Genomic DNA, 72,089 nt, shown 5'->3' with positions numbered 1-72,089 from the left:
GGTCAGAAGAACCTTGGCAGGCCTCCCTCTGTTTGTTGGATTCATCTGAAGTCCCATAATGCAGTGCTACACCCTGGCATTAAAACCTTTTCGCTGAGACTTCCACGGTAACATCATTAACCGCGCGACAGCCTGTTAATTTAGTTTCAATCGATCCCCACATTGATCTCAATTTGCAATGTTGCAGACAATGAACGGTAATGGAGCTCATTATTTTTATATATATATACATGTATATACAGCATTACCAGAGTTGTAATGTAGCATTCCTAGTGAGAATAAAACCACACTGCCTTCCAGTGAAGCTAAAGTAACAAACGTGATCAATATTTTCTATTATGGGTTCATAGTCATTGCCAAATGGAGTCTGACAGAAAAACTTGTGCTATAATGTATTTATTGTCAAAGTAATCAATGTTTATTTAGCTGCCCATTCAAAAGAATGGCTTGCTCGAGTGAGTCTGTTGACAGAGGAACAACTCTGTGTGTGTGTGTGTGTGTGTGCATGTGTGTGCGCGAGTGACCTCTCACCTCACACTCATCTGTTTTCCTTGATCAAGTCATAGGTTATAATAAGCAAAGCTGACAAAGGCAACAAAAGCTGATTAAAACTAATGTAATCAGACATCTGCTGCATGTTTCTGTGTGTGTGTGTGTGTGTGTGTGTGTGTGTGTGTGTGAGAGAGAGAGAGAGAGAGAGAGAGTGTGAGAGAATGAGGACATGAATGGTCAAGCTATTTCTGCACTGAATCCTGACCCCTCCTTTTGTAAACGTGTCGCATGCTAAGAAAACAAAGGACGTGCTAATCTTGTAGGGAGAGTCGACCACATACAACATAACACCCCCCCCCCCACCCCCCCCCCCCCATTAACAAAGTCAGCCACTTTATCATCATATGTCAAGGTGTCTTTTCACTCTGCGTGCAACGACAGCTTTCCAAAGTCATCGCCACTTTAACGTAATCCATATTCCATTCGCTCGCCACTCGATTAAGCTAATCTCTGCGTTGAGATGCCATAAGCCCACCGTACCTCTCCATGGGGGTATTTCCCTCCCTCCATCCCTACCCGTTGAAAGAAGGAAATCAAAGAGCTGGAGCAGCCTACGCAATACCATGCGCAGAGTCACCCACATTCTCCAAAAAGGAAGAACGTATGACAAACACACGCGCCCACAAACGTAGCCAGGAGGAAGTTACAGCGTGACGGTGCTTAACCAGCTCGGAGCGGGAAATTTGACACACATGAGGAGCGATTATGCGGCATTGTCTCTGTCCTCCTACTTCCTAGATTGAGGATTGAGGCCTGTCTTACACCCTTCTGGCGGCTGCTGCTGCTGCTGCTTTATTCTTGTTTATTCAACATGGAGGGCACGGGGCGCTTGGAGGTACACACACACACACACACACACACACACACACAGTAATCTGATCTGTAAAGAAATGTGTGTGTATGTGTGTATGTCTTCTGCCAGCTACCTGCAAGCTAAATCAAGCTAAACAAGAAGCCCCATTTAAACAGTTTGCTTCATCTTTACTTCAAGCCCAGTGTCGGAGGCCGCCCTTCCTCTCCTCTCTTCTCCTCTCTTCTTTTCTTCTGCCCTTCATACGGTATCTCTCTCCTCCCCTGAGAGCAGCAGGAGGGATCAGCGATGTTCCCATAGTCAGATATAATGGCTTCACATTGCATGAAAAAGGATTACCATTTACTGAAGGTCAATATACGGTGCTAATAACAGTTAAGGGGCTTAAAGGAGCATTTGTAGCATGCATGTGCTAGTACATTAAATTGCATTCGCTACACATTACTGATCATTTTCTATCACATTCCTTCATGCATTCATTTGCAATGTTCAGGTCATCTGAGTGTGGTGTGAGAATGAAATCGTAAAAACTTGAAGCTTGTTTCTTACAGATAATCCATCACTGTAAATATTTAGTCCTTCTATTGATTTTCAGGTTACATCATCGTCACATTGCATTGCAGTGTGAGCACAACAACACTCTGTATGTTACTCTGTTTGGGTGTAGCACTCCCTTAGTGAGAAATTAAGGTGTTTTTTTTTCTTTCTTTTGCTTGTGTGCAGTGTAGCCAGCAGTGGTTGCATCTTCAAAGGTTGTTTTCGTGAACCCGCAGGTGTCTGCTCTCTGCCTGGAATGATAAAATCGTTTTGCCCCCGGGGCGAAACCCAATGTTTAAATCCAACATTTGAACAGAGCGTGCAGAAGTCTGCCTCTCTCTCCGCTGAGCTAGCTATGGTAAATCAGAGCAGTGGACAGCCCAGTCTGGATGGAGAGATTTTGGATATAAATCTCAGGTAAAAAATCCAGTTTGAGACAGACAGTAGACATCTGTGTAATCACCAAAATACTTTTTTAAAGGTACAACCCAATGCTGGATAACAAGCTATCACTGTTACATTCCCTGTGTTGCTCCTGTACTGAGGTGTGAGACTGCTCCAGTGTTGATTGGTTCACAGAATCACTGATATCACAAGTATCAAGTTTGCTGCTAGAAATCAAATCAAAGCTGCTGTTGGCTGCAGAAGACTAATAAGAGGAAGACTAAAAAACAGACAGCAACAACTACACTCCCAAATGTCCAGCTGTCTTTTTCATATGTTAAAAATGTGCAGACTCCAGCCTCTGTCTTCCCCATCACTTCCTGTATGTCCATATATGGTTCTTTATGAATCTTTGATGCGTTTGAGCCTAATTTTTAAATCCCATGCAAGCAAAGTGGACTCACAATTAAAATGGCTATACACAGAGCCAATTACATAATGCAGATACATCAAAGGAATGTTGCTGACGCCCGGTGAAAATGACGGACATAAATAGCATCAAAAATGAGGTTTGATATCATGGGAAATGAAAAACTTTAAGCTTTATTGCAATAAATTATAATTCCCATGCTACTTTATATAATGCTTGGTTTAGTTATGGGTGCAGTTCTCAAATGTCACATCTTCTTAAATGTACATGCCCAGTCTTTTCAAGTTAATGCCACTGATGCATAGCAATTTTACATAGATTTACATATGGACAAATATGGCACTAGCAGAGGAACATGGAGTGAGTTATTATCTCCAAGCTCCAACATCAGACTTTCTGCTGGAGGGGTGCAGTGCATCATCTGGAAGGAAACATATTTAAACCTCTTTTTATGATTGTTTTGTCTCAAAAGTTTTAAAATGTATATTGGCGTATTGATTTAACATGAACCCATGCTACACGTACAATTACACTTTCTCAGCATAACAGCTTCATCTCAAAATGGGAAATGTGGCAGTGCAACAACTATACTGAAACAATTTTTTTTAAATAGCAAATAAATCATTCCAGTGTCCAGACTGTACATACCATACATTTCATCTGTCTTCTAGTATTACTGTGCCTGCCACAGATGCCAGTTCAGTAATAAATACTCATAAACAATGAGAAGCTCTCCAAATATGTATTTTCATTCCTCTTTTGGATTGTTAGAAATGCTGATCTTTAATCTCTCTAGCAACTGCTGGCATCATGTTTGGTTTTTTTTAAAATGGAAAAGAGGGAGAACTATTTTTGGCAGTAGTAAAGATATTTCTGTCCTCTGTTGATGTGCATTCTTTAAATAGCCCCTCTGCATCTGCACTCAGAAAGATTCTGAAGCATACTAAGTATTTCTGCTTCAATTGTATTTCTACTTCACTTAATCTGCTTCAAGACCATTTTACTGGAGCTCAAGAAGCACAGAGAAGACAGTAAAAGCCTTCCTCCACGATGAGGGATATAGTTCATTTGTCACAGGAACGCCTAGTGACACACACTATTCTTGTCCCCTGGAGACCTACACCCTGTTAAATTCCTGGTTGAATGCCTCACAGATAAAAAATGATTGGATGTGCTGCAAAGAAAACCAAAATTGTCATTGTTAGTGTTTAAACTTGGCAGGAAAAAAAATCTCCCGGGAAAGTACCAAACAGGCAACATGGACACAAATTCATAAGTGTGTGTGTGTGTGTGTGTGTGTGAAGCTCACTGTACCTCCCCAGGTGTTATATAAATACAATTTTGCTGGCTTGCCAACAAGGTTAAATCCTAGACAGAGCAATCTGGTCTTACTTATCTTATGCTATCTAATAATAACTCTCATAGAGCGTGGCTGCAGTCCATTACTAGAGCAGCTTTTTCACTCTGGGCCCTGATTGCACATTCAGCATCTGAATGAGTGGATGATGTTTCCATAAATGTTGATATATGAGCCCCACACTGACTATATCTGCAGCACATGCCTCCCCCCTTTCTCATAACTGGGTCACCTGATGATGATAGAGTAATGGGTCTGTGGGACAGATAGCCTCATAAATTATGCAGAGAAAAAGACAAAGAAAGAGGTGTCTGATGTGTCCAAGCAGCTGGGGAAGAGAGAAAAAGAGAATTTGAGACAGTGAACTGTATTTTTTCTGTATCTGTAATGAATCTAAAAAAAGGAACGACTTCGTTATCTGAAAATAAACCAAGCAACAGAATCAGGGCAGAGGTTTTGTGTCCCAGTGGTGCCTATCCATCATGCCGAAAAGCTGATTCACGGGTTGGAAAGTGACAGCTCATTGTGTGCTGCAGGCCTCTGGAATACTTCTTTTTTTGTTTTTTTTTCAGCTTGTCAGTCTCCATCTCCAGGAACTACTTTAAGCCACATGACGAACATCAACAGCTTGGGAGTTTGAGCTGACATGGAGGGGAAATGGCTTTTCAGGTTAGTGCTCAACGTAAAACTGATCTGCCGGTATAATTGAACGAGAGGACGCCAACTTCCTCAAACGCAGGAAATAACACATCTGAACAAAGCATGGGGGAGGAGGGTGATAATTGAGTTGATGCCTTAGTACCACCATTGTATGCAGGAACTCACTGCCACATGTTCAAATTAAATTAGATCTGCTACTAAAACTCCCTGAACAATACATATTTAAATTAAACGCATACAATTTAAGTACAACTACATTTTGTGTCACCTTGCGAACAACTGCTGCCAAACCTCATTGGTTCTAACAAGCACACATTAATATTCATACCAAGGCCATTAAAACCAGTATAGCAAAACCCATCTGCTAACAATAGAAGCTTTTAAAAAATGAATAAGTCTTTAAAATAAGGTAGAGTTGTTCCCATGTGGCACCAAGACAACCAGGACCACTACATGACCACCACTCCGCCTCTGCAGTTAGCTGTGGTGGGCTATATTTGTACTGTTGCAAGAATTTATTTTTCCTGTCACGTGACACCTCATCTTTCTCAGTCCGAGCCACCCTCAGTATTTTAAACCCCCCAGAAAAAAATAATAGATTTAAGAGAAACAAATCAACCATAGTGTTTATGTCACTTTCTCTGCCGTAATCTCAACATTAACAATACCTCGACAATGTTTACTTATGTTTACGGCAAGGCTGGGCGATATAAACAATATAAATACCGACAATGACGGAAAATGTGCTTCATAAGACAATTAGAAACTTTAATATATTGTGAAGTTACATAAAAACCCAATCCAAACACAAACAAAGCTTTCTCTAATCAAGCAAACCACAGTAAGCTAGGATGGGTTGGTCGAGGTAGCTAAACACACCACATGCTAACGTTTTAGCATCTACAGCTGCACAGTTAGACGGGCGAGCTCAACAGTCACAACAACCTTAAGTGTAAAAAGCTGCTGGGGATAAATGAGGTAAGACATCATTGGTGTGCTTCTTTAAACCATGTTTGACTACAGCGTGAGTGTGGCTAAGCTAACGTGATTAAGTCACACATGCTGCTACATCTGTGTTTTTAGCCGTTAAAAGAGGATTTTTGCAGCTTTACACTGACAGGATTGAAGATTTTGGTTTATTTTTGTGAAATAGATATTATGTTTGCGGCTCACATGATTCTTTGGTCATTTTCAGGTTCTGAATCTGATACAAAGGAATTTTAAGCCCAGGGTTAGGGTTAGTTCTCAATGATGATATTATGGGATGATTCAGCCCTAATCTGCCACCTAATCATTCAACTACACACACAGTACGACGGCAATATGAGCCGTTTGTTGCTTAGCTACAAGTACAGGTAGGTAAAAAGAAAGTATACTATGAGCTTTACAAAGACACTTTATTACGGTTTTCCTTTCATTTGTCATCCATCCACTCAACCGTGAGGGTAAAACCCAGACAGGAGCCTAGCTATCACAACTTCCCTCTACTGCCATCTCCCTTCAAATGTGCTACTCACTATACTTGACATTTTGGCCACACAACCCCACCCCGCACTGGGCCAAGTGCAACCAATCATCATTACACACCAAAGAGCTGCGGGCAGTTCAAGTCTTGATAGTTCAGATCCTGCCTCATTTTCAGCAAGATGACCTGTTCAGAGGATTTCATGGTGACCTACAATTATCCAGCCCTCCTCTGTGTCACCAACACTTTGAACTGCCTATGTAAAGTCCTGACACCACAGGAACATTTTTTAAAAGATTCTGTCCAGATGGAGCGTGAAGAACTATTCCCTTCATCTCTCTCCTTCTCCTACCCATCCCCTCTTCGTCCTCCGCCCCCACCGCTGCGTGTCCTACCTAATGAGGCGCTCCTCTTCAGCATGTGGGTGTCTTATAGAGTCTCAGCAGCCTCCAGGCACCAATCTGGATGCTTGTAACACTGTCAGTGTGCTGTGGATTTCACTCTGTCTCTCTCTCTCTCTGAGATGCTTGCACACAGCTCCAGCATGCAGAAACATATTAACACATACAGCCAAATGCATCAGCAAACACACTTCTCATATGTGCCCTACAGCTCTTTCAGAAAATAAATATTTGGTTGCCTTACAATTCATACCATGTGGGAAAACAATTTTCAGCACTTCATGACCAAGCAATGACATTGTCACCTTTAACTGGTAAGCTGTTTGGACTGACAACAAACAGATATGTGTTGTAAGCAAGGCCTTGGGCTATCTGATAGTAAAAGGGATTTTTTTTTTTAGCCATGACAATGTAATGACAATGATAGTATAACAATTAGTTGTTAAATTATTATTAAATAGTACTTTAGGTAGCCCACTGGTAAAAGTGTATGCCATATTACTCTACTGACGCTAGCTAATACAGCCATAAAAATGGTAGGCTAGCTGTTTCCTTGTGCTAAGCTTTTATTTAGCATAGCAGCTACAGACATGAGAGTGGTATCTATCTTCTCATCTTAACTCTCTGCAAGAAAGCAAAATGTTGAATTATTCCTTTAATTTTATCATATACTTTTTATCTCTTTGACTTCTTACTTGACTGTTTCTGTGTATCAATGTCACATTACTAGATATAGCCTCCTGTCATAAAACACATTTCATGTGTAGGAAAAGCACAGGTGTAATGAATAAAATGAACGAAGAATGAGTTCCATTTAGCTTTCAGGGTACACTTAATAAAACTGAGCCATCATTAGTGTTATTAGTTACACCTGTGTTACACCTACACAGTTTTGGGGGATCTGATTGGCCTTCAATATACATAGAAATGTGCATAAAATGTGACTGAAAAGTAAAATAAATGTGTTGTATTGTCTCAAGTAAACATCACATTTCCATACCCCAACTTCTTTACCCCTAGGAACGCTGTTAATTGACACCTCAGATGGTGTATTACCAGAGACATCAGAGGAGAAAAGAGTTGGACAACAGACAGCACATATCTGGAGTTAGAGAGCCGAGGACAAATTGGGTGGCAGCAGTGATGAGGCTGGTGACAGTGATGCTGATAGGTGGTGGTATGTGTGCCTGGACTGCAGCCACCACGTTTAATAAAGCAACCAGACTAAATGGGCTTCTTGCGCCTTGGGCGACAGATAGTGTCCCACAGCATTCTCCTGAACAAAGGGGTCATATTAACTCTGTGAGGTCTTTGTTGTTAGTGGGATGTCCACTGGTGGGGATGCATCGTAAGTCATCCATGAATGACTTGTTGTTTACTGGGTGGTCTGAACCGCATATAAAACATCTACTTTGGAAGCAGGCTGTAGCTGTCACAACCTGTCTTGCATTTTTGTATAAAAATATCTAAAAATGTTAATGGAAATGTTTTTGTACTGCCCATCTTCCCACTCTCTTTCCCAAAATGTGAGTTTTTATCTCAAAAACAACTTAGCTGCTTCCTCTGCATATTTTTCTGCAGGCATGAATAAGTGGAATAAATAAACTTGTCCCGAGGTTTGAATGGTGAGATGCGACAGGTCTGTTTCTCAGCTTATTTGTTGAAGTGGAAGGGATCCATGTTGTAAGAAAGTCAACAGTACAAAGGCCTAATTGGTTTTGCAGGAATAAATGAGAATAAATACAACGTCTCTTACCTTTCACAACTTGCAGGTGGCACAGTTCACTGCAACTTAATGAAAAATGTTCTTTTACCAAATGAATCCGGTTGCAAACAGATAGCGTGCCGTGCATTCAATAGATGTTAATGTTTCCTGTGTTACTCAGAGGCTTTCTGTAAGGAGTTTTGGGATCCCAAACTGACCAAGTTCACACACTAAGGAGGTGGGAGTGACTTATGCTTTGGTATGTGTGTGTGTGTGTGTGTGTGTGTGTGTGTGGGGCAGGTATTCCTCATGTTGTGGGGACATCGGTTTACACAGTCATGTTGTGGGGACTTGCCTCCCTTATGGGGACAAGTAGGAGAAAACTTGGTTAAAAGGTAAGGTGAGTATAGGGCTTTGTTACGGTTAGGGTTGGTAATATAATGTCCTCTGACATGATGGAAACATGACCATGTGTCAACTCTGTTTGTGTTTGTGTGTGTTTTACTGGAACAGGCCAGGGCGAGGCGCTCCACACTGCTGCTATTAATGCAATGAAAAACTTCCGGAACATCTTTAAATAGGACCTGCTGGTCTACTTGGGAGGTATGGCAGCTAATAAATGCCACACCACACCACAGACACATTACATATCTAATTTAGGCTACACACTCTGCCAATAACCTGTCAGGCTTTTCAATAAAACTGTTGTTTACTGCAAATGGCATCATTTATAGGGGCCACTATAATGCTGTATAGTATTTTTAGCTGTCATACAACAACTTGTTTTTATTAGCACATTTTTGTCCACTTGGGTGCAGTGTAAACAAAATGAACTCTGGCATTATCACCTCTGAAGTTGATGAGAAACATGCAAGCAAACTAGGGGTCACAATTCTCCAAATCTGTGATTCGATATGACTGGGCACAATTCAATTTGGTTTTTGATTTCAACTTTTTAATGACAACCTGTTTCACCAGTCAATTAGGAACAACCTGTTGAGCACAAAAACAAAAAGAAGGGCCACTAGATGGCAGAAAGGTACTTGACAACAAATCTGCAAAAAAAACAAAAGAAACACGAGAATTAGCGCTGCTGGCTTTTTGCAGGTGAGGAAACTAAGTTTAAGTTTAAGTGTTGCACTTTGTGGACGCTCCCTGTGCACTAATTTGACACAGACAGCTTTACATAGAGACCAATGTTATTAGTCCTGTATAGAGGACAACCAATTAGGTTTTAGCTTGTTGTCTACCTTACTACAGTAGGAAAAAGGCATCCTTTATGTTTTAATGTTTCGCTTATGAAATATTGATTAGGGAAATTCAAAGCAATTGAAATCTGTTAGTATATTTCCAACTTCACTGAAGTGTGTATTATAGTAATTCAGTCAATGACACATTCGTTGTTTACAAAATTTACAGAGAAGGGAAACTGTTGCTGCAGCAAAGACTTGAGGGAAGCAGGAGGATTCTCCAGTTCTGTTGTTGCTCCATCATCTCCGACTCCAGTCTTATAAAGTAATGCAGCTACAAGGTACTGGTAAGCTACGCGGTGTCATCTGTGAAATGTAGATTTTTCCTTCAGACGTGCACTAGACCCGTGCAAGTAGGCTGGGCTGGAGGGAAAAAATATATAGGGGGAATGCCGATCCTGCGTTTGATTTCGAAAGCTGAAATTGAATCATTTCAATCAATTTATGATTTAGAATCAAAATCGTGATAACCCAACAATACACATGCTCCTAATTAAACACCCCATATGGAGCAACATCAGCATTGATTTGGACTTGGTTTGTGCCCGCCTGAAGACTGTTACTGCAATATTTACCTTCCTTTTTAGTTCTTTTTTGCTTTCCACCAGCTCCTGAGGTGAAATATGTGGCTCTTACATAGCCTCAGTTCTCTCATCTATTAGCATTAACTTTATAGCTGCTAAATGCTACACTGTCTTCACCGGCTAGCAGTGGTAGAAGATTCTCTAATACTTTACCAAAAAAAAAGATATACCATAGTATAACAGATACATTCATTGTGTTATTAAAGTCAACTGCAGATATAGTATTAGCAAAATATATGTAAAGTATCAAAATGAAATATTTTAGACACTTGTCAAGGAACTATTTCTAGCTTTGCTGTTTGAAGGAGCTCTCAAAGAGGGAGGATTGTGTTAACAGAGCTGTCAGGTGTACACAACTGTGGATGAGTCAGCAATTGTGAAAACAGCTGATTGTGCATAGGTGTTAGATTGTACATATGTTATACAGTATTTAATTATCATTTCATTTCATTACAGTTTTTATCCCTGCACTGGTCACTTTCATATATTTCATCAAACTGGACATAACATTGTATATTGCATTCAACCCCAACTTGTAACACAGTTTAATTATTTATTGCACATGTCAAATTTAATCTTTGCTTGTAACCTTCATATATTTCATACACTTCATTTCTTTGTCAATAGCACAGTCCATAGTTCCTTTCTACAGTCAGCATTTCATTTCATGTTTATATCCCTCCCCCAAAGCTATAACTGTTCCACTCTGTAAATAGATTTTAAATTTAAAAATATTGCAGTTCGTTATGTTTGAGGGAGTAAGCATAACATATGAGAATGTGCCCAGAGCAAACACCAGGGCGTGTTCTTTGTATACGTTCATAATTGGCTATTTACACAGATACTATATCGTCATAATGTGCAACCCCTTAACATCACACATAATCATTCGATCCACTGTTTATCTAAACACATTGACTATAGGTACTTCAGTGTTGGCCTGGTGGGTTTCTAATAATAGGTCCCAGTCTGAGAGAGGCTGTGCCCTCAGCCTAATTTGACAAATGTGATTTATTTTCATGCAGGTTTGCTACCTGTCACTTACATTACTTTGCACTGTCATCCATGGAAATGAGCCTCCCTGTCCCCATCCCCAGCCCAGAGTTGCCTCCATTTACATCTCATTATGAAAAGATTGCTGCTCTACCTCCATGTTCTCTGCTTCAGGACCCCATCTGGTGTGTTCACAATAACATGCATCATTTCCCTCTGCGCCTGAGGGGTTTATAGTGATTCTACATGAACAAGAGACCACTCCACTGGATCCTGTGTAAATGCGTTGGGAGGGGGTGCGATTTTAGCCAACTGCGGCTCGGAAAGTCAAATCACATGAGATGGAATTTATTTCCCAATCACTGTCAAGGAGGGGAACACCAGCTGTAAAGCCCCCCTTGATATTTGTAGAACCTTGCCTGCATGCTGTTGAGTTGATGATCTGTCAGTAATGGCATTTCTCCAGACAGTAAAAAATTCCTTTAAAGCATGCACATGCATGACACAAATAATGACCAGCATAAAGCAGCAAAGGTACTGGTAATACAGGCTTAAGACAGGTGAGTGTGTTATGAGTCAATTGATTGCTTCTAAATACTTTCACAGATGATCTAACAGCTGGCTAATGTTTTTCTTAAGACAGTTCACTCCCGTTTAAGCTGAAATTTGTCATGCTTGCGTTTAAGTCAGAGAGGCATAATGTCAGTCAGATATCTCAGTACCTGTCAATTTATGCTACTCACAGGTCAGTATCAATTTTGGTATTTTTTGTATGCTTGGTATTTATTGTTAGAATTTCATATATGGACTCATTTACAGATTATGAAGTCTTAAAGTTACCCTGTATACATAACAGTAATTGTTATTAATACAGATAGACTCTGTGTAATAGTAGTAGCAATTATAATAGATATTATAATAACCCAAAATAAGAGCTTTGTTGTGTGTTTAACTGGCAGAATTAGCACAGGATCAAATGGGAGGTACAGACAAAGGAGAAAGGATAGTGTAGGAATGTGGTCCTTTGTTGTGGAGCTGATTAATGAGGTGCCCCTGTAGATCATGGCTGGAGCTCTTGGCGTAATGATATGGGGATGTCTGTGTCTGTGTGTGTGTGTGTGCTGGGGGGTTGTGTTTGGAGAGCTGTGAGGCAATTATGTGTGCTGGTAATAGGGGGTAATGTGTGTGTATGTTGTGTGCAAGGTGTGTTTATGTGAAGGGCTTTAAATTGAATATTAATGCTCTGGACCATTTACTGTTTTTTTATTTTCTGTTTAGTTTTTATTTAAAGGAATATTAATATTTACTTTATTGCTAAGAGTTAGGTGAGAAGATCTAATACCACTCTCTGAAAGAAAGCATTTTAATACTGTAGAGTTGTGCTTCCAGCTCTTAGACCAAAATGCAGACTCATCACACCGGCCAAACTTCTTGCATGAATGCCCATATGATGTTAAACTGACATGGAATTGATCATCTAAATAATTGAAATGAGGCATGTACACTGCCTAGTGTGCAGTAAAGGTACAGGAAGGCAGTCAACTGTACCAGAGTTGTATTCATGCATGCATGCAATGCACATATACGGTATACTGTACTTAGTGTTACTGGATTTATGGTTGCGCAATGTGCATGAATGCGTAAATGTGTTAATGGATAAATAGAACGTGCTGAAATGTTTTCCTGTGCATGCTTCTATACGCAAAAGCAACATTTCTGTGGTAACAACAAACACAGCTCAGCAAGATTTCTCTCGGATCCTTTTCACCCTTTCCCTCTCTTTATTTTGCCCGTGTGTTTCTTTTATCCTCCGTCGCGTTATCTCTCGCTCTCAGTTCCCATCAGTCAACGACAGAGTTTAGGGGGGTTTTCCATTGTAGGCTCGAGGACGGTACTCGGAGCCAGAGAGAGGGGGATGGACAGAGAGATGGAGCAGGGTATATGGCCGCCGGGAAGAGAGTAGACCCATGGGACAGGCATCCAATGTGCTGTAAACCATAACGACCCCATAACGGGCAAATTTCTCATTTCCAATGTGCCCGGGCCATATCTCATCTACCGCTGTGACAATCCCACTGAGACCTATAAGAGTCAGGACGGCACTGTCAACGGTGCTCACTCAGCATTGGAGGAGGGGGAAGTGGAACGTAGTGAGGTGGTGATTTGGAAGGAATGACGGAGAACGGCAGTAAATTTAATTGACAGGTTATTCAGGGAGACGACACGAAATTCCTTAAAGACTGGATCACATTCCTCCCTTATTCCTAATGGATAAAGGATTGTGATTTGGGGACGTTGTGAGGGGATTTTTACATTTAACTTGACTCATTGCCGTTTTGAGGGATTTGTGGATTTGTCCCTTTTGTTTGGTATCTTTTCCTTCTGAAAAATTCATACCACGTCATCCATTTTCACCATTACATCACTAGTGATCATGATTAGTTATTTTTCACCATATTAGCATCATGGCTCTATGGAATAGTGATCGGTCAGTTGGTTTGTTGACCACTGTGGTGAAGACTGAAGTAGCTCAACAACTATTGGACGGAATTTGTGGTTTCTAGACGATGAATCTAAACCTTGGGTGATCTTCTGACTGCACCACCACCACCACATTTTGCTCACTATTAACTCAATTATTATAATATTAACTGCCAATAAGTTTGGTACAGACATTGATGTGCCCCATAGGATGAATTATAATAACTTTTGGGATTATCCAATGTAGCGTCATCGTCAGGTCAAATAACCAAATATAAAGACCCAATGACAAGCCTTACCTGTACTCTTTGTCTAGTGATAATTAGCAGATGTTTGGCAACGATGGCGAACATGGGAACCAATGGTTGTGTTTGAAATCACTCCCTTTTTCACTCATTCACCACTCCTTATATAGTAAACACTACATAGTTCACGCAGTAGTAAGTGTCAAATCAAGATATTGGACACTAATTGTTGGCATTTGGTGTTATCACCATCAGCTGCAACAATAGTTTTCATATCTTTAAAATTTGGAGCATTGCATTGTGGGATTGTTAGCAGTATTATGGAATATTTGAGGGCTCTATATACTGGTAGATGTAATGCATTATATAGTTAATACGGAGTGATCTCTGACACAGCCAATATACCTACTAAACATCAGCACGTTAGCATTGACATTGGTTCCATGTTGCCATGGTAGCCTTAGCCTTAAGATCAAAGCACTGCCATGCCTAAGTATAGCCTAACAGAGCTGCTAGCATGGCTGTAGACTCTTAACCTTTATACTTACTTGCTGTTGTGTGCCTCTGTCTCGATGCATTATCATTCATAAAACATACTGTAAGTCAGATAGCAGGCCACAATCTGGGTGCACATGAGAAAGGGCAAGTGGCTGGTAATGTCTCTGAAGTAATGCTATATTAATGAAGACAGTGGGCAAGGCAGACGCTGACAGACACACCCAAGGTTGACCTCTTGATTCATTTAACACCTCTGGGTCTCCGAGCTGTGGGAGTCCACCTATTCTACTAATGTGCATCGTAAAAGAGGATAGTAGAGCGTATTAGTGTTGAAGCAGTGTCTGATCAAAGCTTCCTGGAAAAGATGATCGGATCTTACCTTGTATTTTAAACGAGGCACATTTTGCTTTGATGTTATTTCTCATCCAAGTGTGTGTGTGTGTGTGTTTGTGTGTGAGTGCTTTGGATATTTCCGTCTGGACCACAGTTGGTGGACTGACCGACAGATTGACGCTGCTGTCCCTAAAAGCTGCAACCATGGCTAAACAGCTTTCATCCAGCGTTAAATGCAGTGTAGCTTCCCTCATCCTCTGCCACCGCTCCCATTGGCAGTCGTTTCCACTCTCTGCCACCGTCAATATTGCATCGCCTCGACCCTCTACAGAGAAATAGAGCGCCCATAAATGCCACAGTTTTTAATAGCAGGGTGTGTCCTCAGCAGATTCACAGTATGAGGTGATGTATTGTTTTAATAGCTTATTCTGCCTTCCTCTGCATCTCACCCATGTGATATCCAGAGATGTTTTTGGCACTCTCAGCTTTATCTACTCTCTGCATAACTTCAAACTTTCACTCACCTCTCAGACACACACACACACACACACACACACACACACACACACACACACATACTGTTCAGCCAGTCTAGCCACCCTCTCTTTCTCTTACCAGCTCTGACCTGTGATAATACATGTGCTCCAGGAACACTAGATCAATAGCCGCTTATCATTAACCCACATCCAGATTGTGCTGAGCTTGAGGCAGCCGTATAAACACACACACACACACACACACACACACACACAAACACACGTGCAACCCCCCCCCCCTCCTCACTACCATCCTTTCAATCTGCAGCATCCCTCCTTCTCTCCTCTAATGTTTGGGTCAGGTTCACGTCCTCTACATCTCCTCGCACCATTCTCACATCAAGAGGTGAAAGATGGGATGAAAGGAGGGAGAGGGAGGGAGGGATGGATGGATGCGGGGAGATAAGGGTGAGGTGGACAGAGGGAGAGAAGGGGACGGATAGAGAGGGAAAACAAGCCTCGAATACAAATGAGCTGACACACATAATGCATGCCCCCCCCCCATTCTCTCTCTCTCTCTCTCTCTCTCTCTCTCTCTCTCTCTCTCTCTCTCTCTCTCTCTCTCTCTCTCTCTCTCTCTCTCTCTCTCTCTCTCTCTCTCTCTCTCTCTCTCTCTCTCTCTCTCTCTCTCTCTCTCTCTCTCTCTCGATCACCGTCTCTCACACACACACACATCCACTCTCACTCTCACACACACATGTTCTCTCTCTCCCTCTCTCTCTCTCAGCATCCTCTGCAGCCGCATCGGACCGGGCGCTGCACTGGAGGTAATTTCAGCCACTTAATTTATTAGTCAGCGCCGGTTGTTGGGAACAAGCTAATTAAAAGGAGGGCGAGTGTGTGCGGAGGGTGTGTGAGTGTGTGTGTGTGCATGTGTGGAGGAGACGGAGACGCCGCTGCTGCTGTTGCCTCTGCTGCTGCTGCCTCTACTGCTGCTGCTGCCGTCTCTTCATCTAGCTGTCTGAGGAGCTGTGGACCAGGAGGAGAGAGAGAAAGAAGAAGAAGAGGAGGAGGAGGAGAAGAGAGGACAGACAGCTGGGTGGAAAGAGATTTTCACACCACTTAACCATCATCTTATCTGACATGGCCACCGCATAGGAATCTGGTGCCACGGCAACCGCCAGCTCCGAGACGAGGTATCCGAGGTGAGGAGGGAGGGAGAGAGAGGGGGGGCAGTGAATGGATGGACGAATGGCAGGTTTTTTTTTTCCCCTTTTCTCCTCAGGGTGCCACAGCTGCGTGAAGTCGGCTTTTAGCATTTTCTGCTCTTTTTTTAAGTCCATGTTTGTGGCGTGGAGTCTTTGAGTGTGTCTGTAGAGGTGTGTGTGTGTGTGTGTGTGTGTGTGTGTGTGTGTAGTGGTGGGGGTTTAGTATCTTTCTGTGGTTTTTCTGCTCTTTCTCGCAGTGGTATTCCCCAAACAGAAGCCCCTAATTATCCAGCACTGGGTAAATCCTATTACCATTCCTACTCTCCTCCTTTACTTTGTTCTATTAATAGTAGGGAGGGATTGCCGTACAGTCAGAAGAGTGGGATGTTTGCTGTTGTGCTTGTTTGTGAGTCAACTTCAGGTGTGTGTGTGTGTGTGTGTTTGTGTTTGTGATCGTATGGAAAGTACAGTTAGGAGAAACAATCTGAATCAGCAGGGGGTCTGTGTTAAAAGAGCACGCACACACACGCTCACATACAAACACAAAACAAAGCGACAACATAGTTTGAGGGATTGGAGGCTTCGCTCAGATCGACGGTGACGGCACTGAACTGCAGGTAAACGCTCACCCCAAATAAAAAAAAGAAGAAAAAAAAGACTACACACTAGAAAAGGATTTTGCGGTCACACTCTTAGAATATTTAGGTTATGGTGAATTTCTTTCTCTGCATGTAGCACACAGAAAGAGGAGAGTGGCTGACTGACAGTTGGTATTTTAACGCTGCATTGCTGTTGCACCTTCTCTCTGCTGCTGCTGCTGCTGCTGAAAGGGTTTCTGCATATAACTGATATGATGGTGAACACTACACTAGAGCATTGTTTGGCAAAGGGAGGAATAACTGAAAAAAAACAAGCATGAGACAGATTGTTCTCAATTAGATGAGTGTGTGTGTGTGTGTGTGTGTGTGTGTGTGTGTGCTCACATGCACTGGCAGGCTTGTGTGTGTACTGTATGTCCTGGGGCAGGGTGGTGGACTGCAGAGGCAGGGAGGGAGAGGACATATGGCTGCCCGGGTCTCTTTGCATAGACTGGAGTCTTAGGAGAGGCAAGAGGAGGATACCAATGTCCTGCTCTCCATCATGTGTGTGTGTGTGTGTGTGTGTGATGGTGCTAAATCAACTTTCCCCTCTGCAGCCTCCTTTTTTTTTCTTCCTCTTCTCATCTCCACCATTTTGATTTCACTTCTCACGTGTTTTTATTCTGTACTTTGTATTGCTGCTTAACCTTTCAAGTCGTGTGTCTTCTGTCTTTCCCCAACCTCAAACTACACATCCCTGTGTGTGTGTGCGTGTGTGTGTGTATCCATACATCTCTGCCTCTGTTGACAGGTTGGCTTGATCTTCCTCTGATTGATAGATGGATTATCAGATTAGAGCCCTTTTCACTCAGCTCGCTCTAATCAGATCAAAACCAGCTGAACTGCTTCTTTCCTTCCGTCTTTCCACTTATACATACACACATACACACACACACACATATGCACAGAAGATCAGTGCAGCTTAAAGGGGCACTCTAGTGATTTGATATTGCACTTCCATAAAATGAGGAGACAAGATAAAGGCAGATTTCGAAAAAAAAAAGATCAAAATCAACACAGCAGAGACCAAATCCTGACTTTAAGTGTGTTGTAAAGGTCAATCTCCAAAAAACTACAATTCCCATGATGCAATTTAATATTATCTTCCTTCCTGCTTATTAAACATCCACTTATTTCAAGCTTAAATTTCACTCAATCCTTGGAAAGCTCCTTCACACATGATTTTCACAGGCTGACTAATCCCCAGAAAGAGCGAGCTGAACTCGATGTGTAAAATTAGCGGTGCACCCCTTTAAATGCCCTCTGACCTCACACGAGATCGGCGACGTCAGCGTCAGTTTCTGTGTCAGGCGTGCTGAGCAGCGCACAGATTTCCTCCCGCTAATTAAGCAGCGAACACGTCACCCGAATTCAGCGGCGAGAGAAAGTTTCCGAGAAAATTAGCAGCTGTGATTTTCGCCTAAAATGTGCACGTGGGGTGGGTGGTGGGTGGGGGGTAGGGGGGCTCTAAAATCTGAGCACAAGCCCGAGGGGTGTAACAAACTTTATCATCTCATCCCCCCCTTTCTTTTGGTGAAATCATCCCTGGCTCGGTGTCCCACTTAGCAGCTATTAATCATCAAAAGCTTCTCCGCCTCATCTCTGGCCACCCCGAGTGTTTTTTTCTTTTCTCTCTCTATCTCTCTCCTAAATACAGTTTCTTCATCAGGAGATCCACCACCACCAGCTCGCAACTCATGCGTGCACCATCTCAGCCGGTGGCCCAAAACTGTGGGGGGGGGGGGATTCTCTTTGTGCTTTTTCCTCTCCGCCAAGGCAACGAAACTCAGAGTAACACTTCCCACCGGCCTCTGGTGGAGAGGAAGCGGGAACGATCCCTCCGTCTGTCTCTCTTGTTTTTTGTCTCTCTCTCTATCTCTCACTGTTGGTTTCTGTTACCTTGGGCTTCTGGTTGTTCACCCTGGCATCCACACACACACAAACACACAGCTGTGCACATTCACACACACACATACAGAGTCCAAACAACCCTCTCTAAAAGCAGTCTTGGTTGGCACATTGTGTTGTTTCAAGGGCTGCTAAGAGCTTGGCTTCATGCCTTATTCATCCCTCAGGCCTATTCTTTCCACCAGTGTAGAAGGAATTAGAAAGAAGAAAGCTCTCCAGCACATAACACCACTCACCAAATTGAATAGAGGTCAACCTGACAACTCTTGGGAAACAAAAAATGTTTTATTTCTTCCTTTTCTCCTCCTCTTCCCTCTTCCCTCTTCTCTAGTCTCCTCTGTGACATTTTATTCAGTCAATATGTGATGGTTCCTTTCAGACCTGTCCAGCCTGACAGCAGGTGATTCAGAGTCCATGTCAAGCCTCTGAAAAGAAAGTTTGTGATCTATGTTCAGTGATGTCAAAAAAACTCTCAACACTTAATCTCAGCTCTGAGTCTGTTTGCAAAGACATCTGGCTGTACATGCTTGTGCCAGTTGACTGTGAGGTGTATTCCCTCCTGTTCTCCATAGTACAGTGTTGGAGTCCTTGTCTTTTGTCTCTGTGTATATCAATTCTGATTTTTCCGTGTGTGTTGTGCGTCGTGGCAAAGGTTTGTTTGTCGTGCTGTCTTCATCATCTGATACTTCTCTGCTCACACAATCTAAACACAGAAGTTTAATCTGAGGGAACAATGTAATGTCAAAACAATAGTACTGATACTATATAACATCACATTTTGCAGGGATGCTTCATCACAGATTACCTTCTTTCATCACAACCACACAAGCCAGCAAAGCTATTGAATATCAGCCTACTAACTAACTATGTCCCTAATTAACTAGCATATGGTAAATGCTAAATGAACTGTACTTATATAGCACTTTTCTATTCTTTTTGGCCACTCAAAGCCCTTTAACACTACAAGTCACATTCACCCATTCACACACACATTCATGCTCTAATGGCAGGGGGCTACCATGCAGGGTTAGTATCTTTCCCATATCAAGAGTTAGCTTTTCAGCTGCTGAGCTTTGCCAACTCACTCCTCAAATGACCTTCAGTACTTCCTGTTGGGACCAGACACTATTTCAGCTTCAATTTCAATTTCAAACCTTTATTTAAACTGGAAGAATCATTGAGGTCGCCCTCATTTACAATGATGTCGAGTTACAAACATGTTAAAAATGAAGACAAAAAAAAAGAAAAGACAGAACAGAAAAAGAAAATCAGTTGTGAACAGTTCACTTGACATGTGAAGGGTGAATTGATATTGTTAGTTAACACTTAGTTAACACTTCACATCAAGAGAAGTGACATGTGAAGTGTTAACTAAGATAAAAAATAGAAAGAGCAATACATAATAAGTAAAACAAGCAATATGAACAATAGGAAATAAAAAATAGTAACAGTTTGTTGTAATATTGGTGTTAATGAAGGATAATAAACCTGAGTGTGATAATGATATTGCATGATGATATGTAATAATGATAATGTTTGTCAGTTGTCCAGGTCAGGGCTGTGTTTGGTTGACTGGGAGCAGTGCTGGTTGTACTGTAATGTAATGTAACAGTAATATAATGTAATCATTGACATATTTTAATAATGTTTCAGTATGTGTTGAGACTCAGTTAAGATGTTTATTTTTCAGTTCTTACATACTGGGACACTGTACAGTTTAGTTTGTGAAATGCACATAGCCTAGAGTGCAAATGAATGAGTTTACTTTTAGTACAAGTATTAAATATTCATTCATGTAGCATACATAAATACATCAGGTATCACAGAAACAACAACGTCATGCATTCAGTGAAAAAAGAACAGCAGCATGATTGTGCAGAAAAGAAAGAAAGGTGATAAAGTAAAAAGCTCCAGATGAATCCAAAGATAATTTGCTTTGATTGGATTCCACTTAATGTCACACTCAGGATTTGACCTCAGGTTGGCCGGCGGATTAACCTATGGTGCTCTCTCCTTCAGGATAAGGAGACAGAGAGCTGGACAGAGGGACTTTCGAAAAAAACGGAGAAAAGGATGGCTACGGAGGACAAGCCGAGTGTGAAGAGCAGCAGCTCCATCGTCCCCTGCTTCCTGTTTGTGGAGGTAAGGAACACGCCTCAGATACTACCTCTGTTAATAACCCTTACACACTCTTCAGGCTTAACTTTGACCCATTTTTAACATTTCCCAGCATTAAAAACACCCCAAAACATTTTCTCTTATCCTGAAATTCGATGACTTCTCCTAATGTCACACAGAATATTTTCAAAAACTTTTTTTAAATAACATAAGCATGCAGCCGATACTCATTTCTGTCTGACCCATATTTATACACATTTAATACGCTTCATTGAGCTCATTATGATCTCCTGTGTTATGTAACGTAGGACTGTTACATAGTGTGATTGTGTTAGCATAAACAACTAAAGAATAAACTCTCTCTGCTCTCTGAAAGCTTCATTAAGGATTAATCAACCAATTTATGAGATGTTCATGAACATGATTTGTTGTGCAGAAATTTGATACAGAGACTAATTATGATGAGATATTGAATGCAAGGGTTAAGAAACTATCAAACTATCAATTTTTTTCTGGTTTTCAAACCCTTTTGTAGCTCTTGAGATTTTGACTGGAACTGCCCAGCTTGATACATTTTTCCTCTCCTCTACATCTCTACAAATCTTAAGCCTCACCAGTAAATATTTCAGGCTCAACAGTAGAGTTTGGGACAGCTCAGCAGACACGCTCTCTGCTCGCTGACATCCCCGCTCGCTGTGACACTTTCCCTCCATGTTTCGGCACCAGGGGCAAAAAAAAAAAGAAAAAAAAAGCCGTCTCTGTTGTTGAAGCGTTTCCCGGCGTATATTTTCCGAACTGCATGATTCATGGAGGTGCTTGTGGATGTCACAGCGCAGACGGAGCAGATTTTCGCAGCACTTGTACTGTGATGATCTGAAGCCGCCGCTCCGTAAAGATCACGCCAAAGGTTATGTCGTCGTGGCGATGGGGCCGAGAACATTCATAGCAACCAAACACAAACAGAAAAGCTCTATCTCTACATCGATTGTGAAAGCAGTCTGACAGATGACTCAGAGGGCAGCGCAGCCTTCACCAAATCGTAACTGAGGTGGAGAAACAGGCGCTGGTGAGGTAATCAGACTGTCTGTAATCTAATTAGACAAACGGAGCAGCACCAGAAGCTCACTGGCTGCAAGTAAAACGACCGTCAAGCTTTGGAGCCGGAGCGCCCCAACACGTTCAAAAGCATTGTTCTGTAACAGATTCAGATCAGGGATGCTGTTTGTGTTGCGTCATTGCACTGCAGGTGCATTATGCAGATGTTGCATCAGGATGGATTTACATGTTAAGATTCACTTTAGTACTGTGTCGAGTTAAGATCTCTTACAATGTTGTCACACTTTACTAAAGCTCAGACCATCACACTTACACACAGGAGCTCAGTGTGTGTGTGTGTGTGTGTTAGAGGGTGAAACACAGGATGTATAGCCACCTGGCATGAAAGCTACAAAGCATCTTCTCACTTGCAGAAGTAATTAAAAAGCTAGAGCTAGTCCACTGTCTGTAAGTTCATCATGTTTCTCTCTCTCTGGGGAAGCTTCTTGCTGCTGCTGAGAGGTTTTTGATACATGTTTGCATCCACTGGGAGAACCAGCTCACAACTTTCTTTTCTACATCTTCAGCCTTGGCTTCTCTGTTATTCTTTCTTCAGAAGTAGAAACTCTCTCAGATAAACAGAACATGCTTAAGATTCGGAATAGTGAAAATTAAACATGGTTACATAATCAAAAATTGTATTTATATGACTGGACATACACGACAAACAATACACACATGAAATAATACCCCAAATAAAACACAGGTGAGGGAAGGTGGGTTGGAATCAATAAATACGATACATCAATACATCCCCCCCAACAAAAGATCCTTAGAAAACTATACAGTTACACATAATCCGGTAAGGAGTTCAAGTATGACCTTATTGTATCCTGCAGAGCCTCCAGGTCTGGATCAAAGTGCATCAGAGTAGCAGCTGCTCTTTCCATCCCAATTAATTCAATAAACTCCTCCAGCTAACTACACAAACTGAAGCAGTTTGGAGATCTTATCTTCCAGTTCATAACAAGTCTACATTTATAGTCAAAATGATCTGTGTAAAAGATATACACATCTGACAATGTGTGTTCAAAGCAAACTGTATTTTACTGTATGTACATTTTCCTCATTATGATCCCTTTGATTGATAAGTGATTATAACATAAAACAACGTCACCTACTTTCAAGGTGTATGGAGAAGGAAAAAAGCTCCAGCAACACTTGTAGTATGGCACAATGTTGTTGATAGACCAGTGTGTTTCGACTTGAGGCCTTCATCAGGGTCATCATCATAAAACACATTACTAGCAGTATCAGCCAATGGGGTATCTATCCCAGATTGGTTGGGTATATGATTATGTGACTTCAGGCCAATCATTATCTCAGACAGACAGGAAGGAGACACTAAAGGGGTTAATACTGAAGTGGCTACAATCTAAACTGCCTATTTGATATGTCATATTTATGTATCCATAAGTGCATCATGAACTGAGGTGTGTGTGTGTGTGTGTGTGTGTGTGTGTGTGTGTGTGTGTGTGTGTGTCGCCCTTTACCTGCTTCCCCTCCTCTACTGTACCTGTGTGTCTACCTGGCTCCCAAAGGAGAGACCCAGGGTACAATACTTACACTAATCTGTCCCGCCCATATGAGCCTGTCTGTGAGAACACTGGTCCCCCTGGTTATAATACACTGTAAAAGCTCTCCATTAGGCCACTCCGCCATATGCCTCCCACACATCAGCTCTCAGCCCCTCAGGTCTCAGTCAATTCCCTCGCTAACTCTGCATCTGTGTGTGTGTGTGTGTGTGTGTGTGTGTGTGTGTGTGTGTGTGTGTGTGTGTGAGTGTGAGTGTGAGACAGAGAGAGAACTGGAGAGTATTTCTATCTATTTGTACTGAGATGGAGAAGTCTAGTAAGCAATCAGGGCCGGAGAAAATAGGCCAGCAGCTGCCACCTGTAACAGTGGGCAGAGAAAAAAGTTCTCTTCTAGAGATGACAACATGAATGTGTGCATTGAGGACAGAGCTGACAGTTTAATCCATGTGGATATATTGTTGTAATCAATATAGATGCATATATTGAGTGGAATTATTGATTACCAGTGAAAGATTTAAAGCCTGTATGATACAATGGAGGTTGTTCAATATTATGAGGCATCAGCCAGTTTCATGGCTGCACTGCTAACTGCACAGACAGCAACATTAGGGGACATGTGCATGAACTTTTCCACCCCAGTTAGTCCTTTCACAGCATATATACAGTTTACAATGATAATGTGCCAGATTTAAAACTCAACTCAGTCTCTATGTTTATCAGTGTGTATTCCAAAATTGCCAACATTTGCAAGTGTCAGATGGTCAAATGTGAGGATTTGATGCTTTGCTTCATCCTATATGATAGTAAACAGTATAAATGGACAAACTAAGACATGTGACATGTTCCCTTGCCTGTGGGAAGTTATCACAGCAGATTTTCATTATTTTCTGACATTTTAAAGGATAATGACAGTAATCATTAGTTTCAGTCCAAAATGTAGCGCTATGAAGTAAGTTTTTGCTGAGGTTGCAGGAGTGTCCAATTATGAGCTGGACAGAGCAGAGTCCTTCACTGCACCCGCCCATACCCACTGTGATTAAAACCACACCCGACCTGTTATCCCACAGCATCACTAATTAAATTCTGTACCTGACCCGACCCGCTTTAAATAGAACCAAAACCTGACCCTTAATTAAAATCAGTCTACTACATTGGATACAAAAAATCTCCACTTGCTTTTCTTTTTGTCAACTCCTCAGGATCCATTTCACAGACTGCAGTGTGAGCGGATGTGAGAGAGGATGCAGCACGAATAAACTACAGGATTTTAAAAAGCTTTTATCAACTTGAAATGCAGGCATATTGTTGTGGATGTGTTACTAAAAGTATATTTTTTCCTTGGCAAAAATCATGTTTTAAAAATAGCGTTGCACTTAAAACCTGCGTTCCATACGTGTCTGACCCAACCCATACCTGCGAATTACACTGTATGGTATTTTTCACCAGTTTCATCAACATTTGTGCACCCATCAGGTACCTGAACCCATGCAAGACTCTGGGACTGAGCTGTTAACGTTAGCTTAAACTCTACTAGCATCCAGGACTGGCTTCACACAGTGAAAATGTACTACACAGTGGATGTTCCAGTTATGAACAGGGGTTTTGTTAATGAAACCTTTAACCAAACAAACTAATGCTGTTAGTTCATGATGCTCCTTGGCCTCCTTAGGTGTATTGCTCAGTTATAGTGTACTTCTGATAGTAAGCTAGTTAGGTGCACATGGTAATGATTTCAGCTCCTGTTAGACACTGTTTATTCCAATTCTTACACCTTCTCTCTTGTGTTTTAGCTTTTTTGGAAATACTAATACATGCCTGACATGTGTTGCTCTCACTGCAGCCCCATGCACACCACGTCAACATGGGGCGAAATCCAAAGTATGACTCACTGTCATCAGGTCGTCTGACCTGATACATTAAAATGTAGAAAGAAGTGTTCTGGCAATATTTATTTATCAAGAAGCACAAAGCTGTTTGTTGTCTTTCTCTAGTTTATTCAGTCGTCTACAGACGGACTCCTTGCTGTCTCAAGCGTGAGATGGCACAGCGAGCCCAGAGCAGAGGAAATAGTCAGATTATATACAATACATTATCTTGTGAAAGGATGACCTTGTTCTACCATCAAAACAATGTAAGCACAATAGTCACGTCATAATGTGTGTAGAATCATGACAATGGTTAGTCAGTAGATTATAACATACATGATGTTCACTCAATCAGTATTTCATGTAACATAAGTGGTGTCATGGTCAGCAGATTATGACACACACATACACCTAATCATATGGCATAGTTACTCATATGTGTCAGAGAAGATGAATAATAAGAATTCCCATTACAGAAGAAAGTAAGAATAGTCAAGCCACAGTTTTCTTCCCTTACTGTCAACAGGACAAACACATTTTAATGCCAGGTGGAAAGAGTCCTGGGCCATTATTCTATATTTAGAAATTACTACAGCAGATATAACTAGACTCTGATGAAAGTTGTAAATGCCGGGCACTGAGTCACAGAATGAACTGAGCTTGGAGGAGCTGATCTCATTACTGATGCTGTTGCTAAGCAGACAGAAACAGTTTTCTCTCTCTCTCTCTCTTGTTTTTTTAAGTGTAATTTCCATTCTGGCACAGAATTGTTGCAGAACAATGTTTTTGGATCTGTAATGTGATATTAAAAGCCTTCACATTAGAATGATGCTGTTGCTCTCTTACACAGCCTTAGTTTCATTCATTTTCTTGCTGTACATTATGACCCGACCTGCAATCAAGTCACCTTATGTTCCAAGTACCATGATTAGTATCGTATAAACTTAGTATTTGACCAGATAACTGAAAATACAAGGTTTTGTGTATCAAGTGTGAGAAAAAAGAGGTTTTGGATTCTGAGGCAATGATGTGGATCAGGAGAGAAAATCATTACAAACTGAAGAGGTGAAAACGGTAAAGTGAAAATGGCAGATTTTGGGCGTGGAGGCTGAGAGGGCAGTGTGAAGTACAGGCAGGCAACCGTATGGCAGAAATGATGAAATGATGTATTTTGCAGAGTTGTTCTCCATTAAGCCACCGCTACACACCACTACACACTTCTGCACTCATCCAACCATCCGTCCTCACGGAAACACCATTAGATACGTTGCCATTCTGTCACTGGCCCAACACACACACACACACACACACACACACACACACACTAACATAGCCATAAATCACACCCCCAGTGGCAATTCAGACAAATCCAAGTCACTTGCAGAATGCTACCTGCACATCTTTTACTCCAAATTCAAACCCTGGAGCTTCTTGCTGTGAATCGACAGTGCTTACCACTGAGCCACTCTGCTGCCTTAAACAAGATTACATTATTGACTGTGAGGTGCTTTAGTGGTTAGTGCTGTCAACACTCCAGCTAGAAGGATTCAGGTGTGATTCCTGGGCCTCTCTGCACCAGGAATGTATCCAAATACAAATCCATTACTTGGAAATGATGCAGTCTGGAAATACACTAACAGAGTCTGGATGTTTGCTATGATCCCACCACAAAATGTGAAATTCAGTCTTTACAGTGATAGGCCTGTCATAATAATTATGATTATTCTGGAACAATATATCATCCAACAAAAGTTGTTATCGTAACAAGCCTAAACAGTGGCAGAACCTCTTGTATATACTTGTATAACTGCAGCTATGGGTTCATAATAATCAGATTCAGGCTTTACTATTTGATTCATGTAGGTACATTATGATAATATAATGCTTGCTGGCATTTAGAAAACAATTTAACAGATATTTTTTGCAAGTGTGAAGGATAGCCAGTCTATCACTGATAAGAGTACATGCTGGCTCAGGGTCTGTTCCATGTGACCCAGAAAAAAAAACAGCAAAACAAAATTAAAAAGTAATAAAATTAAGATGATTAACAGCCGGCAACATGCTGAGTAACCGCATCTCTCACTGCTGTGCCCGATCTGCTCAGTGAACCATACAGAGAAATGTCAGTAAACTATTCATAAGTTAATATTGAAGAATTGGGCTTGTAACCACAGGGTGGTTTGGAGTAAACTGGAAAAATATGGGTGAGTAGCTGCTCACTGACCAATAATAGAAGCTACAAACACATGGATACACAGAGGATAGATAAAAGTAAATGAAGAGCAGAGCTGATTCATCCTCAGCTGGTTGATGAGGAGAGGTGTGCTCCTCCACACCCTCACCATTTAATATGTGTTAGTGTGTGTGAGAGAGATGTGACAGTGATCCACACCAAGCCAGAAGGACCCGCTCTTTTATTTAGCCCCACACCTCATCAGCAGTTACCATGGAAACCAATCAGCCAGACTCATTCTCCATCTCTGCTCGCTTTCTTCTGACTCCCTTTCATCCTCGCTGCCCTAATCACAAGTCACAACCTTTTCTATCAGTGCTACCCACTCAGCCATCTTTGCTCCGCGTGTCACCTCCATCCCCTTCATTTTGCTGTTGTCATTTCCGCTTTTTTTTTTACCCTCCAGATCCCCTGCCGGTGCTCATCTTTTGATTTAGACTTTGGGAAGAACTCACCCGCTTATTCACAGCTGCACAGATATCAACATCACCCTTTATTCATTTCCGATGAATCCTGTTTTACTGTGTACAGATCCACATCAGCATCTCCCCTTCTCGTCTAATTCAATCCCGTAAAGACTGATGATACAAGATGAATTCTTGAGCACATTTTCCCCCTCATACCTTTTTTTATTTGCACATTGTAGATACACTGTTTGGACGGATCAGTTTTTTTCTCCTCGTTCCCTAAAAAATACAATGGTACTCGGCCATCTGGGGACACACAAGTGGATCCAGACTTTGCAGTTTAAAAGTAATTTCTGTTTAAAGCTCTACTGTGTGCTTCAGTGAAGAGATGTAATGAAGAATGCAGCTTTATATTGTTAAGAGTCTCTGATTAGGCACTTATCCAGACCAGTGGAGAGGCAAACTTAAAGTGCCATTCCACCACTGTAAATACTTTTTACTGCCTTCCTCACAACTCTACACATAGGCTGCTGCCACCGTCATGTGATAGACTGTGAGCAGTTCAATTTGACCTTTTGACCTGTATTAAAACATTGCCTCACCATTAACACCGCAGCTTTTCGTAGGTTTCGTGGTGTCTGGTCATGGGTGTCTGGTAAGGTAGACATTTATTTTGGTGAGAAAGAGAGGTCCTTTTAATATTTTTGTCATCCTGTCATCCCTTATGTGATTTATTACAAGAAAAATACATCTGCATATTCTAAAAGTTTTATTTACGTCTTTAAAGCAGCTATAATCAATATTTTATGATACTAATGTATCAAATGACGTGTAAGAGGTATCACTCATAGTTATGAACCTACAGTTAAGCTACAACAGACACAGTTAGCAGAGCATTTAGCATCTAAAGAGCCAGAAATTTCCCGCAGTAGTTGGTAGAAATGAATGACACAGCTAAACAAATGTGAATATTGGACATGTGTTCTCCAGGCAGACAGAAACACAACTCTAAATGAATGATAATGGTGCTCTGCAACTGTTTGATGTGTGAATAAGCAGCTGCTTGCTAACAGGTTTGTTGATATGTCAGTGTTGTTTTGTGAGTTTTGTTTCTGCTGCCCCCAAGTGGCCAAAAGATCATTTTATACCCCAAATAACAATCATTATTGTCCAATGTAAAAGGAGAAAAAAAAAAGAAGAAAAGTCTATAAGACAAATGCAAAATGGGGTCTGGGGGTTGCAGAGTGTCAGTTCTGTTTAAATGGAACCTTTGCTAGTTTTTTCTTAGTAAAAGGAGGCTATAAAAACAAGATATTCATAATACTCATGAGGGACTCTCCTTTTAACAAAATGAAATATAAGATTCAACCCCCCTCCCTACCCTAATCATTTTCATACAGTCCCTTATTCAACACTATAGGACCCAGGCACAATCAGGTTGAGTGTGTCAGCTTCATTCCTGCTCCTGTTCACATGCAGGCCAAACAAGCTCTGTGATTTAATTAAGATTATTTCATTATTAGGACAACGTAGAGGTGCAAATGCACGTTGAGTTATTTGATTTTTATGTAAATATTGAATTTGCTAGAGTCAGCCAACAATTTATAGTTTCTTTTGTAAAGGGTCAGAGCAGTGCAGGAATATTGGCAGTGGTAAGGTATGAGAATGTGCTGTTTTCAGCTCTTAGGCAAATTGCTGCTTGTCATTTACTTTCCATTGTTCATTTAACCTTGTGTAGTTCTTGTGTTTTAGTAGATTGACTACAGCACTAATTTACAGCTTAATCTTTTTTTAGTGTTGGGGCTGGTGTTGGCATCCAGTCACAGGAGCAGCTGGTGCAGTGGGAGCTCACCTGTTGATTGTTGATGATGTTGCAGTGAAATCATTAAGGGGTTTGCTGTGGCACTAGTAGTTAGATATTTTTTATGTTAGAGCTTCATCTTGTGTATAGTTCTGCTTATCCACTGCCAGTATTTTTATCAAAGCCTTGATGTGTGTCACACTTTGATAAAATTTAGAACGTGGGCCTGAATAGAGTCTTTTAAACGCTTTACAATGAGGTGAGGCAGCTGGTTAGATGCCTTTGGGTTTTTAACACTATTATCTGATGAGCTAAAAGCTGTCTCTAAATCTTCTGTGTCACAGATCAGTTATCATATACTCTCAATTAGGTTAGCGTGGGTGTGATTCATTTCCACTGCCATCATCTAAATTAAACCAGATATGAGCAGCCAACATCTTAATCCTCCACTCTGTTCCCCCTGAGGTCTACATTTTCTAAGCATAAGATAAAGTGTCCATTAATCTTATGAACAGGAACACTGGATTTAACAGGAAACTGTGGACAAATGGTAAAAATCTATGTCTGGACTTAATGTTTACGTGCTGCAGTGCCATTTTTTTTATAATGTTTTGGGCACACAGTGTAAACCAGTTCCCCTCTGGGATAAGTTAATCTTTGTGGTGTTTCCATTTGTCAGATAATAAGATAAGAGAGCACAGATGCGGAGACAAATTGATGAAATGTGTCCACCAGAGGGCACTGCTGTCGCACAGCTGAAACTCCCTCACAAGATAACAGTAATGAGTCCTTCTGTTTTAAAGCTTGTTTGGAGCTTTTCTGGGTTTCTTGTTGTTTTGAGGCTGATCTATCAATGAGAGTGTGACATAACCATCACTAAGTATTTTTCATTGCTCGCTTTTCTCACTTAATTCACTTGGACAGTTTGGGAAAAAAAAGGATCATTTGTCTTGTGTGTGTTTGTGTGCATGTACACACAAACACACATCAGTCTCAGCAGCATTGTTAATACAGAGCAGTGGTAAAATGTGTGAATGTGATCATAGTGTTCCTACAAAAGAGAGGCTGCCTCTCAGTGAAACTTCCCCGAATAAATGAAGGTGAAAAAAAAACCCCACCTGAGCGACATGCAGAGATTAGACAGAGAACACATCAGTGTGTCTTTGGCTGCCTGCTCCGTCTCTATAAATAGTCCTTTGTGTTTAATGGTGGGAACCACTCTGGAAGCTTCACACCTGTCAGAGGAAGACCCCTCCCTACATAATCAGACATTTTCCAGTGTGGGAACATACAGAGATAAGAACAGATATACTTATTCTCAAAAAGATAGGAGTATAAATGCATACCCAGTCAAATAATATCAAAGATGCATTCATCTTTACATGTTTTCAAGCTAATTTTATCAGATGTAACAAGAGCAGATATTTCTTTTGGTTTCCTGCTGTATAATTTTAGGTGGATGCTGTGATTGCATAACAAACATAAGACACAATCAAACCTCACATTGATACAATAATAAGTATTTTCTTCAGACTTCAGCAGCATGTGTTTAAATGTGTGTCTTTAAATAAAATAGTAGTTGGGGGTTTTATTGAAGCAAACATGATGATTTCACAACATCTTTTCTTCTTGAATCTCCTGTATCAGCAAAACCTCTGTAATTAGATGGTTTTACTGCTATTGAATGATAAAATGAACTAGTCTGATTTTGACATAGAGTAATGCATCTTAAAGAATATCATCATGCCAACAATTCTGATATCTGATAAGGATCATTTTCTCATTTCCAGGAAGAATTGTTGTCAGTTGGTTGAGGGTTGAAATGTTACTGCTGTATTGCATATCACAGATTTACAGTCTGTAGTCCTGCCTATTGATTCCCCTGGTTAAAGAGCCGTTTTAAGGGTTTTATTCCCTTGCAAGCAACATGTCTCGTCAGGCTAATTGTTTTGAGCTACTTCTGTTACTTCTGTGAGCACAAAGTTACACTAACCTTCATATATAGTTTAATAATCATAACTATAACAGTAAAAGACAGGTTGTAAAACACCATGATTTTCTTTTTGAAGGATGAGGCTGGTGTTCAGAATGTATTTCTGTCAACAAATCCCTTGAAAACTAACAATGCATCAGTCTGTCTGTCAACACTTCATATCTTCTCAACCTTGTTTGTGCTATTCAGCCCTGAGCATATTTGTTTGTACTGAGATGTGAATCTTTAAAGCTGCATTTATCATTATTTCCATTGTAACAAAGGACTGAAAAGGGCTTTCTTAGCTCTACAGAGCACTTTAATCTATTTTTAAATAGTGCTGGGTGATATGGACAAAATCACATCATATTATCACAATATTTTGTATCTCTATCAATATTGCAGCAATATTGTAGGGATGTTACTTTCATAAAATATTTACACAATGTGATTTTTGATAAATAATCATCAGTAATGTGGATATAATGTGAAAAGGCAAATAATAGAAACGCTAGATGAGCCTGGAGAGTTCAGAAAATGACATCACTTTATTGTAATGCAGGCTTTAAAACCAGGAAAAGACAACACTTATACCATATCACGATTTTACAATATATAGTATCTAAGACAATATGTAGCCTCAGATCATGATATTGATATTATATCATTATATTTCCCAGTCCTATTTTTAATCATTCTTTTATTTACTGGCCTGCAACTCATCCACTCTCCTCAGCCTCTTTTGCTTAGCAACTAGCTGCTGAATATAGTGCAGCATTTAACAGCAATAGGGTCAGCATGTGTAAGGAGATTGAATACTACCCAGCAAAATGAACTGTAATTACTCACTAAATTTTACTACTGCACAACTAATGGCTTCCCATCAGCCTCACATGTTGGTGTGTAGTGCTAATAAGCAAATGGAAAGCAAGAAAATGGTCTAATTCTGTAGTAAGCGAGCATTTTAATGTGCTATCGTTAGCATTTTGCTGAAAGCATGGCTGTATTTAAGTACAGCCTTACAGAGCTGTTGTCTTTCATGTAAATTTGACTGCTGGACCATTTGTTTGTTTGTCTGTGTTTATTCACCCCAAACAGCTAATGTACCAACTGTATTTTAGCTGTGACCTAGCTAGCAAACCAACCTTCTCTGTGACATATGTGCCTAAGATTGTGTTCAGCTTTACCTCTAACTGAACTCAAAACTTTTTTTCCCTATTATTTCCCTCCAGTCTCTTTCCTTTTCCCTCTCGTCTCTAAACATTCATAAAGCAGGTCTCAAAACCCCAGAATTCGCTCAAGTTGAAACATTTTCAGCTAATGTGAATGTGACTTCCTGACAATCTACTTGGCCCAGGGCGAATTCCCATGTAGTTGTCTTTCTATTGACATCGTATGTAAAGTTTCAACTAAGCTGTCACTAAAATGTACTGTAGTTTTTAAGTTTTTAACATTACTCAACCAGAAATAAATTGTATATTTGCTTGGGACTATGTTCTGTTGATGGATTAATACAGACTTGGAGTGTTAGCAGGTAGTTGAAGTAGCAGGAAGATGTATATGGTACTGATACAGTTCCCATATTCATGATAATGAAGGAATGTGTCACTAAGTGAAACATTGTGGCTCATTTATGTGTTAATAGTACAAATAAGCGCTACAGCACAGAGGAATAAGCTGATTTTGGCTGTACAAGAAAATCATATAGGTGTAAGTTAGTCATTGTTGGTCATTTGTTGAATTGAATAAAAACAGAATACCACACTTCTTCTTTAAGGCTGTGTTTCCTGAATTTATGCAAGGTGATTATTAGGCTGGAAAAAACACCATCATAAACTACTCTACTGTACTCTGGCTACTTCTCTGGCTACTTATTCATGCTGAATGTGTAATACAGATTGCACACTGTATGACTTGGCAGGCAGAAGAGTTTTGGAGCTTGAGGCAGCCAGTGGGCCTGTAATAGCTGTTTTGCTGCAGTGTAATCGCTGTAATGTGCATGCACAGGGTTTCCCCCATGGTGCTGTGAGCACTGCAGGGGTGCGTATGTGACCGCACTGAAGACATGCAGAGAGGTGCCCCCCCCCACCCCCCTATAGCTTGCATGGTTGTATTATTATACTTCATTAGCTGCTAAGGTGACCATTGTTAGCCAGTGTACATGGACATTGGCAGTAGATCAAATGAGAGCAACAAGAGAGGTATCTTTAAAAGAGAATTGGATAATGATTAAAGCACTGTTGTTCCCATCGGACTCTCCTTTCCCTTCAGCCATGTTCATATTAACACAGCACAAAAGCTCCCACTCTCTCTCTCTCTCTCTCTCTCTCTCTCTCTCTCTCTCTCTCTCTCTCTCTCTCTCTCTCTCTCGCTCTCTCTCTCTCTCACTCTCTCTCTCTATCTTTCCATCTCTTTCCATGTCAGTTCTCACCTCACCTGCCCATGAGCACACACACACACACTCACTCAGTAAAACAACACAGGTCAATACTCTCAATGCAACCCTCTGCATTGCCAGTTCTCCTCTTCTCCTCCGCCTTCTTCTTTCCTTTTCATTCACTGGCACCACATCTCACCCCTGTTTCCTACCATCCTCCCACCTTCTCCCCCGCCCTCCCCCCCCCCCACTGCTGCTGGGACGCTCTCTGAATGCACCATCGGTTCTAAATGAAACAGGCTTCTCGGCGCATCTTCCAGAAAAATGCAGCTGAATCAGGCGCTTCTCAGTTCAGCACACTTCCAGTGAATAAAAGAAACTAGAGCACGCCAATTAACTCACAGCATTTAATTGTGCAAACAGACTGACATTTCAACACTGCTTTGAGACCACCGTTGGTTATTGCACCGTTGGTTCTTCCGATTACTTATTCCAGCTACTGTTACCATACACTTTTCACTTTTTAAATAGTCCATCGAAACTTTTCCAGTCGATAAAGTCCTCACACTCTCTCTGATTCTCATTCTTTTGTAAACAACTGACAAACCTCTCAGGGTCATTGTTATGTGGAAACCATTATTCAGCTTCCAAAGCCTATTCATCACGCTCTCCTCCCTTCTGTCAGACTTCTTATATGGATCGGGCGCCCATGCCAGCTCCAAACATTATTGTTTTAATGTAGCGGTTTGTCATCATTTGAGCAAGATATCAATAAAGAGAGTGGGTGTGAATGTTAAAAAGGGGTGTAGAGATGAGACGTGTGGCAAATCTTTAAAGAATGATCATATATGTGTTTTCCATAACTTACACTACATGGGTGTACAAATATAATCAAAGTTCAGATTTATATGGATCCATAAACAGAAACAGTATGGATAATGAGCCAAAAATCATTTTATTTCAGGCAATGAATTAGAATGAACTAATATTTCTAGCAACAAAAAACAGAGCTACAGATATCAATCATCAAACTTTTAATGAGCCACAGTAACAGTTAACATATAGACAATGTCAATAATGAGCAGATGGTGTCTATAGATGGATGGATGCTGCTGGATCATTAGGTGTCAGTAATGGAGAGAAATGGCTTATTTAAACTACTGCTGCAGAGGAATTAGTTTTTTAACCTACATCTGGACATAGTGACTCCTGGGTGTCAGATTTAACTGATTCAACTAAGGATAGGTTCAAAAAAGTGAGCAAAATTTCACTAAATTCTGTAAGAAATTGAAGCCCCAGGGGGTAATATTCACCCTTCTTTAGCTGTTTTCCACCAACTCTTGATGGTACTAAATACTCAACTATGTTTACCAACTAACTTCGTCTGTCATTTGGTGCTGGGCAATGTGCTTACCTGAGTTTTTTCAGCTGTCTGCTACTGCTTTACAATAGGCTGGTGAGAGCTGTGAGACTCAATCAAAACATCAAAGTTTTGTTCTATAAAGACAATGAGCTCATTAAAGCACTCATTCTGTGGGTTCTTTGTGGGAATATAATTTCAATCAACCACTTTCGCTTTTTATGTAGTCGTCTCATCTACTGTTAATATGAAAATATTGATTAGAGCGACTTAACAAAAATTATAGGTGTCCTTCTTGGTAACAATCAAAACAAACGTCCAAAGGTCAGAGGTCATAGGATGTAGCTTTAAACCTGACAAAAATAAGTTCAGCATCTAGCCATTTTTGTCCTGACAGTCTATCCATTCAGTCGCTATTATTACCAGTTGATAACTATAATGCATCATTTTATTGTCATCCAGCTGGAAGATGAGGAAGAAGAGATATTTCACACTCTTAGAAAATGATCTAAATACTATTTTGGCTGGAACCCATTTCAACACTTGTCGAATTTGTTGCTACATTTAGGGGTTATTTCCCACAGAGAATGTTTCTGCCTCAAGAATTTGTTTTTTTGAAGATTTTTTTTTTCTTTCTGTCTCCCAATCAGTTCAGTCCAGGTTTCGGCAGGGGGTCTCTCTTGTATTTAGAAAGACAGATTAGAGGTCAGCACAGCTCACTGAGTTATTCCAACATCCTGCTGCGAAGCTGTAATTAGCACTGACCACCTGTCAGTCTCCAGTTCACACAAAACAAGCCATGCTACAATGATAGAAATCTTCCTGTTTGTAAAATGTTGTCATGAATTTCTTTACTAAAAAAAAACAGAAAGGTAGGAAGAGAAGTGTGGAGGTGTGTGGTGTGTGGGTGAGGTTGATGGTTGCACTGGCAAAGTGTTGGCTGGTAGGAGAATTTTGGCTCAGTAAAGGAAACAGACTCCAGCTCTATAAAACAATACAAGGTCACAGTCTTCAATGATCAAACTGGAAATGATAGCAACAGAAAGCAGATACTGTATATACCAACACTGTTACCACTGTTTAATAATTCATAATGTTTCTATGCTGTGCACCTTGTCATAGCGTGTAGTGTCTCTGCTGCTGTAACACTGAAGAACTTAATTGTTGAGTCCTGTTTCGTACTGTTCTCTGCAGGAAAGGGCAGAGCACATGAGGACAGGGCAGCAGATTTGACACAAACACATTATATTCACCCATTATGTTACTATTATACCGATCAACATGTAATTGTCAAGATCTGGGAACACAGCGGCGGTGCAGCGAGGCACGACTGATCAGCCATTCTGTAAACAACCCAACAGTTTAGCTTCATTATCTAAAGCACGATTTAGATTATTGGGGATCATTTTACCATTCGCCTTCATTTTCTTTTACACAATTTTGGCAACATTAAGGTTTGTTTACAACCTTTTGTGGATCATGTTTCCTGCCCATTAACGCTTCTTTTTAACAGCTATGTTCCCAGATCTCAGTAAATAAGCTGATGAGTTAGGCCTGTCACAATAATTACATTATCAACAATAACGTAATTGTCGACATCATCATGTCTATATATGGACTTATCGTTTGATACATGGACATGACTTTGACCTTAATATTTCCACACTTCATGTTAACACCTAAGAGGCTATTCATGTCACATTGGCTAAGCAAGTAGTTGCCTTCATTCCTCACTGTGCACATCCTGAGTGGAGACTGCACAAGTATAGCACCTACTCTCCAATCCCACCCCCAAGCAATATAAAATTATCTTCAAATAACAATAACATCGTTTATCGCGATTATTACTGAGACAATATATCGTCCAACAAAAGCAGTTATCATGACAGTGTTACAGTGTTATTTTTACTGACAGCAGTGACTTCCAAACCTACAAAAATGTAATAAACCACAAATTACTTTTAAAATACATCACAAAGTGCCTCAACTGACACAAATGGTAAAGAAATATCAAATCAAGTGAGGGCTAAACCCCTGCTGCTTCCAAACACTCTGAACAGGCTGATACACGTGTGCCCAGCTCAAACCACCAGAGAGCATTACACAACTCCCATTTGAACAGCTCTCTGTAACCTCACCACTCTGTAGTCACTTACAGAGACACGGCCATCACACACAAACCAGTTAACCCCACATAGACGTAGAAACAGTACCTAACAGTAACTGTGCAAGGCAGGTATTCACTTTTGAATTTTAACATTTCTACAAGGTGAATTGCAGTCGTCGCCTTTGATGCTGACAGCTCTGTGGATTTGGAGCTGTGAGAGTAGCGGGAGTCTAGGAAATAACAAGTCAAGAAAAGACAGAAAGAAGAAACACCTGCCTTTCACCAACTACACAATTTCCCTCCACTCTCTAATATTGCTGTCTTCTTTACCTTCCTCTCTTATTGCATCTCCTTCAACATACTTCCATCTCATTCTCTCCTGTAGATCTCTCTTCTTTCCATCCATCCTCTGTTTCTGATTTCCTCCCCCACTGATTACCCTCATCCTCCCTTTCCCACTTCTTCTTTTTTTTTAACCCCTCCTGCTTACTACCCTCCCCTGGGCTTCCTTGCCTCCTCCTCCTCCTTCAGGGCTCCTGTCATGCTAGCCAGGTGCAGTGTAGCGTGTGTTGATGGCAGGGCTCTTAATGGACAGCATGTGTCTGACGGTGGACCCCTGTGCCTCACCGTCCTTCTGCTCTAAATCCTCCGTCCGTAAAACACAAAACTGCTCTTTCAGGCAACACAGCTTTAACAGCATCCAGGGACGCAAACGGGACCTCCAGAGAAAATGTTCAAGAAACAGAACACGACAGACAAACAGTCATAGTTACCCTTGTTGGAGATGTGCAGTTGCTTCCATACTATATCCTGTGGAGGTCTATCTTGTAAAGGTGCAAAATACAACTTCTTAGTACAAATAAATCTTTACTATTTCAACTTAAAAGAGCTGTTATCAAAGGAGATAAATATTGAGAGGACAGGCTGCTACAGTATTGCAGGTTGTACCACTGCTTTATGTTGTGGAAAATCAATTTGATTGATTTGCAGCGCTAAACAGGAAGAGGGCAGTGTACCTCCAGCTTAGAATGGGGAAAACGTCTCAGTGATAGATTGGAAATGGCTGATTGGAAAAATCACCTTCACTTCTGTTTGTCGTCTTCAGTAAAGTAAAATAGAGCATACACAATCCTTTTTTATAAAAAGAAGCAGATGGGTGTTTGATTTTGAGAGACACCAGCTTTAACAATCAGCTTTTTCAACATCTGCATGTGTTATATATTGATTCTTCACAATCAGTACGATCAGTACTCATTTGTGCATTAAAGGGACATCTCTTCCTTATTCACCACTAAGACCCAGAAGATAAGCCTTGATAAGATCAGTGTTAAATGACCAGTGTGGATTCCTTCCAAGTATTTAGGAGAAAGTATGGTTGTTGTGAAGAAAAAATGCAAAAGGCCCTGTCTAGAGCCAGTGTTTGGTTCTTCTGTTCAGAGCTACTTATACAAATTATACGAATGAAAACACACAGATTACCACCCACGTAGTGCCCAGTTCTGCTTGAGGTTATTTGCTGTTTCCTTGCCGCTGTCACTAAGTGCTTACTCATGGGGGGAATTTGGGGTCTCTTTAAATTAAATGAAAGAGTACGGTGTAGACCTGCTCTATGTGAAAAGTGCCTTGTGATAACTTTTGTTGTGATTTGGCGTTATATAAATACGCAATGTAATTATCTTCCACCTATGCCAAGTCCCATCCACTAGATGGCACTAAATTCTACACACTTTTAACCACCTTTTAACTAATTTTTAACAAAATGACTATGTTGCAGACTGGGATTATGGAGTTTGGAAGAAATGGGCATGAAGGGAGGGGTCAACTAGGGCTGCCATTATTAATACTCTCATGATTATTTTCTCGATTAAACATTTTGTCTATAAAATGTCAGAAAATAGTGAAATATTCTACTCAAATGAGTGTAATTTCTCAGGAAATGTTATGTTTTGTCCGATCTACAGTCCAAACTCCCCAACATATCCAGTTTACTACGATGTATGACACTGTATGACAATTCCTCACATATGAGGACGAACCAGAAAATGATTTTCCTTAGCAAAGCATATTTCCTTAAGAAATAATGAATGTATTCTTCAATTATCAAAATAGTTGATTTAATTTTCTGTAAATCAAACAATCAATTAATCGACTAATTGTTGCAGTTGACCATAGACACTTTGGACATCATGGGAAATATAGAATCCAGGTGCTGGTACTGCCTGGCCCTCTGCACACCCCCTCCGCTCTACTACCAACAAATGCCACAGTTAGAGCTGAGACTGAGCTGTGCAGAAAAATACAGAATGCAGAGGAATGTTATATGTGCAATCTTGAGGCAGTGTCCTCTTTGTCAGTCCTGTAAAATACATGCCATTTCTCTGATTTAACATGAAGACTCAGCACCCATACACTAGCCATGCCTCAGTATGTTCATAAGAAGTCACAGCCACAGTATCTAGAGACCAAGCCCCCAGGAACAGTGCTAGGCTATGAGGGGATTTTGTCATAGTGACTCCACTCTGTATTAAAGTATGACAGACTCCCAAAAAGAAATACATTTGGAAATACTTACATGATAGTAAATGTGGAATTCATAAATCCAGCAAATACAATAGTCAGTAGTGTCCAGCTTCTCAACCACGGAGAATGTCCAGTACTCTTTTTTAATGTCTATTACTTTTCTTTCCTGTATGTACATTTGTAGTTCAACAGGCTGCATTTGTATAGTGCCTTTCTAGTCTTCTGACCACTCAGGGCACTTTTACACTACAAGCCACATTCATTCACCCATTCCCACACACATTCATACACTGATGGCAGGCTGCCAAGCAAGGTGCCTGCTCATCAGGAGGGTCTAATGCATTCACACACACATTCACACACTGGTGGCACGTTCAGACTCCTGCCCATAGACGCTTTGCAATGCATCTATGGGTGGAGGAGCCAGGAATCTAACCTCCGAGTTTTGCACTGTGGCTTTACCTCCTGTGCCACAGCAGCCGCTGAATGTAAAAAAAAAAAAAAAAAAAAAAAGAACCAACGACTGCTCAAACTAATATGTCAGGCTCTCTGCTGGCCAAGTAACGCTCACCTAGGTAATAGCTCTATATTTAGATTCATTCATCACAGAAACTTCTCTTCATATTAATATTGCATGAATGTAGTTCATCAAGTATGGCTAACCTTGTAAAGCTGTCTGTCCCTGTTTGTCAAGAAAAAGATTATGTTTTTGACTTGTGCAAGGATGGTATGTTCCTTTTATCCAGGTTGGCGGGGGGGGGGGGGGGGGTCTTATTTTAAGAGCTACACTGAGCTCACTGTGGTGGGTCCTTCTCATGCCGTTGGCTGTTGTTGCTTGCTGGACTCGTTCCCAAAGTGTTCCCAAAATTCTCTCCTTCTATCTGTGCCGTATTCTAAGGCGTCTTGATGTCACTGCTGTGACATAAACCTGTGCTGCCTCTCAGGGTTATAGTCACTGTGTCTGTGTGCTGTCTGTCAGTTCAGCAGTCGATCTCGAAATTAAGAGGTACTGATATAAAATATTAACCAACGTTAAAAACCTGGGTATGCTGCTAGACAGGAAGAGTAGTGGAGGAAATACTAGAGAGATGAGTGAGGAATAAAGACGTGTAGAAAACAGCTGAGACCAACAAGAGAATTTTTTAGGGGTAAAATGACTACAGAGGGTTAACAGAAGGGTCCTTCAGCTGTGTTTTTTAAAGGCGAGGGGCAGCATGGAGCAGTTGAAAGAAAAACACACAATGACATTTCTAATGTCACACCGCACACGCAGATATCAGGTAAAACAGGATAGTCATCTGAGAAAAGGGCAAACTCTCATCCTGTAGTGCCATTGGGAATGTGATGGTGCTCTGAGGGTGAGTACCCGCTGATGACTGTGCCCTTTCAGAGAAAGATAACATGCAGCCTGAAATACATTTTCTTGACTTGGTTTGAGGCAACAGAGACTGTTGGGACATTGTAACTATCATACTCGACTAATCTAATTGCATTGTTACATATGGATTAGTCAACATGTCACTTAAAGGGGACATATGCTTTTGTGGATTTCTGTTTTTTTACACACTGTTGGTGTTGGATATTTTTGCTAAACATGGACAGAATTCCAAAACTTGAGGTTAGATTATGTACAAATCCAGGGCCAGGGCCTCAATCTGTTCTCAAAGCTTTATTTGCTGCATTTTTTTTCCTACCTCTTCTACCATAGAATAAACGAGTTGACATCAGCTTGTCACACATGCACATAAATGGCCGTACATTCCATGTCCTTGGCAGCTATGGTTGTTGCTAAGGTTCCACAGTGTGTTGTTTGTGTTGTCTAGTCTCATATTTTGAATCGTATTTCAGCTCAAACGTGCGGATGTATTTGACAAGTTGACATGTCAATTAAGAACAAGGAAAAAATAGTGAAATCCGACAGCTATAGTTTGTTGACCTAGAAGCCAGAAGTCGGCAGTGACGCAATTTACAGGAGCTAACCAGTTAGAACAGAGTGGGCTCAATGGTGGGTTCCCTTAAAGAAACCAGAGCTAAAACATCCTGTCAGAGACAGAGGCTGAATACAGGGACAGTAAATAAGACGTTTTTTTGGACTGTAAATCATGCCGTGATATTCCAGTTGATATAGGCCTGGAAACATACATAATATGTGCCCTTTTTAAAGTCAGCAGTAGTGGAGAAAGTATTCAAATCCTTATGTAAATCTACAATGATAGTATTTTGTATAATTAAAAACATTGCCAAAATATGCATTATATATACAGTTTACAAAGATAACAGTTGATGACAATTGAAATTCTTATTTGTAGGAGTTTGTTTTGTATTTCAGACTGAGGCAGATAAAAACAGTCTTCTTATTCTGCTGACTGAATTGACAACTGATTTTATCAACCGTAGCCGGGATAGCTAATATAACTGGCTGACTCAATAATCTTTCCAGCTAACTCATTTTGAAATGAGAATCTTATAAATGGGCTTTTAAATATTATCATAATATAATAACTTGGCATAGAGCACATGATATCATACTAAAAGACTGAGGCTAACGTCATACACCCCAGGCATACCGTTAGCATCCTGACCAATTGCTGATAGACATTTTCAGTAGTAGGTTTTATATTTGAACATTACAAGATAAAAGGCTAGACATCTCTGTTAATGTTGGCTTGGGGTTGTTGACGTGTAAACATCCCAAATACTATAAAATTGAGGACAGGGACGTTAATGTTAGCTTGAAGTCTGACAGCATCCAGATCTGACCCCCAGAGTACGAAGATCCTACACAGTAGTTCTAATATAACCTGAAACCTTGCAAACTAATGTATTTAAGCTAGTGATGTGTTCTTTGGCTTTGGAAATAACAAAAAATAACCTTGCTAACTGGTGTAGATACTGTAGTAAGCTAGTAAGCCAAGTAAATGCATGTTTTTATCATGTAGCACAGTGAAAATCGTATTTATCCAAACATTTAAATCGCAGAACCTTATTGTAACTGGTCAAGTGTAACTGGAGTGTATCAAAGTACATTTGCTTCAATTCTAAGTACATTCACTCAATTACTGTGCATTGTCTTTTCATTCATAATAGATCAGTTGTGAAGCCCAGATAAGCCCTCTTCTTATCTCTGATGAGCCCTTTTCATACTGCCTCACAGAAATCAATGAAAACTAATTTCCTGTATGTCTTGTTCCTCTTATCCACAGCTCATAGAAGGAGCTAAAGCTTGTTCAAAATATCCTGATACCTGAAATAAGTCAGTTTAATGTCAGTATGTAATGAGGCAAAGTCTGGTAATGGCTTGATAATCTGACAGGTATAAAGTATACTTTAAGCTGTGAAATGAAAGGCAAGCTCAGAGGAAGATGCCAACATCCAAAGAGAAACTCCTCAGTCTACACTCTTCACGCTCATAACAGGCAGCCTTGTGTCTCCCTGTGACAGCTCCGAACTTCAACTGTCTTAATGTGACCTTTCATCCTGACAAGCCGCAGCTCTCTCTGCTATTGATCTGCCCTTCCATCTCCATGCTAAAATAGGTCAAAGCAGGACAGGTTCTTTAAACTCCTGACTGTCCCCTTTTTTCTGTTAATGGCAGCTCCTTTTTTGATAAGAAAATTAAAAATTAAAAAAGCAAAGAGAAGAATACAGCAGCAAGTTGGACAAAGAGTGTGAAGGCGTAGCAAATGGAGGGCAGGAGGTTGTTGCCAGGGTTTAAATAAGGTGCTGTCATCCACATCACAGGTTCTACAGAACAGCATAGAGTCAAAGTGGCACCAAAATAACAATGGCAGCACCTGGCTACTGTGGACAGTCACCACTGGTTAGGTTTTATTTTGAGGAAATGTGAATTTGTATTTAATTACAGGTATACTTGTATTACGTCTGGTGAAAGTAGGGCTGGGTATTGGTACTCGATACCTTGAAGGTATTGACCAAAATAAATCGATACCAAGTAGTATTGAAATGTCTCCCGTCAAACGATACCTGCAATTGATCCTTTTTGCACCCAGAGCTAGAAAATATGACTGTATGGACTTGTTCACAGCAACACAAGTCTTAACTTAATGCGACATGTGGTTGGCCCACTGCCACAGCAGCTACAACCCGTCTGTGGTTTAATTTAATGCTTCTATTCACATGATGGATATTGAATAAAGTACTCAATTGATATCAGTATCACTTTAAGGGTACTCAGATTGGTACTGGTAGGGTAATTTTTTAATCAATGCCCAGCCCTAGGTGAAAGTGACTCAATACAGTCTTATTGTTCAGGTAAGACTTCTTGGGATGATAAGAAAAGCCAAAATCACAGATGAGGAGTCACCAAAAAAAATAAAAAAATTCTATTGGCCTTTCTATTAGATTTGCAGGTCAAAGTTGAACCAATGTTAACTCTGGAGCAGGAGCACGAGGCTGAACCACATCCCTGAATTTTTACCCTTTTCATTGATTTCCATGGAAAGAAAGGAGGCAGGTTTAGCAGCCGAACTATGAAAGTATGCTGCCGATTTTTTTTTTTTTAAGGTGGCGTCGTGAATCGCTGGTGTTCCTTCAGTTTAGTGTGAGTCAGAGCCAGTCACAATACCCTGGCTAAATGCAGGGGAGGAGCACTATGCTATCAAACAGGAAAACAAGGGAAGGCTTCGTGAGTCACACATATCAAACACCCACACTCTCCCCCCCAAAGCAAACCCACCAAAAAGCTCCCATCAGGTGTGGGTGGTGTGTGTGCAACCCCCCCTCTCATCTCCAACAAACACACACATAAACATAGTTAGAAGCAATGATTGCCAGCAGCTTATGGTCAGAAAGCATGATATTAACACCAGCCTTACAAAAAATACTGGTCTTTACTAACACACTCCTGTTGCAGAAGCGCTAAAAATACAGAATATTATAAAGCTGATTCCTCAGTCATTTCTTCACCATGACAACCACAGATAGCAAAACACATCTCTCTCAAGGGAGATAGAGAAGAAGAATGATACAAATAAAGAAACAGGGTGGATTTTTTTTTAAATGCTCCCATTGTGTATAAATACATTCATCCTGGTGTGTGTGTACACGTGACATCTATACATGTGCCTTTCTCTATGTGCCTGCGGATGTTTGTTCTCACTTGCATATTCATACAGTACATTTAAAACATATTGGTGACACAGATGTGGGTGGAGTCATGTGTCTGGGGGGGTCAGGTCCGGTCAGAGTGATGTGACTGAGCAGAACATCCCAGAGGGCTTCAAACTGCCACACACTCAGCCTCGCTCTCGCTATCCTCGACTTCAGCTCCATTTAGAATTTTTGCATGAGTCAATTTTGAATTTCTTCCTGAGGGAAAATTAGTTTGCTGATGCTGAACGGCGTCGTATCATATGGCTCTCAAAACCACATCAGCACAGGTGATTGAAAGAGAGAGAAAATACTTGTCTGTACTTCAAATTAATTATATTTGACCTCAACATTAAAGGTGCACTAATCACATTTTTTAAACATAACAAGGGATCATATAAACAGATGTAATGTGTTGGAGTTGGTCATAGTGGCAAACACGCAGAGGTTTTATCACCCGACTATCAGTTCAGCCTCTTTCAGCTCATTGTTTTGGTTTTACGGCCCACAAATTCACAGTTTTGGCTCGTATTATCACTCTCATAGGACGTATTTTCTAGTCACAACAGGCAGCTGTATTCTCATTAACAGGCTGTATGCTATCAGCCAAGCGCCAAACAGCAGACAGGCAGATTTAGCTGGTAAACATAGTAGAGCATTTAGCGGCTTAAGAGCCTGATGTTTCATGCAGGAGTCGTCAGGGACCAAAACAAAGACTAAAGGACATTGAATATTGGACTTGCATTTGCCTGGAGGACAGAAGCATAACTCTACATAAATCCAAATGTTGCTCTAAGTCTGCTCTCTGTTTGCTAACATGTTTGCTATATCAACTTTATAAGGAGATAATATGTCAATCTTTATGTTTAAAGCTTGTTATGCTACCTCTAAGTGACCAGACAATCTATTTTTACTGCTCTAACTGTTTAACAGGTGTTAAATATGTGCTATTTGCATAGGGTTGAGTTTCTTGTCACCTAGCCACCTGAGGCAAAGATGTTTGCACTGGATGTTTAGTGTCCCTTTGGGCCAGTGGGAACAAGCTGTGAAGTAAACACTGACATATTTACACCTTGGATAGTTAAGTATACTTGTTAGCAAACAGCTGCTTATTTACTCATCCAACAGATGCTTGTCAATATCAGTGTTTGTTAGGAGTGATTTCTTCTGGCTAACTGATCTCTTTTAGCTCTGATTTTCATCTCCACCAGCGCCTGAGAGAAATATCTGGCTCTTTAGCAGCTAAATGTTCTGCTATATGTTTAGCAGCTAGTTACTAAATGTGGTTGTTTGCTGTTTGCTGAGCTACAAGATGCGATAAGGCTCCATAGAGTTGAGGGGAACTGCAGTCGGATGAAATGTAGGTTAATCTTATCACATTTTATCCATCCTTTGTTAATATACTATTAAAAAAAAGATTATAGCCACTTGAAAGACCAGAAACATTCAGAATATCTGTTTGGCTTGATCTCATCTCTCACTGAAACATAAAAGATGTCCAATCAGAGCGCTTCTTCTATGACAAACTGCTTCTGAAATGAAAGTGATCACAAAATGAAGCTGTAAATGTTAAATTAGGAAAGAAATTAATTGGGATGGGATGATAGGCAGAAAAAAAGCATTGAAAAAAACTCTTATTTCATCTTTAAAATGAATGTATTAATTAATCATGTAAAGACTGATTAGCGACAGAATTATTATAATTTCTCTTTTCTTTTTTTTACTAATTTCTTCAGTTAAAATAAAAGTTCAAATTTAAATGCGCATTCATTTAATGAACTTAAATGATGAACAGCTTTTCTAAATTGATCAATTTATTAAATGTTATGTTTTAAACTCACTTTAACACAACTTTTTCAAGTGATACTAACTCACTTGTACCTATCACCTCATCCAAAAGCATGTCACACATTATCTATCATTGGTTCTCATTTTTTGCCTTCAGACATTATCATGGAAGTTAGAAGTACTCAAAGGAATCAAACTTTTTGGTAGAGACGCCAGCTGATGGTTTGGACCATCTCACACACACACACACACACACACACACACATGCTATCCACAAATACACCCACAGCTCAACTGTAGTAGATTCATAAGTGCCAGCAGCATAAAGGCTGCTCCCCCTTTCTCTCCCTCCCACCTCCCTCCCTCCCTCCCTCCTTTCTCCTCTCTCTCTCCATCTCTCTCTTTTTCTCTATCGCTCACCCGCTATGCAAGTCTTTGTTTTTGTTGCTTGTGTTGCCGCGGAACCCTCTTTTATTCTCTTTTTTGTTCCCGTTTCCATCTCATGAAGAGAGAAGCTTCCTCCTGTCGATTTCTTGTCGTGCTATCTTTTTCTGGCTCCTGCTCTCTCTCTTTCACTCTCCCTCTCTCTATCTTGGCTCCAAACACTGAACCTCACTCTGTCTCTCTCTGTCCGTACATGCATCTCCTATGCATCTCCCCGTGGCTGAGGGGAACAGGGACTTGACTCTGCCCTCTTCTTCCCCCTCCTCCTCCTCCTTCTCCTCCTCCTCCTCTTCCGCCTCCACCTCTGCCTCCCTCCTCCTCCTCCTCCTCCTCCTCTTCTTCACTTCTCATCTTCTCGCTTCCTAACGGAGGGATAATGTTCTACTTCCAGCTGGTGATCATGGCTGGGACGGTTCTTCTGGCTTATTACTTCGAGTACACGGACACCTTCCCCGTGCACGTCCAGGGCTTCTTCTGCTACGACAAGACCTTCTCAAAGCCCTACCCGGGTCCGGACGACACCAGCAAGATCCCCCCTGTGCTCATCTACTCGCTTGTCACAGCCATTCCCACCCTCACGGTAAGAGTCGGGTATTTATAAGTGTGTAATTGAAGATGGAGAGATGGAGGGAGGTTTGAGAAAAGCATGCAGGCAGGCGTGTGTCTATGTTTTAAAAAAGGAGAGTGAGACTAAGTAGCATATTGATTCTGAGATGTTTGAATTGTTCATCATATCTGCTTCTCATACTTTGTTCTGGTCTGTGAAAGTGCACTAGAAAGTGTAATTCGCTTCCTTTGTATAATTTGTGAGTTTTTGTGCTGTTGTATCTGCTGCACCATTGATATAATTAGCAGATTGGCAATCGGCATGGAAGTAACCCCCCTCCATCCTTCACAAGCAGGTGTGTGTGTGTGTGGGTGTGTGTGCAGGGTGAACAGAAACAAGAATCCACTCAGACCACACAGAGATGTAATAAGAATGGGCAGATAAGTCATTAGAGATAGAAAGAGACAGAAAGTGAGGAAAAAAGAGGCAGAAAGAGAAATGGTCAACAACACAAACGATTGAGGAAAGCAGCGGTGCAAAAGTTGGGAGTGAAGACAGAGTTATAATGGCAGGCAGCAGATGCTGTCTGAAAGGAAAAACTCGGGATGATAGGTGAGAAAAAGCAACAATGAGCACAAAGGAAGGCAATTCGGAGGGGGGCACGTACTCTCTGTGTGTGTGTGTGTGTGTGTGTGTGTGTGTGTGTGTGTGTGTGTGTGTGTGTGTGTGTGTGTGTGTGTGTGTGTGTGTGTGTGTGTGTGTGTGTGTGTGTGTGTGTGTGTGTGTGTGTGTGTGTGTGTGTGTGTGTGAAAGAGAGAGTAGCTGTTGAGCCCCAAGTGAGACGGAAGGCAGTGAGCGTGAAATGCATAACACCTGGCACTGACTGAGCACTGACACAAAGCTGAACCGCTTACATCCCCAACAGACCACAAAAAAAAACAGAAGACCATAAACACAACCAGCCTACAGCCACAATACAAAGGGAACAAATCATCTGTTCAGATTACCTCCACGGGCAAATCAACACCCTGCATTTAACAGCCAAGACAAGAATAATTTACAATGGCATTAGAAAACACTCTCCTGTTTGTGTGAGGCAGTTCATATAATGTGGGACCACTGTGTTTATTAGTCCTTAGTTTGTCTGAAAGCCACAATACACTTATTTAATTAAGTTATATTAGAATGTAATTATGCTTTTTCCCCAAAGCAGGCCAATAAAATGTGCATTATTCATCTAATTAATGCACATTATTTAAAATATTTGCGGAAGTAAAGAAGTTTTGTTGTTAATGTTGATATTTAGGGACTGTGTAAAAATTATTAGAGTGGGTAGCGGGGTAAAAAAAAAAGAAGAGAGATTTTTTTTTTTTGTTTGTGTTAAAAATGACACTCATCCCTTGAGAATTTTGGAGCCTTTGGCCACATGCAGAGAACAGCTGTCCCATCTTTGGATCAGGGCTTCACTTTCATTCAGTCATTCATTAATTGCAATAACAGTTTATTTAGCAGCTTCTTTTTTCTCTAAATGAATAAAACTGGTACTATTTTCTGCACAATTACTAAAACAGTTTCTTACAGTTGAATTAATAAAGATGCACCGTCACTATTATTTTTTTTTAACATTTCTGATAAATACAGCAGTTGCACTTCACAGTTACTCACCCATATCAAGCAGACTACTAAAACTGCCCAAGCTGAAGGTAAATTACTTTTGGAAGCTGATCCGAGTCAGAGCACATGACTTGCACCAGCTAGTCTGCTGAAACCTGTGCTGAAAGAGGCCTCGGTGTTTGTATAGAGCAGTAAGGTAATTCAAAGCAGTGACTCCCAGTGATAGTGCCAGTCTGGTGTGAATATGCTGTGCCATTTGCTGCTGGTTCCTGGGGAGCTTGATCTGTTTTTGCCCAATGCAGCAGAAAATCAGTGCCTAGTGTTGCTGATCAAATGGCTGCACGGCACTGAAGCCAAGCCATCTTTAACAAAACATTTATATGGTAGAATGTAAGAGGTTTGGATCTCTACCATTTTTATATAGAAAAATTAGAAAATCTGTTTATTCTAAATATGCGAACTCTATCTTTATACTGCAGAACTGAATACAAGACAAGTAGAGATGATTGCTTATGCACTGCTTGTAAATGTAGGTTAGAATTTGGGCTTGATTAGAAGAAATGACGATATAAATAGGGAGACCCTGCCTGGCTGAGTCACTGAAGGTAATCAGCCACCAGTGTATTTGGGTCAGTGCCAGAGTCCTCCAAGCCCAACAGAGGGCACTCTAGCTCTCTTTCAGCTCCCAGTAGGATCCCAACATCTAATTAAAATCATCAATCATTTCCTGAAGTTCCAGCACAAAGAGCGAGTCCTCTGTGTGGTAACTGAAACAGATCAGGAGGGACGGGGCATCTTCCCACCCCGGTCTGTTACTCACATTTATGGGCTTATATCTGCAGCAATGAATAATATATCTTCTCATCCATAATGACATTTTCACCAGTTTTTTATATACAACCAGTAACGAATGCAGTCAAATACATTATCCCTGCAATCATTGTTACTATCATAAAGGTTCATTTTTTGTTAAAACCTTTATGGAGGTGTTGATACTACTTTACCAGGTGTAGTTTGTGGTGCTGTTGTATTGCAAACAGTCCATTTTTATTTGTATAGCCCAAAAATCAACATACTGTCTTCAAATTCTCATGAGTTGTATGGCAATTTCAGGAGAGTAATGAGTAAATTGTGATAGATTGTGTTTTTAGTGAGTCATTTCTCCATGATTGGAGTTGTGGTGACATGGACACAACCACTCAACAGCTTCCTATCCAGTGGACATTCTCTACACCTCTTCTCCCTTAGTTACCACACATATGCAGTGTACTGTAGAATGATAACAGTGACATATTTAATTCTCAAAATTTGGAGTGATGTGTCGAATCAATTTAAAACAAGAATCTTGTAAAAAGGCATATTAAATCATAATGACTTTATTTATATAGCCCCAACAATAAAAATACATATATATACAACAAATACAATATGCACAATATAGCGGTGTGATGACGTCACTTATTTTTTAAAGTCACTGTGTGGATCTTGTTAGATTGGGTGCCCTTGTTCTAGTTTGTGAAATAGCAGCTTCTACCTGTCAGCAATAGGAGATGGAGAAAGGAGCAGGGGTAGGTCATCCTCAGGTCTTACCACTGGAAGCCTGAGGTAGGAGGAGTGGGGCTTGCATATTGCATATGATAATTCATACTTAAAGTAGAACTGAAGTGACATTCATTATAAGATGATTAATTAAACATTTCACCTGCATTGTTTTGCATTTTGTGTCTTTCAGTCAAATAAATAAATATTTTTCCAGTCATATATTTTGTGATTGAAGTTTTATTAAAAATAGTGTTAAAATCTCTCGTTCTCCTGAGCTGAGTGTATCGTCACACCCCTAGTACAACAGTTTTTAGTATGGTATCATGCTAAAAAGAAGTAGAGAAATTAAACAACATTTTTCTTGTAATACAGTAATGAACTACTTAATTTTAGTATTTTAATATCAGGAAAAATATAAGATCAGACTTGTGTTTGATATCTTAGCTAAATACAGTACTTCAATATATTTTCAAAGAATATTTTCACTTTTAATGTTAGAGGAGAAATGTACCCAGAGAAATGTAGCACCGACTTTAAAGTACCAGTGTAACTATGACAGCTTAACTTAAGCAGAAAGTAAATTTGGTATAAATGTTAATTATGGGATTATTTGACTTAAGTAATACAAGTTGAACACATTCCTCTGATTTGACCAATTGCATAAATTTAAGAAAGATTGGATAAAATTTGAAGTGCCTGTAAACAAGTCACATTTTTCTCAGTTTGCACTAAACATGATCATACTTCTGTTTAGAGAGTATAACTTTATGCATATAGAATACTGATGAGTTTTAGCCTGAGGCAGCTGTTGTATATGTGACAACACTGAAAATTCTCCCCACAGACACAGTTTGGGTCATTTTCAGGGCATCTTGCAAGTTTGCCTAATGGAGCTCGTAAGTCAGTTAAGTGTAGGATGAATTAACTTTATCCAGCACAGATTCAATCTGACAGTGTGTGTTCTTCTGTAAAAAGCCTTCCTTTGATCAGTTTTGCTTTTCGTCTTTCCCTCAGTCTGTCTATCTCATGACTTTCCTCTGTGCGTACTGAGTGACATTATGAGTGCTTTATGTTTTCGTTGAGTTGAGCAGAATGTTAAATGTATTGAGTGTATCGTTGAATCTTGAGGAGGCATAAAGACATGGATTAGTCTCTCACAGAGCAGTTTATGACATCCTGCTGTAGTTCCCTCATGAAGCGTGAAGATGTAACATGGAAGGAATCAAGGAATATCTTGTATCTCAAACTTGAGGTTGATGCTTTAGTATTCCTTTACCAGCACAGCTCTGAGCATTCCTTGTGGCCACTTTAACTCATCTACATTTGACCTTTTTGCCTTCATGTTCCATGCAGCACCATTCCTGTCTGTCCTTTTGAAATTTTAGCCTCATTGATGTTTAGTCTTGCCTTCTTCCTTTTGCTGAAAATACCATTCAATACATTTTTTCCTTCCACCTACACTCTTTTGTCCAAGATTGTCGTCATTCTCATCAACACCTCCTCTACCTTTGCAAACCCTTTGTACCTCAGCCTTTCTGACCTCTTTCCACACCTATGTTTGTTTCGCCTTCCAATTAGCACATGCTCATCTTTGAACTGAAAGCGCTCGTCTGCCCTAGAAACTGCAGATTAGGTGATAATAAGACAGACTTCAAATGCACAGGAAGACATCAAAATTATATTCTTCTGTTCCACCTCCTGCTCTTTAACCTGAGATAAACAGGAGAGGTAGTCTTTTATGTAACAGAAGTCACACTGAGATGAAAGGCACTTGCGGTGAGATGAAATGAATACTTAGCTTAATAAATATGGATAAAATGTTCTGACTCATCCAGTTGCATTGCAGGTGAAATCAACACTACTTTCAAGGGCAGGTGAGATTTAAGTGTAGTTAACACTATCCAAGCTCCATTAACCAGTAGATGACAAGTGCATCCATATGTTTATATGTCATTTGTCTACTCACCATCACTGCCTCCTGTGTAAAATCATTTTAAGTTTAGTTAATAAAGTAGTTCATAAAAACAACACGAGAACAATTAGAGTATTTATACTTACTAGCAAGATTTTTTGTTCAGTTTTCACAACCTAGCAACCCAAACATTGTCTTACTTTATAAGTGATGATAGAGCTCCATTGCTCAACCTCGCAGTGGTCCTCCAAGTGGTCACTCGCAGTATTGCAGCAAAAAATCCCACTGCGGCCCAAAAAGCATTTTCCCCATAGACCACCATTACTTTCTATTATGAATTTTTGGTCCATTGAGTTTTTAAATTTGTAAGACCTTCCTTGAGTGGAGAAAAGACACTTTAAAAATCTGCGATGTCATCATAATGTAAAGTCTATGGGCCGAGAAGAGAAAACACTACTGGCATATTTATTGGACCGCACAACATGGCGTATGTGGCAGTCAAGCAATTTGTAAGACTGAATGGGAACAATTTTTGGTCCGGTATCCAGCTCTTATAATTCATCCATGGTGTTGACCTTTAAGGGGGAACAGAGAGATATAGAGTCCAAAATGGAGGGAGCTATCTTGCCAGCTTTCCGAAATCAGGTTTGTTCCCAAGTAAGTCTGCACAGGCAAAATATGTGTTAGTGTTGTTGTGCACAACAGTCAAAACTATAGACAAAATGAGGTAGTCCTAAATAATATAAAAAAGACAGAATTTACAATAAAAATGATTCACTGTGTTTCACCACCCATATAAATGTACATCCTGTCAGATTATACCAGCATATATTCAACAACTACTATATGACACACTGTATATGACACTGTGTCACTTTTTGTGGTGCGACGAGGTCAAACTCTGTATACCACCTCTATGACATTCAATATTTATTTGTTTAGTATGTACAGGAAAGCTCTTCAGTAAATGCCGGCAACTCGACACTTGACCATGACCAATAGCCAGTGATGGTGCAGCATATTTCAGTTGTCCTACATGTTTGACTGCCTGTCACAGAGGTGTCCTGTCAGCATCCTCACATCCTCAGTCATAATGTCACTGGACTGACATTAAACTGCACTATGGCTCACCCAGAGGAACCATGACCTGAAAGAAAACTCTCACATTCATGCACAGTTGCACAGACATGGATCAGTGGCTCTCTGTCTGCCTGTATCTTAACCGGTCTATTCTCTCCTAAGCTTTTGCCTTATAATCTTCTTTGCTGTCCGTCTTCTTCTTGACTTTATTGCATGCCACATTTCCCTTTTTCTCTTTCAAGCTCAGACACACACACACGCAAGCACACAGTCAAAGCCACTATGCTGCTAACCCAGGTTAATGAGACAGATGGCTGGGTGGGCTTCATGGTGGGAGAGGGGGGGGCATCAGTTGCTGTGACACCGGCTGCCATGAAAGCATATGTCTGGGCTCCCAACCACTATGAATCTGCCATGTCCATTCAATGGAGAGAAATTACTTAAAAATGGTACTTTCTTGGAGATGTACTTGTACAGTCCACTAAACCAGGTTGTAGAGGCTATAAAACACGGTTATTTTCTCAACCTATTATCATGGCAATCCACATGTGACTTTGAAGTTTATTTTAGGGGGGAAAGAAATGCTGACATGCCTTTTATTCTCAGTGGAAAAAGCAATATTTTAAGACAGTTTTTGAATTTAAATACATCTTGATAACATTTCTAGTGAGGAATGTGCACTTGGTTTTCATCATCTTCAATGTCTTTTTTGACAGTTATCATTTTTTCAGGCTTTCTATTGTTGCTATGGTGGTTACTACGGACACTGCTATTACTGAAACCACATAGTTGCGAGTTGTTTGAATCAATGCCATTGCCTTGTGTATTTATCTGAGCTGTTATGTTATTTTCTGTAACCGTTGGATAATATTCCTAAAATAAAAACATGGAGTTCAGAGTGACCCAAGGATGAGTTGAGTTTGAAATCCAGAATTTCAAGGTTTACGATTGTTTGACTGGTGGACCCCCGCCTCCCTTCGCCTTGAGTATTTCCCTCATTGTCACATTTCTCAGCACAAAAAAAACATGAAAGTGTCCTTGATCATTCAACAATACAATAAGTTAATGTGAAGGCCATTCATTTAAATTGTTTCTCTTTCAGTAGTAAAGTAAAATGGTTGTTTTTTGTCTGAATGAAGGCTTTCTCACTTCTTCTGCTTGACTTCTGTTTTTCAGTTGCAACAGCAAGGGCAGAGATAAGAGAGGAGGTGATGTTAATGCAGGCTACAAGTTGAGTTATCAGAAGAGATACGGAGAAAGAGAGAAAAAGAAGTGTAAGAACCAGGCAGAAAAAGAAAAAAGAGAATAGATGAAATCACTGCTCAGGGAGAAAGCCCAAGAGGAATTAAAAAAGAATTCTGTTCATGGAAAGGAAGAAGTGCGCGTTGTTTTCAACTGTGCACGTTCACTGAGCCTTTATCTGCTCTACCTATCTGCACTGCTGATTTCCATGGAGGCAGATAATTCACCACAGTCTTCACAGTTCCCTCTCAGCCTGGAACGCAATCGCGGCACTGATCTCACCGCTCAACGACGTTAATCGCCCTACCCGAGCCGACGCTGGATTGCATCACCTTACCGTTTTGATGTTTGCGTCATCAAACAGCCTCGTCGTTTCATCTGTCACCTTTTCTTTTCCCCCGTCGCCTTAACCGGTTCCTCTCTTTCACTCTCTCTGTGTTAGCGAGGTGTACAGTTGAGCTGCCTGGGCAAGCTCCATGCACCAGTTTCCTGGCAGGCCCCGAGGCAGTCGTTGCATAAACCTGATAGGTTATGCAGTGAATGGATCTAGAGCGAGAGCATGTTTATGCCTTCCTGTTGCCTATCCAGTGATTTTGACAGGAGTGAACCATTCCTGTGAAATTAGATTAGACTGAACATTTCTGCTTATGAGCTTTGATACATTTTTCAGGGGTGCTGCAAGGATGGTGGACTGCCCTGCTTCACACAGCACCTCATACACCTCTGACAAACAGCAGTCCCCAATCTGCATGTACAACCACCTACTATTCTTACATCTTTGCATGTGGCTGCTGAACCAAATCTGTTTTTTTTTCACTCACATTGCCTGATTCTGCCAGGTTCAACTCTGACTCTTTCTCAAAATTACCACATTTGCACTTCAAATGAGCTGCGAAACTGATTTGGCACACACATTTGATGTCCATCTAGTTGTCTGAAATCTGGAATCTCTTCTGCAAAAAATCATCAAACAAAGATGAAAGGCAGCCAGAGAGAGAGGGGGGGGGTTGAGAGTTCTGAAGTGAATCAGGGTGATAACAGATAACAGATAAGTGAATGAGTGGGGGAGGTATGTGTGAAAGAGAAGCAGTGGTCACTTGACACCGTCATATCTAAGGTTGAAGTTTTTCCCATTAAATGAAAACGATCACTTCCTGAGAAACAGGACAGCAGGATTTCTCGCCATAATTGGAGTTTTATTTCTATATTTTTTCATTAGATAGTAATAGTAGAGAGGTGACAGGAAACAAGATGTAACAAACGTCATTAGATAGTTATTCCAATCTTCTGGTGTATTCTTTCGTATTTGTTAGATTGGGTGGTAATGTTTTAATAAAAGGAACAATCACTCCTAGAGGTAGATTAATAGTGAAGTGGAACAATTCAATGCTGTTTTATGAAGCATTAGTGCATTGTTCTTGGACATTTAATTGTAACATTAGGCGTTATCGTGCATACTGCTGCTTTTGACTGTTGCTAAGCCACAATTTAAAAAGAAAAGTGGGAAAAAATTGATATCGAAGACGGTCAATAATTCTCCTTTTTTTCCATCATGCTATACTCACAGGAGATCTGACTTCACGCTGTCACCCGCAGCTCCTCATCTAACAGCTCGCTGTGTCGCTGCAGCTGCTCCTTCTGGTTCCATTACTCCCTGCAGTGTGTAAAACTGATCCGCTGTCAAAAACTGAATGTTGTCTTATAGACGCGCTTTCCATTATAAAAGATAACCACAGTGACACAGTGCATTGCTTGTTTCCTGTGACTGCTTCACAATTAAAGACTCTGTTTTGTCAGCAGCAGTAGGATATATTAGGATTGCATGAGCAGTAAGTTCTGAACAGTAAACACTGAGGCTGATATCAGTGAGATTAAATTGCTAACAATAACGCTCGGATCACATGCTGCATCATGTCCTATAAATCCCTCATGCTCATGTGTGAAGGCAGTTTGAATCCAGTGGAGAAACGGTGCAAACATCTCTATAGAGACATCATTACTGAATGCAAATACACTAAAGGGTCATTGCTGAAAAAATACTCATCATAAATAGAAAAAAAGGGTTTGATTCAGTGGGATTCTTGAGGATTATAACTTTATTAATGAAGTCTGGAGAGGGTGTCTCTGATCCATACATAGTCAGTCATAGTCTTTAGTGCTCTATGCCAACAATAAGACACACACAGACCTGGAGTAAAACACACACTTTATCTCTTAGGTGCCCATAGATGTTTTTCCAAAGAGAAGATTTTGATGTTCAACCGTAATACTGTCATTGAAGGTACACCCAGGTATATTCTGTAGATCTCTGTGATGTAATGGATTATAAAATAGATAATCGTCAGCAAAATATATAAAAGAGAGACAAAGAATGAGGGAAGCAGATGATGCACGGCTAACGGTCCCATTGATACAGGTTTTTAAGAAATTTAACAGAGCAGATTTGGAAAAGGAGGGAATTAACTGGATAAAAATGGAAGGGGACAAGACAAAGAATAACTATTTTCCCATCCAGTGGGAAGAAAAACAATGAAAGGCATAAGAGAAAAAGAGAGACAAGGATTAATGATGCTACAACACAATTATGAAGAGGTTTTGTCTGTGTAACATAGAATAAATTTATGCTCCGTAGAGTTTAATACTACGAACAAGTGTTTGTGCGCCTGGGTAGATTCTCAGCAGACTATCAGTGCCTCCAATGTGCAATCACACTTTGCTCATTTGAAACGAGCGCATCACTGTGCGTGCTTGTGATTTGTGTATATGTGTATACACGAGTGGGTGTGCTTTTGCTGTGCATGTGCCCCATTCCCTTTCTAATGCAGTTGTGTTTGCAAGCATTGAGTTGTATGCTCCTCCATCCGTGAATAAGATCATGTTGTTTTCTCAGTCGTCATTCTCCACCATGTTAGCAGATTGAAATACACATCGCTGTTGGACTGCTCTGTACCTTGTCTGTTTTTTCAGTTACCTTCCTGTGCTTAGAGCTTCCCATTAGCACCCATTCCATGCAGCCAAAATCCTGGTGAGAACCACATGTGAGTAAAGGTGACGGTGATGGTGATGTACTCAGACAGGCGCAGTGTCTTTCATATCATCCATTATCCCAAATCTCATATATATATGTTGCACTGTGGAGATTGAGGTCGCTGTACATGATGACAGATAATGGGATGCCAGTGACAGCGAGGCATCTCTTTGTACTTCACACATGAATAACCTTCCCAATCTTGTCAAAAGCATTAGATCTTATGGCTGCAGAGCTGCACGTCACAGAAATGGGTCTGCAGTTGGTTTGTGTGATACAAGAGCTCTGAGAACTGCTTTCATTAGATTAGATGCCAAAGAAAGACTGAACACCTGCTAAATAATTTACTTATGAGTGATCATCTTTCTCACCCTTTAAAGTTTAACATTCACTATATACAACTGCTAAGAGAGAGGGGGTCACATAGAAGCCCAGATAGATCCATCTAGTCCTCCTCATTTTTATGCCTCTACGCTGGCCATAGCAGTGGCCAGAGGCATTGTGTTTATGGATTGTCTGTCCATACATCCGTCCAACATCTCAGGAACGCCTTGAGGGAATTCCTTAAAATTTGGCAAAAACATCCACTTGGATCAACTTATTAGAATTCAGTGGTTTTATTGGCTTTTTTGCCAAGATTTAGATGAGAAGATTTATATTACTCTCATGTCTGTATGTTAAATATATAGCTAGCAGCCAGTTAGCTTAGTTTAGCATAGAAACAGGGTAAAAGGTAAAATAATCCACCTAGCAACACATCTGAAGCTCACAAATAGATATAGCATGCTCTACCTTGTTTTGTTTTACTTTTGTTTTTTATTTGGGGGGTTTTGCCAGTCACGTTGCTAAGCTAAGCTAAGCTAACTTTATATTTACTATATATAAAGTATTGTAGCTTCATATTTACCCTGTAAACGTGAGCATGGTCTTCTCATGTAACTCTTGGTAGAAAAGAAAATAAGCATATTTCCAAAAATGTTAGACTATCATCGACAATTAAGTTGTAAAGTTTTATGATAGCAAAGTGTCCTTATTATCTAGTTAAAGGTGTCAGTATACTACAAATGATTTGCTTGATGCGTCTGACACTTTTAATTGCGATTGGCCCGGTGTGCAGAGTTGTTGAAAAGTCCAGAGGGCTAGAACTTATCTCTCAAACTCTCTTTTTTTTCTCGTTCTTCACCAACTACATCTGTCACTTCACTACAAGTTCAACACAATAAAAGCCTTTTTAAGGAGAGACTGCACACTGTTATTCCCATTTGTACGATTCATGGCACCTCGCTCCTCTCTCTCTGTAGAAACAAGCTTTTCATGTTTTGAGTGTGGCCTTTCAGAACACTTTTAACACTTTTAGCTTCAGATGTGGTCGGATGACTGCTCTTACAAACGGCTGTGTTTCAAATGTATCCAAGAATCTGACAATAGAAGACCATGACTTTTTACTGGTCAACTATGAATTGTTAACCTTACATACCAAAGGATACCAAGACCATATAAAAAAAAAGGAAAAATCATGATCATGGAGTAGCACCTCTTAGATTTAGCTTCATATGATAAGCAAATCTGAGAGCTTCCTTCTGCATTGGTACATTTCATCTACTACTTCATGAGTCTAGGATACATAATATTTCCATCTGTTACCGTCTGTTGTCTTGTGTTTGTTTTGTTCTTTTCCACCCCTCCACCTCTCGTCTTATCGCTAACACGGCCTGAATAGAGTCTGCTTGCTATTTGCAGAAAGGGAATACTAATGGAAGCAATCTGCATCTTGGCGCTCTGCTGCAGTGCCGTCCCTCAGGCTGATTCCACCATGCTTGATTTGTCCCTCGCAGCTTCATTGACATCATTACCACATGACGATAACGCATCGACAGGCTGTTTGTCTCCTATCTTTTGATGAACTCGCTGCTTCAGACAACCTTCTAAAAACAGGGAACACACTTGTAAAGATGGTTTTACACAGTTTTTATAGATTTAATTATAGATTTAAGATTCTCCGATATCTCTAAAAAGAGATTGTAGAGATCATAATCTTTATGTGGAGGAACATACAGTATATCCTTCCTTTTTTATTCCATTTCTCCTACTGTGCCTCTAAATGTTAATATCCACTGTGTAATCATTTGACTATAAAGACTTACATGTAAAATAAGGATATATAAAATGTATGTATGTCAAATCCTTTACCCTTCCTCTCTCTAATGTAATTCCTCTAATTGTTCCTGCTCTCTCTGCTCTCCCTTCATCTCCAAAACCATTCATCTCATCGCTGTAAGTAAAACATCCTCGGTTATTGTCTCCTAATAGACACATATTCATAAAAAAGGGCAAGTCTTAATGCGCGCTCCCATTCGACTAATACCCACTGACACAAATCAAGATCTGATTACTTACACACACAAGAGCAGAATCCTCCAGTTTCCTCGTGAGGACAAACACGGGCTCTGCACTCATGCCGTCATTAATCATGTCTGTATTAGTGCGTCATTCCTTCATCCCTCTAAATCATGATTCTGAGTAAGCATGTAATAAACATCCATGTCTACTTCCTACTTTTTTTTTTTTTTACCTATCTGCTGTTTCTCGAAATCATTGTGCATCCTTGAACGTTGCGTTTCTGGACGTGTCAGAGTCCTGAATGAGTAGTTTCATTTCAAGGAATTATAATCCTGGCTGCCCTAAACTGCAGTGACAGTGTCGTTGTATTTGACGGTGAATCCTTGAAGGAGCGGTCGGGGCAGAGGAAGGAGGAGAAGAGAAGACGCAGGGAGCTGGAGCGCATCCCACTGCAGCGGAGAGCGATAATTGAGAAGCGTTGGTTGAAATAATGCATGACATGATTCACAAGGATGCCATCCACACATGAATAATTCATCCCCGCTGTATTTTCCCCTAACCCCATCACCTTTCCACCTTGCCCGTACTGTTCCTCTCTGCTTTGCTTAGGCTTTAACTTCCTACCGTCACTCTGTCTCTTACTCTCTCACAAATGTTCCCTGCTCTTATCTCTAAGGGCAAACTGCAGATCTGGTTTGGCAGTGAGGCCATGAGGTCTTTAATCAAAGTTTAAAAAGAAACAAACATAACATGTATTCTTCCTAATGTAAAATACATTATCTTGGGAAATCCTGTTATTTTTAGAATATAGCAACAATAAATACTATATTATTAATGCTCTTACCCTACTTATGATCACATTTAGTTTCACTGATAGATGCATAGATTGTTTTTGCTTTGTCACAAAACAAATTAAATCATATGTTGTCTGATCACATTGGAAAGTGAAAGTGTTGAACCAGTGGGAACCAATCACAGAACGGGAAGGCGGGCTCAAGACGATGGCCTCTCTATCTCCACACAGTTGGCCAATCAGCTATGTAGAGACCTCAAGATGTGAAGTCAGTTTGTTAAGTTAAGTTAAAAACACTGTTGGACACAATTCCCAATTCCAATATGGGAAATGTGTAGGTGAAGGGGGGTTCTATGTACTAACAGCTTCTGAAACCATGCTAACATCTCTTAGAAGCTGTATTTAGGCACAGAAATGCCTTTCATTCAATTCTAAGGTCAGCATGCTAAGATGCTCACAATGACAATGCTAACATGCAGAAGTTTAGTAGGTATAATGTTTACCATGTTAATTTAGTGTGTTAGCATGCTAGTGTTGGCTAGTTAGCAACAACGCAAAGTACAGCAAAGGCTGATGGGAATGTCACTAGTTTTGTAGACATTAGGTCATAAACCAAATCATTTAAGTTATAAATTGTGACAGGAGGATGGTGCTAGACGAAAAGTAAAGAGATCACCAAAGTTATATTCAATTCATTCTGAGGGGAACATGAATGTCTGAACACATTTTCTTACAGTCTCTCCGATAGCTGTCAACTCAAAACCAGAAATGTCAACCTGATGGTGGTGCTAGGGGAAAAGTCAGTCAGATCACTAAAGTCTGTAGGATGTATTCTATTGGTACCATGAATGTCATGCCAATCCATCCAATAATTGTTGAGAAATCTTGATCTGGACCAAAGTGATGGACCGACCAACCGTCAGACCTACATTGCCATCCCTGCAGTCACACTGGTAATGAAATCTGAAAGCTTCCAATTTCTCAACTCAAAGCTTCACTCATGTTGGCCACTGTGGATAGACTGTTTAGAGACAGTTTAGAGAGTAAATTGGTTGGGTTGGGCACTTTGGTTTTCTCACCAAGAATAACAGTAATGGACAAAAAAATGCTCTTGGGGTGGTAGTACTACAGCATATGCTTCCAAAAAGGCCTACCACCCACTGCTTTACAGCTTTGCCTCAGGCAAAGTGTTTAAGAGCACTTGTCCACGAGTGACAGCACACTACCACAATTATCACACATTTGCTGTTATACACATACCCGAGCCCTGCACAGACCAGCAGTCCCAATGGAAACAGCCACTATGTTGTCTTTTAATTGCCCCATAAATGGTTGTCCACAGTGTGCATTGCCCCTAACATCTCTAATTTTAAGCTACTGATTAAACACCCTCAGCTTTGATTTCATGCTCCTATTAGTGTTTAGAGGGTTGCCAAGGAACACCCAGTAGGGTTGCGTTTCACTAATGGAAGAAAGCACTTGTCTGGGCACACACTTCACAGCACTGCTGCACTGACTGGGCCTCTGCATGCTATTAAGTCATTTAGCTTGGCTGGACCTGCCTGGAAATGCCTAGAAGCACCAGACTTGACTGAAATATCATCATTTTCACCTCTCTTTGTCTCTTCACAGCATCATCTTTCTTTCCCTCTCTGACTTTCTCTGTGGTTCCTCCTGCTTTCTCTCCTCAGCAGCTTCAGATGTTTTCACTGTGGGGGATAAATGAGGGATTATGTTAAATATGGAAAGAGGAACAATGAGGCTGATGGGTTTGTGGAACATGGTCAGCATTAAAGTGGGTCCCCGCTTCCGTCACAGCAGAGTATATAAGTCGTCATGGTGATTTTAAATGAAGTGTGTCCCTGTCATAGATAGTTATTCGCTGAGGGATCTGAGTTTTAGTTGATGCCAGTATCCACGAGTGCTGTCGGCTCTCACGCAGATGAGTCTCACAGTTGCAGACCATTAAGCAGTCATCAGTGTGGAGAGGCACTGCTGTTCAGATTCACAGGGAGTGAATTGAACACAGTCACCTGACCAAAAACACAACGCTCCTCACAAAGAGAACAATAAAACAGTGTGCACCCATCAACAAAGGCTGCTATTTTTGATTGCAGAAATTTCCAGACTGTGCTGAGTATACATCTCTATCTGCCCAACAGCCCTGGAGTCTAGGCTTAATAAAACCGATGATGATTGAGGTGTGTAATTGGATTCATTTGCGCTGTGAGCTCTGAGATTATTAGTCATGCTAATAACTATGAGCCGCACAGGGTCAGTCATGCTAGTTTCATGGTTGACCTGCAACATCATTGTGGTCAAATCAGTCGTCTGTGGACAGCTGTTGTACACAGCTAAAGATTTTTTTAAAAGCCACAGCTACATGTAAAAAACACATTTATAGTTACGTTAGTTTCTAGCTATATACTTAAAGATCTGTCATTTGTAATGTTTTTTAAGCAATATACTGTTAACATTTAAGGAAAAAAATGACCTACTACTACAGAGAGCCTGGTGCATTCATTCACACGTTCAAGAAATGATGGCAATAACCACAATATATGGTGATTTGTACTAGAAAGACAAAGCCATAATTATGAAAACATGTCCACCTGATGCTAAATGGTGAGGTAATATAAGTAAAATCATATATAACACATAATTAGATATGTAAATCAATATCATTCTCCAATCATATTACATTATCACTTTTATGAAATGTGACCTGTCAACCATGAAGTTAAAATACAGGAGCCCGTGATGGACACTGGGTCTACACAATCCCAATGAGGCAGCTTACATTAATATTTGATCAAAAAATTTAATAATACATTCAATAGCTGCTACATATGTGTGCTTCACTATAGCATTTCTAAACATATTGTCGCCTTCATGTGAGATGGAAACTGTGAAATCAGCGAGGTGTCATAGTGGTTGATGATGTGATTCACTGCAAACCAGTCGATGTCACTGTGCTTGCTGAGTTAAAAGCCTCAAAGCTTCATAAGGCTTCATCTGCTACTACTCCTATGAGTGTAGAATAAACACCAGCTTTCATTCATATTGGTTGTGGTAACATTTTATAGACAAACTTACTGCTGAATAATAAGATGTGGAATAGAAATGCTAGAACAAACAGATTTATCTAGAAGAAACCAAAGCAAATGTTAACATTATTGCACAGAAGCACATATCCATTAGATTTTGAAGACAGACTTCTTAGTCCCCATTTCACCTACCGTATTTATGGTATTTGTGTGCAATGAGACATTATAGTGGACATTCTGGGTGAGCTCACCTTGTTGTTTTTCCTCTAAATACATGGTTCAAATACTGTGGATAAACTGCACCCTCTCTAGGCATCTAACCCTATTCTTACTTGCCTTGTTCGACTCTTATACTCTTATAACTAACTTTGTCAGTAAAATATTGCAACTGATTAATTAAATAATTTCCAGATATATGGAAATAAAACCTGAGTCGGTAAAAAATCTTCTGAATATACAGTAGGGCAAGCAGCCGGGCCCTTCAACGCTTTAACATCTTGTCGCCGCAGGTTATTTTTGTCTTAAAGTGTCGATCAAACCACTCTGATCTTTAACCTGTATGTGTGTGACGGTCTGAGTGAGTGTTACTGCAGTGTAGTCGGGGAGCACAACATTTTCCACCACTCAGTCCTGTGTTTGCTCCTTTGTGTGCGCAGATTCTTGTCGGAGAGCTGTGTGCCTTCTTTACCAAGGCGGAGGGAGCCCAGGAGAAGACCATTGTCACTGCGGATTGCTGCTACTTCAACCCCCTGCTGAGACGCATTATACGCTTCCTAGGTGAACACACTGTTTTGTATCATACAGCCCCTCTCTGCTCTTTAACTGTTTTTTGGGGGGGAGGGGGTTTGTATCCATGTGTGGTTTTGTTGGGGGAACATGTGAAAAAGACGTAAGAGAGAGATCAAAATTACATGAAAGAAAAGGTTGAATTGTAAGAGAGTGACTCTCTACGCTTTAGAGTTTGTCAGCCAGAGCTTGTACATGTAGCTGTTAATTGGATGATAAACTGCGATATAATCTTCGAGGTAAGATATTCAGGATCATGCCAGGAAGAAACTCATGAATATTAAATAGCCTGCAAATTAGCATATTGAGCTGAATCAGCTGAGGTAAAGGCTTCTGTTGCAATTTCACACCTCAGCTGATAATAATGTGTTGGGGGCTATTTTAAGGAGGAACTGATTATCACCCATTTTATCTAATAGTGCTGTTACTTGTTTTGACTTTACTCTCTCAAACACATATCTCTTTAACTTTAACCCCTTTATCGTCATCGCCACCACTTTACAATTCTCCCTCATTTTAACTCAGGTGTCTACGCCTTCGGCCTGTTCACCACTACCATTTTCGCCAATGCCGGCCAGGTGGTGACAGGAAACCAGACGCCTCACTTCCTGTCTGCCTGCCGACCAAACTACACAGCGTTAGGCTGCCAGTCCACCATGCAGTACATCACAGAGCGCCGTGCTTGTACCGGCAACCCGCTGGCTGTCATCTCTGCACGTAAATCCTTCCCGTCCAAGGATGCAGCACTCAGTGTCTACTCAGCAGTGTACACAGTGGTAGGTTGGAGCATGCTGACAGTGAAAGCTGTCAATTAAAACCCCTTACTCTTCTTTAGGGTTAAATCACTGGACTTAACTTTTGTGTTGAGAAACCACCAATTTAAGGGATTAGTTTGAACATGTCAGAAATGCTATTATTCTCTATATTATCAGGAGTTAGATGAGAAGAGTGATACCACTCAAATCCTGCCTACCAGCACATCTAAATATCACTAATTAACATCTTATAAAAACCGGAAAACGACGAAATTTCTGGTTTTACCTTTGTTTATATGCAGGACTATGTTTTATTTGGGACAAGTAACTTAAAAACAGCTTGTAACATGTTATTAGTGAGCTTTAAAGGTGCTGGGAGGTGTATTTTGTTACCTTTAGACAGAACCAGGCCAGCTGTTTTCCTGTTTCCAGTCTTTATGCTAAACTTAGCTAATCTGCTGCTGGTGGTAGCTTCACATTGACCAAATAGACATGAGAGTTGTATTAATATTTTGATCTAGAAAGCGAAGAAGAGCAGTTTCCAAAAAGAATGTAAAAATCCCCCCTAAAAATAACAGATTGGAGCAGTGTCAGGCAAGTGTGGCTAATATCCATTAGCCTAACAGATTAGCTCTACTCGTTTAACTTAGCAGTGAGAAGTCTTCTCAGTAAAAATTTTACAGTGTATTCAGACTGAAAGCGAGGTGAATTTAATCTCACAAATATTGCCTGGAGGTGTGTTTCTGCAGCCTCTGTTAATTGGCCTCAAGCAAACAATTTACCAAGATGTTAGCTGTTGCCGGCTAGCAACTTACTACTCAGACTCAAAACAGCCTTCAAACCATCAAAACAGCCTTCAAACCTTCAAAACAGGAGTTATATTCCTCCCTTTCTTTAAATCTTAGTCATAAAAAGTTATAAAGCCTCAGGATGAGTAACTTAAAAGCAATTCAAGAAGCTTCTTCACTTTAGTTTGTGCCAGTTATATTTTTGTCTTTTTGTGTCTTCCAGGGACTTTGCATTGACTTTATACGTGACTGTTCTGTTCTTGAACCTTAAAAGAAACACATTCGCTCCTTAAAAAGCTGTAGTTGCACTGATAGGAAGCTGAACAGTGGGGTTTTAAAACTATGGTGTCAAGTTAATTTTCTTTAACCTTTAACCAGCCAGTAAGAGAAGAAAGTTCCGGTGCCCTTTTTCAAACCTCATTTGTCAGTGTGTGTCTCGTTGTACCCTACTGTGCGTGCTCTCCTCTAATGCCCTTCTGCAGATGTACGTGACACTGGTGTTCAAGACCAAAGGCACACGGCTGACCAAGCCCACCATCAGCCTCACCTTGCTCTGCCTGGCCATGATAGTAGGTGTAGTCAGGGTGGCTGAGTACCGCAACCACTGGGCTGACGTCCTGGCGGGATTCTTCACCGGGGGGTCCATCGCTGTCTTTTTGGTGAGGACACTTTTGAAGGGGGGACAGGTTCAGGAATATTTTCTTAAAAGGCATTCCACTGATTTTACTAATACTACATCAGCTGATGCTAACAATGAAACATTTTAGGATAAGGAACAACCATTGACTTTGGCATTCATAACGCTATAAAATGGGCTGGAGTTGCTGGTGTGTTATCTTCCCCCTGTCCAAAATATTCTGCAGGACAGAGTTTTTTATATTCCTCTAAACCATGGATGTATAAAGACGACTGGATACAGGAACAGCGCCAGGCTTTGGAGCCAATTTGACATAGTGGCCAAACCGTGTAATCATGATGTTACATGAATCTATTGGGCTCAAAAAGACTTTTTCCCCATGGACTTACATTGTGAATGAGAGGTCTGTAACTCAGCAGATACATTTTTTTGTATCACAACCACCATGAAATCAGACCAAACCAGAATTTGATACATTCATTCCAATCACATTTTGAAAGTTTAGAAGCGCTGCATAATTGAATCATTTTATCCCCATTCAAGTTAGCTGGATGGCTAAACCATGAGTCCATGGACTCATTGGGCTATAGACAATGTGCAGTATGTTTTCAGGAAGTTACTTTTTTGGCTTCATGTGCCACTGAGGAATTTTAATAGGAATAACTGACGTCCCTCTTCTGACACTATATCCAGTTCTTTTTGTACATCGAAGCTCTAAACTCTGATATACCAGTATCTACCTCCACAGGGTCGATGTTTCAGTTGTCAAACTCCGTACAATAATGTAGTAAGCTAGTTATATGTCCCTTGGCTTCGTAAAAAACACTTGGTTACTACTGTACAGTAGGTAGTAAGGTCGTTAGAGTATATGAAAACACTTTTACTCTTTACTTGATGTTTTTGGTTTGTTAAAAAGCTAAAAAAAAATACACCACCTTCCAAACTAGTTACAGTCACTAAGCTGTGATTGGACAATCACTGTTCGGGAGACCGAGGTCCAACAGATGGTCTTCTCTCTAACTCTTCCTCCTGATCTCTATCTGCAGGTGACTTGTGTGATTAACAACTTCCAGCAGATGCAGCCCAGTCCTCCTCCACCTCGACCCTACCGTCCGGAGTCCGTGCTGGGGATGCCCATGGTGACGCTGCCGTGCGTGGAGAGTCCACTCGAAAAGTTAAGTGGCACTCAGGTAAGGGGCGGAAGGTGGGTGTGAGGCAGGGCTGCACTCACAAAAGACGGGCCGAGATAAACGCCCCTTGTCTCTTACCTGAATCCGTTGTCCTCCTTTTTTACCCTCAAAAAAGAAACAAATCCCCTGAACATGCATGCTCCAAGCCCCACCTCCTGCACCCCCAGTCCCGATTAAAAAACAAACACCCGAGCGAATCCTGTAAATCTTAAAGCCTCGTCGAAGGCTGATAAGAACGCAGCTGAGATTTGTTCTGTTGGTGTGAAATGAGCTACGGTCGTATTTCAACCAGAAGACGGAACAAATTCTGGTGTTTGCTTGGGGAAGAGGCTCTTCCTTTCTCCTAAACTCCACTGTTAAACATTTCCTTGTTCTCAGGGGACTCGCTTATCTCTTTTGAGGTGAATCAGCACTTTGGCTGGTGCACTTGAGGTGTAATTTACCGTTCTGATGTAAGGCAAAGCAGTCGGCTGGAGGAAAACTATGAATAAATAACTGCAGACGGTTGTAGCGATCGCAGAGATCCTCTTAAGTTGTAACTTCTCTCTGTCCGTGCTGCATTTTCTCAAGAGATTCGGGGTGCAGCAGCCACTCGAATTTAGGCAAATGTCTTGCGTCCTCTGTGGTCTGTCACCTTCACTAACCCTCACCTGACTGCCTCTTTTCCTCTGTCTCCCACCTTGCCTCCTCTCCTCTCAATCTGCTCCCTTGTCCCTCACTCTCCTCCAGCATCCCGCACTCTCCACCTCCTCCCCACCTTACAACGCCTACGTTCAACCATTCTAACCGACTTTAAATCTTTTTTGGCCGTCATCGTCGCTCCTCACTATCCTCCCGTTCTTCTGTTGCCTTATTTCTGTTTCCTTCTTTCTTTCTCTCTCTCCTTCTCTTTTTCTCTCGCCTTCATCCCGTGCATTGCTCTTGATTATTCTTTTCTTTCACTTTTCTCTCTCTCCTTCCTTCGCCCTCCCCTCCCCCCGTCCTTTTTCTCTCTCTTTCTCTCTCTTTCTCACTCCTCTCTTTCCCCTGCAGACTCCGCGGGAATCTCCATTCACCGAGATCACATGACCATCAGCCCTATCGGTTCCCCGCCACCCCCGATGTCCTCATACCGTCTCGCTCCATTTCCAGCGAAGTCTAGACCAGCCCGAGCAGCACTCGCCGCACTGCGCCGCCCATCCGGCTGGGCGGTACGCAACGCTGCACCGCTCCTATTCCACGCAGGTCTAGATCTCCCCTAACCCCACACACGCCATCCCTTTTTGCCCTCTTAACCCCCGGGGAACCGATAGGCAAAACTCTTCTAAGACTTTCTCTTTGCCGTGTTGACGGTAAAGAGCTGAACATTCAGTGCAGTGTCAGGTACATCTTTTTTTTTCTTTTTCTTTTTTTCTTTTTGAATCTTTTTTTGGTTGTACTTCTGACTTTTTTTGTATAAACTCAATCATGTGAAGCTCACTGATGTTTCATCTTCAGTGGTGCGCTCTGCAAAGGGAAAAAAAACACATCAAACTGTGACCGCTGAGAATGTCCACTGCTACCCCCCCCCCCCCCTCCCCCCCTACTGTATGAATGAGTTTTCACCCGTTTGAAGGAGGCACGTACTGAAAGCTGAAACGTGACAGTGGACTCCCAGGACACGGCTTTGATGTCTGCTGTCAGGAGGTTGCAATTTTGGACCAAAGAAACCCGCTGAAGGATACGTGTGCTGCTGACATTCACTCGTAAAAAAACCTAACTTCCTTTAAGCAAGCCATACACACACATTCACACACACACACACACATACATACACTTTCCCCCATTGGAGGGACACTCTCTCACCCTCTCTCCTTATCTCATCCCATTCACGCACACACAACCTCACACACACACACACACATGGAGAGAGAGACACGCCTGTAGTCTTGAGTAGCAGTGCCCTAGTCAGCTCTGCATGAGGTTTACTCAGATCAAAGGATCCATTTTATATCTCTCAGCAGAGGCAGCAGACAAAAGCAAACAGGATGAAAATAGAGACATCTTCACTTGGCTATTCTTCTTCGTGTTTTCTTTTCTTTTCTTCAGCTTTACCGAAAACCGATGTGAAATACAAACACATTTCATAAGACAAACCCCAAGCTCCAACTGCCGGTGGCACAACAGTGAGCCAAATGAAGTGCATCACATTCAGGAGCAAATATTTGTTTTTTTGTATTCTTTTTGAGACGAGCAGCCTTCATACAAAACACTTTCTGTGATACCAACAGACTTTTTCTTTTTTTTTTTCTTCTTGTGGTTTCATGTCAGTCTGAAGCAGCGTCGCTCGCCCCGAAGTGGAATTTCTTTCTCACTGATTCTTGAAAAGATATGCTGATTTGTGTAATTACTCATTTTTATTAATAGATTTATTTATTGACATGTGTGTGTGTATATATATGGTGTGGTTGCCATAAGCGCTACATGTGGCGTGACAGTTTTGCTGATTTTTGATTTGCACACTCCCCTCCGATCCATGTTTTAAATCACCCTCCTTTTTTCCCTCCAAACGACAACCTCTGGTTTCGTTCTCTTCTCTGTGGCATTGGTGTCATGACTATAACGCCATCACTGTGCTGTGAAATGTTTCCCTCTGCTGGACGACACACACACGCACACATTAACACACAAAACACAAGAATAAAGATCTGTTTTGCAGAGCACATGAACATACAAACATATTCTAAAGCTACAAGCACACACATGCACTGTCACACTTATTTCCCCCATCCTAGTTGTCACTGTACATCCCTTCCCCTTAATCCACTTTGTAACACTGAAACCTGTTTGTATGATATTGTACATAGTTCTTTTTTGTATTGAGAGTGTGATTTTTACGCGAGCATCACCAACACTGACTGTAGACATTGGGTAAAAATCTTGTATTTATTATGATGATAGAGAACAGTGTGTATGAAGGTGCTGAACCACTCTGAACCAACACTGGATCAGTTGGAAAAATGCCCAGATGACTCACTCTTTGTATCAAACTGCTTGCCCCATGGATAAAGGTAAGAATGAGAGTGTTGTTTACTCACAGTTTAGAAGATACTGTGTGTTAAAAATACATAAAAATACTCAAAGTCCTCTACTGTAAGCGTTAATGGTGGACATGAATTAAAT

General features: G+C 40.8%; 1 protein-coding gene across 1 annotated transcript; it reads left to right on the top strand.

Annotated features, from left to right (window-relative positions):
• Positions 1 to 16,334: 16,334 nt before the first annotated feature.
• plppr2a (phospholipid phosphatase related 2a) lies at positions 16,335 to 70,455 on the top strand. Its single transcript, XM_053338756.1, has 8 exons — positions 16,335 to 16,367; positions 20,936 to 21,058; positions 48,039 to 48,227; positions 65,449 to 65,569; positions 66,104 to 66,354; positions 67,604 to 67,780; positions 68,805 to 68,962; positions 70,008 to 70,455. The coding sequence occupies exons 2-8, from the start codon at positions 20,990 to 20,992 to the stop codon at positions 70,087 to 70,089; spliced, it is 1,047 nt and encodes a 348-aa protein (XP_053194731.1). The 5' UTR covers positions 16,335 to 16,367; positions 20,936 to 20,989; the 3' UTR covers positions 70,090 to 70,455.
• The last annotated feature ends 1,634 nt before the right edge of the window (positions 70,456 to 72,089 follow it).

The sequence above is a fragment of the Scomber japonicus genome, chromosome 18 (assembly GCF_027409825.1).
Source record: "Scomber japonicus isolate fScoJap1 chromosome 18, fScoJap1.pri, whole genome shotgun sequence".
Taxonomy (NCBI): domain Eukaryota; kingdom Metazoa; phylum Chordata; class Actinopteri; order Scombriformes; family Scombridae; genus Scomber; species Scomber japonicus.
Note: the sequence above shows the minus strand (reverse complement) of the source record. Positions and strands in the feature narration are given on the sequence as shown.

Excerpts from the sequence above, each read along its gene's own strand:
- plppr2a (XM_053338756.1), top strand. The coding sequence starts at position 20,990 with ATGGCTACGGAGGACAAGCCGAGTGTGAAGAGCAGCAGCTCCATCGTC. Across the intron at positions 66,355-67,603 it reads ACTCAGCAGTGTACACAGTG|ATGTACGTGACACTGGTGTT; the intron begins GTAGGTTGGAGC and ends GCCCTTCTGCAG. Across the intron at positions 67,781-68,804 it reads GGTCCATCGCTGTCTTTTTG|GTGACTTGTGTGATTAACAA; the intron begins GTGAGGACACTT and ends CTCTATCTGCAG.